This window comes from Mustela putorius, unplaced genomic scaffold, assembly GCF_011764305.1.
Source record: "Mustela putorius furo isolate JIRA1106 unplaced genomic scaffold, ASM1176430v1.1 tig00000487_pilon_pilon_pilon, whole genome shotgun sequence".
Taxonomy (NCBI): Eukaryota; Metazoa; Chordata; class Mammalia; order Carnivora; family Mustelidae; genus Mustela; species Mustela putorius.
Window position 1 is genome coordinate 2213829 of NW_025421399.1, and position 61273 is coordinate 2275101.

The following is a 61273-nucleotide window of genomic DNA, read 5'->3' on the forward strand; positions in this document are numbered from 1 at the left end:
TGAAAAATGTCAAGTGCTTACCAAGCTCAGATAGGTAGCATAAGTAATGGGTAGGCAGGATTAAGGCAGCAGGGATTGTTGGAGGTGGTGAACTAGAAGGCGCACATTCACCTACAGGGCCTCTCTGCTGTGCAGACAGCCTTGTTTGGAATCAACTTCCATTTGACCCATCTGCCCAGTGCCTTTGTGCAGTGCACAACCCACACAACCAAACATGGCTGCCCTGACTATCTAAGCTGGCCATCAGCTGCATATTGCCTTGCTGAAGAAGAGAGCTTGGTTTTGCTACATTCTGCTTTTTCAAGAAAAGCCAGACACCCAGGGTATCATGTAGAATTTTCTAATTTATTGAACACTGTCAAGGCCAAACAAAATCTAACCTTAGACTGGATCAACCCTAGAGTTCTGGTTTGCAGCTCCAGGGGCAACAAATCCCCAGGACATGTTTTACTCTCTCTCCTTCCCACATGCATCACAAAACACAGCCTTTTTGCTGGGAACTGACAGGGAAAAACACAGTCATTGATGACCCCCCTACAAGCTGCTGCAAAGGCCTGACAGAAAAACCAGACTGGCCGCCGAACAGGAGGAAACAACGTGCAGCTGCCCAACAGTGGCCACCCCATGAGATGAATGGGTAAAACTTTAATTTATCTTGGCACTTTGCTTTGAGAGAGCCTCCCCTACCCTCTCAGCTGTCCCGACCCCAAACCCCTCCTGGTTTGCTAATGATAAATGACAAGTAGTGGACGTGACTAATTAAAGTGCCCCCAGTAGCCAGCGCTAAAACCCACGGCCACAAGCAGAGGATATATTCAAAGCATTCCCGCTGCCCCCCTGCCTGGGGCACAGGCCCCAGTCTCCTTCCTGCCCTAGCTAGAGCAGGCCCCAGCGGCCTCGCACAAAGGGCCTTCCTAGGAACTGTCTGGGCTCAGACCTGTCAAATGAAAATCACCCATACAGGCCACACAGTAATTAAACTCCTGGCATTCTGTTGACAGAAAGTGTTCCTCTTGGGGATTCCCACAGGCTGCTGAAGAACTGTCTGGGCTCTACAAGCTCCCAGCTGATTACCAAGGGATTTTTAAAGTTGGCCTTGACTGTGGATCAAAAGGGGGATGGGAGTTCAGGGCGTGAGGGCAGGGGTGGGAAGTGCCTTATAACAGAATTTCACATGTGATCTTTTAGCTTGAAGCACCAACACCTGCTTCTGCAGGACCAAGATGGGGACAGATAAAAACAGAGGTTCAAGGTCCTTTTCTTTATACTTGAACCGTTTGTTCACTGATGCATCCCGAGCACCTAAAACGGAGCCTGGCGTCTAGTAGGTGTTCAATAAATATTTGTTGACTGATCAGCTGGAGATGTGCAGACGTGAATTCTGCAAAGCGGCAATAAGAAGCAATTCCTGATTGAGGCCCTTGAACCAGTGGTTTCTAACTGTTGCCACAAGATGGTAGATGTGATAAGGATGAGGCCAATGTCTTATTCAACTGACTGTCCTCAGAACCAGGCAGAATGCCCAGCCCAGGGCCGGCACGCAGTGGTTTCTTAACAGTAGCTGTTGACCGAACGCCCCCGGGGGGTGAACCGCATTCCCGATCTGGTCCTTCGGAGCCTCACTGAGGTCTGACCTGGGTGTCCTTTGGCAGCGCCTTGAGCTGCGGTGGCATCAGCCGCTGTGGGGGCAGTGACAAGGTCAGAAAGGCCTGGAGTCAGACCTGCGGCAGACGCCACAGCTAGAATCTGGTGCTCCTACCCCACTTGACTACTGTGTTCAGCCTGAGCTGTGGATGTCCATGAAGGGAGGGTCACCAGCCACAAGGACATGCAGAGGAGGGAACCCAGGTGATCTGGCAGCATTTGGTCCCCTGAACATCATCCTGGAGGTCAAGAAAGCAGGAAGGACTCACACCAGGCCACAGAGCATCAGGCCAAGAGCCCTGAGCCCTCCTCCTGAACCAGGCCCTACCCCAGGTTCTAGCATGTTCTGCTGCAACAAGCAGGGTATGTGTCACTGTTTTAAATCATGGCTCAAAATTCTCGGACACTCTTCCTCTTGAGATCGGGGGGTCTATGTCTACTTCCGTTGCACATTGTGACACGGCTTCAGTGAGTAAAGAATAGCAAAGTGGCACCTTGGGACTTCCAAGTCTAGGCCATCCCAGGCCCCTGGTTCCTGCTTTGTTACCTGAAACTCTTACCTTGAGAGCGTGAGCTTCTGGGTAAAAAGTCCAATTACACCAAGGCTGCTATGCTGTGCGGAAGCCCAAACCACATGCAAAGGCCCTGTGGTCGACAGTCCCTGCTGGCCATCCCAGCCCGGGCTCGGGACATTTGAGAGAAGAAGCCTCCAGTGCTTTCAGCTCTCAACCCTTCGAGCCACCTCCAGCCACCTGAGTCTTCCCAGCTGATGCCGCAGACATTGCGGAGCTGAGCCGAGCCACCCCATTGAGCTCCGGTCAGATTCCTAACCCTCTGAATCTGTGAGCCTAACACAATGGTTGTTGACTTATGCCACCAGGTTTGGGGCGATTTTCTCCCTCGGCCACAGATAACTGAAATGGAGTGCCATCTGGGCCTACTCGGATCGTCTGGTATCTGTGCTTCCGTCAACCCACTGCTTAAGCCGTATCTGCCGGCCAGTGAAGGTGTGACCCTTGCTTTTGGGGACTTGGGTGAATGAAGCCCTTGCCGTGTGTGGCTGGTGAGAAAAGGATATGGATTCTGGAGCGGGGCCCTGGCAGCATCCCAGGGGAGTAAAGGAAGGGAAGTGAGACTGACCGGCAACACCCTCCGTTCCCAGCCCCAGCCATCCTCCTTCCATTTATTCAACGAGGGCTCTTGGAGCATGGACGAAGGGCCAGGCCCTGTCACTTAGACTCTGGGACGTGGACACAGACCCGTCCAGCCAGAGACAAACATTAGATGATTCTTTAATGCACGTGCCTTGAATGAGGTAGGCTATCCTGAGTGTCGGGCGGTAGGAGGGACTTGCTTCTTCTTGTGACATCCTCCTGAGGTGAGCATTATCATTTCTTTTTTGGAAAGGGACCCTGAGGCTCAGAGAGGGTAAGTGAGCTTCCCCAAGTCACCCAGCAGGGGAGACATCAGATGGAAAAGAAGCCCAAGCAGGACCCTCCAGTGTCCCCAGAAAAGCCCAGGCACAAATGACCAACTGGGCTGGCTCTGGGAGCGACAGCTGGGCCAGCACGCTCAGACTGGCCACGTGAGTCCCAGGATCAGGAACAGCATGAGTCCCCTGGAAGCCACAGGCACTTGCTAAGCCAGCTGGGCCACCCCATCTTCCCCAGAGGAGGCGGTCCTCTCCTGGGAGGGGCTGATGGGGCTTCTAAGTCCTCTGCAAGTCCCTGGGCCATCACACTGATTGGTCACTTGTTAAATGCGGGCAGGAACAGCTGGGACGCCCAACCCAGGCCTTGATTTTGAGTCCCAGGGGCCAGGGGTGGGGCATCCGGGGCTGAGGTGGGAAGCCCAGACTGCCTCGAGGTGCTGCAGGGGGGTGGGTTTCAGACCTTGGGGTGTGGAAGGAGAACCTGCAGAATAGGTCAAAATGCTCAGCTCCCACCTAGAGAGCTTTGGATTCAGTCTGTCTGTCCATCTGGAGGGAAGGCCTGGACACCTCTATTCTTGAGTTCCCCTGGGAGTTCTGACACACAGGGTTCACACCCCAGCATTTGGGTATCGCTGTCTTAGAGCACGCTCTCCAATGCCCTCAGCGGACAGAAGGGGTAATTAAGTCAGGGGACTGACTGTGAAGAGCGCCCTCACCTCTGTCAGAGCGCTCAGCCCTGGGCTGATGGGAGGGGTGTCTGATGGAGACACTCAACCTCTGCCTCAGACCCCCACCTCCAGCTGTTTCAGATACCAAGGGAAATCCTGTCTTCCTCTTCTCATTGAAGTGGGGAGCTCAAAGTCATGGCCAGGGGAATCAGACTGGCTGGATCTGATGCCCAGCTCTGCTACTCTCTAGCAGTGGGACCCAGCAGTTTGGGTAAAGAGCCAGCAGGGTATTCTAAAACATATATATTTTTATGTTTTATCCTTTTTATGCAGTCTTTAGAATAACCGAAAAGGGAGAGAAAGCTAGGACACTAGAAGAGGCAGACAGGCGATTAAGCAAATAATTCATTAGGTAAATTGGCTGCAGGCTAATCGTTCGATTCCCGTGACACTGGACAACTTACTTGTCCATTCCAAACCTCAGTTTCCCCACCTGTAAAATGAAGCTGATGAAACCTACTCACAGGGTTGCCCAAGGGACGTTGTAAAGTGGCGTGAGTTACGTGCCAGGTAGATGGTAAATATTCAATAAATTTGACTTCCCTCCCTTCCTGAGCATTCGGACCACACAGAGGCCTCCCCTGCTCTTGGCTTTGGCTTTGAGGAGCTTGTGGTCGCCGGCAGGATTTCACACTGGAAGTACATGCATTCCAAATTGATACCTAACTGTATATTTTTTGGTGTAAACTATATGTCGACTCTAACTTTAGCCCGGGGTAGCTTTGTTACTTGTTTCCCTTTCATGAAAGCTATAATAGAGGAAGAGAAAACCTTGCCTTGTACATTCCAATTCCTGAATACACAATTTACAATTTTCTGGGATATTATTTAAGTTTATTTTAGTTCTGGAGTCTCACCATCCCCACGGGGAGCTTTTTTCAGTTCCGGGTGGGCTCTAGAAAGGACTGGAATGTCTCAGAGGGTGGGAAGGATAATCTTCACATTTGTTAAAAAGCAGGGCCCGGGGTCTTTGCAGGATCTAGGACTTGGAAGCTTCCCAGACACCACCGAGGGTCTCAGGATGGAGGCTGAGCTCAAACCAAGCTGTCCTTCTCATGGCCCGGAACTCTGGTAGTTGGGCTCCCTGACTTTTTCATTCTCTGCTCATTCTGAGGCCACTGAGGGACATGCTGGACCACGGTCTGGCCATGGTCCGGCTTCCTCTCTTCTTTCTGGAAACGATCACAGGACTCTGCTTGTAGGTTGCCCCACTGTGTGAAAGACCTGTGACATTCGTCTGGTGGTCTCAGAGGATTCGGGGGACCCCTGAGGAAAAGATGCTATTGGCCATATGGTCAGTGTCTTCCTGTGCCCCACCCACTCCCTGCCTCAAGCCCTGTTCTTGAGACAAGACCTCTGGCACTCGATGACAGGACCCCAAGGAAGGCCCTGGCCTTGCTAAACATCCTCCAGGAGGAATTCCATTCCTGGCCCAGCGGGGCGTGCTGTCCTTACGGGGGACGATGGTACGGGGCAGCCTCACACGATCTCCCTCCTTGTTCTGGCTGCAGATAATAAATTCCTATCCTGGAGTTTCACACTAGGATTCTCAAACTTCTTTGTGCGAGAGAATCTGATGTGTTTTTAAAAGCACCCCGAGGGATTCAGAGGCAGGTAGTCGCTTGTAGAAACTCTTGGTTACTGAAGTTGTTTTAAAGCTGTTCCAAGTTGCTGGATGTCTTTGAACTGTTCAAAGTCCAGAAGAAGGAGGCACCCTTTAAGAAGGCTGATTGTAGGGGCGCCTGGGTGGCTCAGTGGGTTAAAGCCTCTCCCTTTGGCTCAGGTCATGATCCCAGGGTCCTGGGATCGAGCCCTGCATCAGGCTCTCTGCTCAGCAGGGAGACTACTTCCTCCTCTCTCTCTGCCTGCCTCTCTGTCAAATAAATAAATAAAATCTTAAAAAAAAAAAAAAAAAAGAAAGAAAAGGCTGATTGTAAAGCAGAAGACCCACTCCCAAGGAGAGCAGGCTCTGGGCCCGATAATCACAGGAGCAGCGGGGAATGGTAACATCATGGGGCACTAAGCACGGTTCCCCGTGCTCACAAACCACAGCCCCACGAAGGAGGGACTCTTTATGTTTTCATTTCCCAGACGAGGAAATAGGCCCAGAGAGGTTGAATGGGGTGTCCAAGGCCCCACAGCTACCCTGGGTCTTAACATAAGAGTCTGGTGGAGATACAACCCAGGTCTCTAACCAGAAGCTCTCTAACCCGAGCCAAGAGCACAGAGAGAGAGATCAAGGGATGCACACACTGGTGAGGGGAGCTTGGCACTTATATAATAAAAAATTTGCCTGGTCTTTGTGGGTTTATGGGAGAGAGCTTCTAAACCCTTGAAATTTCCCCAGTGATGGGAGTCTTGGTAGGTCCCTGAGATCACCCTGAGTTTCTGTGAACAACGTGACTCATGGGGACCCCTGATAGTTTCAGGTTAGGGGCTGGTCATCTGAAAGGGTTGGGGTTCTGAGCCATGTGATACCAGCTTGACCTCCGGGGAGGGAACAGGGGCCGCAGATTGGGTTCTGTCCTGTGGCCCACGATCCAATCACGGATGCCTATATAATGCACCTCCAGTAAAAACTCCAGTGATTAAAAACAAGTTTGGTTGAGGGTTTCCAGTTGATGAACACATTGCTGTGTAGGGGGAGAGGGACACATTCTGATCCCACGGAGACAGGACAGGGAAGCTCTGCGTGCAGGACCCTCCTGAATCACTTCATTTGTCTTGTCCTGATTTGCATCCTTTATAAAATAAAACTGTGATGGTAAGTAAACTGCTTTCCTGACTTCTGTGAGCCATTCTAGCAAATTTTCAAATACAAAGGGGTTGTGGGAAACTTCATATTTATAGCCAGGGACTCAGAAGTTCAAGTGGCCCGGAGACCCCCAAACTTGAGGCTGCTGTCCGAAGGGAGGGCAGTCTTCTCGGGGCCCTTAACCCCCAGAATCTAACACTCCTTCCGGGTCGTGCTGAATTGCATTGTGTATCATAATACTAGATTCATGAGTGCCTGATTCGAGAGCAGGACTTTATTTGCTTAGTGGCTGGGAGTCACAGGCTTATGAAAAGGTTATTGCCAGGATTAGTAACTGGGATTTTGGAAGTATAATCCAGCAGAGACCGAGGCTGGCCAGAGTTCTCCTTGAGCCCCAAGCAGCCTTGGTCATGCAGGCTCAACACAGGCGGGCAAGTGCTGGTTACCCATGATGCTTCCTTTCCAAAAACAAGGAGCTGCTACAAAGCAGCCCGCATGCACTGGGAGCGTTGGAGCCCCTCGGGGTAGGCCAGCCAAGAAGCTGCAGAAAATTCTCAGTTCTGGGAACAGAGGGGCAATGGCTTCTTCCTGGTTCACGTTCTGCAGACATCAAAGGCCATGAAAGAGTCCTGGATGCAGACCGAGCCCAAGCCTTCTCTTTAAAACAAGGGGTGTCAAGGTGCCTGGGTGATTCAGTTTAAGCATCTGCCTTCAGCTCAGGTCCTGATCCCGGGGTCCTGGGATGGAGCCCCACGTCAGGCTCCTTGTCAAGCAAGGAGTCTGCTTCTCCCTCTGCCCCTCCCCATGCTCCTGCTCTCTCTCTCTCTCTCTCATGCACAGGTGTGTGCAAAAATAAATTTTAAAATCTTAAAAAAAGAAAAAAGCCCACACACAAGAGGTGTAGCAGCAAGAAATCAGGGTACAGCTTCCCCTCAGGTATTTGGGAAACCCAGAGCCCCTTTTCTGAAGCTTCCTGTGCTCTCCAACCTGCTTCTTTCCAACGACAGCCAAGCACTGGGAAATTGTATTCCGACATTTCTTGAATGTCCACGGCAAGCTGGGCATCGTGCCTCCTGCTCGCCCCCCCCCCGCCCCGCCCCACCCCGCCCCTGGATCTGATTCAGTCTTCACTGCAGCCCTACCCAAGGAGATGACTTAATCTCTGGGCCCACTGAGTGGAGCCACGAAGTTCAGTTGGATTTTGCAAGACAAAAACCTAAATCTATTTTGTGGCTGCCGATACACATTCCGACTTCACCACATCCGCGGTCATTCCGACCACAAACACAAAAGGTGCTATAAATTCATCTCCATGCGGTATTTCATTGTTTCTGGCATCCTTCATTTCTTGATAACTCAGCCAGTCCAAATAGCCCGTCCAGGTCTGTCATTGATCCCAAGAGCCCCATCGAGGTGTCCTTGATTTACTGACGGTGTTAGGCCTTAATGGCTTACAGCTGTTTTTTTTTTCCACGAACTCTATTTTCTCATCGAATTTGATGAGAAAAAAATTTTCAGAGAGATGCTAGTCAGGAAGTTTAATTGCACTCACAGAAGCAGCAGGCTTTTTGCATTTTTATTTAATCTCTGTATTAAATAATGGTCAGCAGAGAAAACTCAAAAAATATGGGCATATAAAGAGGTGGAGGAAAAGCACCCATAATTTCATGGCCTAGAGATAACTGATGTTAATGTTTTGGCTTGCTTTCCTCTTTTTTCTATGCACATGTACATGCTTGAACCTCCCTGGGATTATCTCTCTAAGATTTTGCCTTTGGTCCCAGTAAGCAGCAGAGGGATCACCTGGGATCCTGTTGAAAATGCAGAATCTTGGGGGGCCTGAGTGGCTTCGTGGGTTAAAGCCTCTGCCTTTGGCTCAGGTCATGATCTCAGGGTCCTGGGATCAAGCCCCGCGTCGGGCTCTCTGCTCAGCGGGGAGCCTGCTTCCCCCTCTCTCTGCCTGCCTCTCTGCCTATTTGTGATTCCTGTCTGTCAAATAAATAAATAAAATCTTAAAAAAAAGAAAGAAAGAAAGCCACTTCCAGTCGGTGAACGGGAGAAGAATTAGGCACAAACAAGTCAGCTGCAAGAGAAAGGAAGCAGGGGACAACAGTCCAAAAGACTGCTGCCCTGAGCAACTCCACAGTCTCACTTTTATTAGGTAGAAACAATAACCAACAGAAGAGCAAACAGAAGGTCAAACAATCACATGTCTTGTGGACAAACAAAAAGGAGGGTAAAGTTTATAGTTAAATAAGCACATTCAAAGGTCTCATCTAACTAACAACAGGCGCTTTTGGGAAAAGAAAAGAGATATCGTTTTTTCCCCCAAAGACCTGTTGCCAGTATGTTTTTTTTTTTATTTTAAAGATTTCATTTATTTATTTGACAGAGATCACAAGTAGGCAGAGAGGCAGGCAGAGAGAGAGGAGGAAGCAGGCTCAGATTTTATTTATTTATTTGACAGAGAGAGAGGGAAAGAGCCCAAGCAGGGGGAGCGGCAGGCAGAGAGAGAGGGAGAAGCAGACTCGCTGCCAATCAGAGAGCCCAACCTGGGGCTCGATCCTGGGACCCTAGGATCTTGAAGGCAGATCATGTCTGTCCCGAGCTGAAGGCAGACACTCAACTGACTGAGCCACCCAGGTGCCCCAACTTAACTGACATTTAATATACACTGATACAAGGGCCGAACTTGACTCAAAAGTAAAGTATAGGGGCGCCTGGGTGGCTCAGTGGGTTAAGCCTCTGCCTTCAGCTCAGGTCATGATCTCAGGGTCCTGGGATCGAATCACTCATCCGGGTCTCTGCTCAGCGGGAATCCTGCTTCCCTCTCTCTCTCTCTCTCTCTCTGCCTGCCTCTCTGTCTACTGTGATTTCTCTCTGTCAAATAAATAAATAAATAAAATCTTAAAAAAAAAAGTAAAGTATAAAACCCATAGGAAACTTTCCATAGACTTCTACAGAAGCACTATGCCCATCTTAGTGCATAAGTCTAGTCATTAATTATACCATTATCATATCCAATAGGCTGATTGCTGTATTAGAGAACCCATTATCCTAACCATGTCAGATAACAGACACTCCATTATCTCCAACATACAATGCAGAGGATACATCAAGTCAGAGTAATTCTGAGACCAAGTTCCAGATTATGTAAGATGTTGTGGATTCTGTATTTTTTAATTTATTTTATTAAGATATAACTCATCTACAAGGCACTCAACTCAGTTAGCTGTTGTCTGACTCACGATTTCGGCTTGGGTCATGATCTCAGGGTCAAGAGATCAAACCCCGCTTTTGGCTGTGTGTTGGGTATGGAGCCTGCTTATGATTCTCTCTCTCTCTCTGTCTCTCTTGGCACCTCTCTTGGCACTCTCTTGGCTCAGTTGGTTAAGTGACCAACTCTTATTTCAGCTCAGATCGTGATCTTGGGGTTATCAGATTGAGCCTTGAGATAAGCTGGTGCTCAAAGCAGAGCCTGCTTCTCTCCCTCTCCCTCTGCCCCCCTCCCTCAAAGATATAACTCCTAGACCACAAAACTCACCATTTTAAAGTGTACAGTTCAGTGGTTTTAGTATATTCCCTGTCCCATATTCCCTGGCAACAACTGATCGACCTTCTGTCTCTAAGGATTTGCCTCGTCTGGGCATTTCATATAAATGGAATCCTGCAGTACGTGGTCTTTTGAGTCTGGCTTTTTTCACTCAGCATCGTGTTTTCAAGGTTTGTCTATGTTGTAGGAGTCTCTTACTTCCTTTCACGTTATGAGTGAAGAATGTTCCATTGCATGGAATTAGTCCATATTCTGGACATCCATTTCTCAATAAATGGACACTGGGTTGTTTCTACTTTTTGGCTATCAATAATGCTGCTATGAATACTTGTGTACAGGTTTTTATATGAACGTATCTTTTCAGTTCTCTTGGGTGGATATGGAGGGATGGGCTTGCTGGGTCCTCTAGTAACTCTGTATCTAACTATCTGAGGAGCTGTCAAACTACTTTCCACAGTGGCCCCACTATTTGGCATACCCACCAGCCACGTATGAGGGTTCTGATTTCTCCATAGCCTTGACAACACTTATTATTTTCCTTTGTTTAAATTTTGGATGATAGCCATCCTAGTATGTGTGAAATGGTATCTCACTGCGGTTTTGATTTGTGTTTCCATAATGTTTCATGATTTCGGGCATCCTTTTTTGTGCTTACTGGCCATTTGTTTCTCTTCTTTGGAAAAATATCTGTTCAGACTCTTCGCTCGTCTTAATACTGGGTTATTTGTCTTTTCAATGTTGAATTTTCAAAGTTTATTATATATTCTTGATAACCTATAAAATACATGATTTGCAAATATTTTCCTTGTGGTTTTTCTCTTCACTTTCTTGATAGCATTCTTCTTTTTTTTTTTTTAAGATTTTATTTATTTATTTGACAGAGAGAATCACAAGTAGGCAGAGAGGCAGGCAGAGAGAGAGGAGGAAGCAGGCTCCCTGCTGAGCAGAGAGCCCGATGCGGGACTCGATCCCAGGACCCTGAGATCATGACTTGAGCCGAAGGCAGCGGCTTAACCCACTGAGCCACCCAGGTGCCCTGATAGCATTCTTCGATGCACAGAAGTTTTTTAACTTGATGAAGTACAATTTACCTATTTTTTCTTTTCTTGCTTGTGTTTTGGTGTCATATCTAAGAAACCATTGTGTAATCCAAGGTTGTTGAGATATACAACTATGCTTTCTTCTAAGAATTTTATACTTTTAACTCTTTTTAAAATTAAAAAATTTTTAAAAAGATTTTATTTATTTATATGAGAGAGAGAGAGCATGGAGGGGGAGGGTCAGAGGGAGAAGCAGAACCCCCACTGAGCAGGGAGCCTGATGCAGGACTCAATCCTGGGACTCCAGGATCATGAACTTAGCTGAAGGCAGTCGCTTAACCACTGAGCCACCCAGGTGTCCAACTCTTTGTTTTTTTAAAAAGATTTTATTTATTTATTTGAGAGAGAGAGCACAGAGGGGGCAAGGGGAGGGGCAGAGGGACAAGCAGACTCCCCACTGAGTTCAGGGCCTAAGAGACCCAATGGGGGGGGCTTGATCCCAGGACCCTGAGATCAGGACCTGAGCTGAAGTCAGATGCTTAACCAGCTGCATCACCCATGTGCCCCTGTACTTTTAACTCTTACATTTGGGTCTTTGATCCATTTTCTAGTTAATTTTTGTATATGGTATGAGGAAGGCTCCAAATTCATCCTTTTGCGTGTGGCTCTCTAGTTGTCCCAGCATCAATTGTTGCAAAAACTATTCTTTTCCCATGAAATGGTCTTGGAACCCCTTTTCAAAAAAGAATAGAATACTTAGGAATAAACTTAAGCAAGGAGGTGAAAGACCTGTACACTGAAAACTACAAAACACCCCTGAAAGGAATTAAAGACACCAATAAAAAGACATCCTGTATTCAGCGATCACAAGACTTACTATCATTAAGATGTAATATTACCCAAAGCAAATCTACGAGTTCAATGCAATCCCTATCAAAACTCCAAAGCTGTTCTGTGTTTGTGTGTGCCAAAAAAGAACAATCCATCTTAAAATTCATAGGGACCACCCCAAAGATTTTGAAGAGCCAAAATCATTTTGAGAAAGAAGAAAAAAGTTGGAGGTTTCACTCTTTCTGATTTCCAAACTTACTACAAAGTGAGTAATCCAACAATGTCGTATTGGCTTAAGTCAGACATGTAGACCAATGGAATAGAGAACCCAGAAATAAAATCTCATATATATGGTCAAACAATTTTTGATGAGGGAGCAGGTCCATTCAATAATGAGAGAACAGTCCTTTCAACAAATGGTGTTGGGAAAACTGGACACCCACATGCAAAAGAATGGAGTTCAACCCTTCCATTAAACCTTATGCAAAGAAGAAGTCCAAATGGATCAAAGACTTAAACTATAGTTTAGTAAGAAGTACCACGATAAAATTCATAGAAGAAAACACAGAGAAAAAGCTTCATGACTGGCTTTGACAATGACTTTTTTGGGTACGACCCCAAAACACACACAAAAAGAGGAAAATCGGTAGATGGGATGACATCACGATTAAAAACTTAAGCGAGTCATTGGATGCATGAACAAATGAACAGAGTCAAAAAGACAATCTGCAGAATAGGTAACAAAATAAATAGATAAACAAAATGAATGACTGATGAATGGGTGAACAAAATGTGGTATATAACGGACTATTACACAGCCTTGAAAAGGAAGGGCAGTCTCACACAAGCTGCGATATGCATGTACCTGGAGGACATTGCATTAAGTGAAATAAACCAGCCACAAAAGGACAAATACTGTATGATTCTACTCACGTGAGTTCCCTAGACTAGTTGATTTACAGAGACAGAAATAGAATGATGGGGCCAGAGGCATGGGGTTATGGGACGTTATTGTTTAAGAGATCAAGAGTTTCTGGTCTGCAAGATGAAAAGAGTTCTGGAGACGGACAGTGAGTCTGATGGCACAGCATTGTGAATGCACTTAATACCACTGCACTGTACATTTAAAAATAGTGAAGATGTTGAATAATATGGGATGTGTGCCTTACAACAATTAAAAAATTTTCTAAATCAATTGACCATACACATATGGGTTTATAGAAGCTTTTTATTTTTCTTTATATTTTTTAAGATTTTATTTATTTATTTGACAGACAGAGATCACAAATAGGCAGAGAGGCAGACAGAGAGAGAGGAGGAAGCAGGCTCCCTGCTGAGCAGAGAGCCTGATGCAGGGCTTGATCCCAGGACCCTGGGATCATGACCTGAGCTGAAGGCAGAGTCGTTAACGCACTGAGCCACCCAGCATAAAAGCTTTAAAAAAAAAAAAAAAAAAAAACCACTGTAGAAGCTTTTTAAAAAATACTTTTTCGGTACCCCAATTCCTATGCCCCAAGAATCTATTGTTCTAATAAGCGGCCATGCTTTGCCAACCCCACCTACGATGGGATGACCTCCAACATTTTAGCAGCTTGCCTCCATCCTAGTTGTTCTTTGAGCAATAACCTCTCTCCTGTTCCATGCAATCCTGATGCTACTGGTCATGGTGGGGCACTGGCACCCTGCCCTCCCACCGCTGACCCAGCTAGAGCCATCAGGCTTGTCCCCCTGGCATTTGGATCTGGAGGGAGTCATGAATGGGGAAGAGCAGAGATTCCCGCCAGGAGCATCACACTACAATATCAAGGCCTTGGGGGTTTCTGAGAACCACGCCCCATCTGGCCCGGCTCTAAGACCTGCAGACAGCCTGTGTGATATTCACTTATCGATTCAGTGCAGCCACATCTACTAATGACCCTTAAATCCTGTGCAAATGTATTCAAAGTGGCCCCAGGGGTTAAACATCTGGTGGTTCTCTCTCCAGCAGCGGTATGCTGTCCCACAGCCTGAGAGATTTTCCGTTCTGCTTGCTATTAAATATTTAGTTATTGCATATTAATATACGTCAGAAAGGCACCCTCTCCCAGCCTGTGTGGGTCATGGGGTTATAAAGTGGTACCTACCTTCTGGAAAGCAATCAGGCAATATCCGTTAGGAACCCCAGAACTATCCTCCTCCTGGGAAAATAGATAATAGTAAGTACAGAAAAATCAATTTGGGCAGGGATGCTCAACATCCTCGTTGGCACAACCACATGCCTTGCATTCTCCCCAGCCTCTCCGTGGGGGACACAGGATGGTAGCCAGCTTCTTAGTTAGGGTGGATCTGCAATGTGCCACCCTGATGATTTATGATGTTCCAAGGCTCCCTGTCCAGTGGGGATGAGGACAGAGAGGGGAAGGAAGCTGATGAGACCAAAGAGTCCCATCTACCATATTTATAATAAATTATGATAGCCATATTTATAATAATAATTCATTTATAATGAAAATATTTCAAACCATCCGATGTTTCAAATGCCCTCTTGTGCAGTCAAGGCTATGACCAGAGTAGGATCCCAGGGGCCGGGGATGGGGTAGGGAGGTACTCTAAGCAGCAAGGCATCAGATTTGAGGATGGCAGGCCAAGGCCAAGGGCCAGTACTAGAGAAGCACTCTGGATTACGTTTTTTGTTTTTTTTTTAATTGGGTAGGGTGGGTGGTAGGGGTTGTCTGGAGGGCCGTGGGTCCAGATCTAATATTCTCATGGGTCTCCCGTTTAGCCTTCTTCCATTCTCTTTGCATGCTTCGTGCTAGACAGTAAGTCTGATAAGACCCAAAGAGGACATTTGTCCCTTGGCCTTGATCGTGTTAGTACCCCTGGATAGCTGTCTTAGGAATTGGTCCTTTCCTTGTGAGTTTCATTTTGCCACACTATTGTCTAATGAGAGCATCCGGCTGTTCAATGTAAATATTAAAACATCTGGTGATCTCTATAGCCTCTTTTGGCATCTCTTCATTGCACGATATTTTAGGAGTTTCAAAAATGGTAGGTAAATTAGGTTTTTCCAGTCTTTGAGAAGGCATCTTCTAAGTTGTGAGATCTGAGGGGTGAGTGTGATCCTCAGACCGGAAGACAAAGCACAAGGTCTGCAGCCATGAGGACTCAGGAAGAGGTCAGGGAGGAAGGGACAGGATTGAGAGCACCAGGACTTGCGGCTTGAACAGGACTGGGTACACTGAGTGGGGGCCTGGCCCTAGGATAGGACACAACACACTAAGGGGAGATGGGCTGAAGACCACAGCCAAACCTTAAGTAAATCATGGCCCATCAGCTCAATGGCCCAGGAAGCTGTTAGGAATAATGGTTTGGAAGCCCCCGCAGCAACATGAAAAATGCTTTTGGGAGCACCTGGTTGGCTCAGTGGGTTAAAGCCTCTGCCTTCAGCTCAGGTCATGATCTCAGGGTCCTGGGATTGAGCCCTGCGTCGGGCTCTCTGCTCGGTGGGGAGCCTGCTTCCCCCCTCTCTCTCTGCCTCTCTGCCTACTTGTGATCTCTGTCAAAAAAATAAAATAAAACATTAAAGAAAAAGAAAAATGCTTTTGTTATTATGCATAAGGCATCACTTTGTGGATTTCCAACACATGCGCACGGAGGAAGCAAGACTAGAGTTACACCTAAGTGCAAGCCATGCTTGTGTTGACTGGGAGGGGTGGAATTGTGGCTGTGTTTATGTGCTCAGTATTTTAAAATAAAATAATGGCACAAATCAAGGATCACTGAGTCCCGATCTCATCCAGCAGCGCTCGGACCCGTTGGGAGAAGCCCAGGGCGTGCCAAATATCCACAACATGGCTGAGAAGGCCTGGGAGGGCTCAGGGTCTCTCTCTCTCTCTCTCTCTCTCTTCCTCTCCTGGGGCCCTGAGCCACCTTCTGTGGGGGACCAGGCAGGGATTAGGGGCAGATGTTGAAGCTGGCAAGGCCCGCCTGTGTGCACGCCAGCTCGCTCTGGCTCCTGTCCCAGTTCCAGTACCTTCGAGGTCCATCTGAAGCAGCCTTGAAGAGGGTCACGCCCACCCCACACGTGCCCAGTTTCCCAGCCAGTCAGGCCCAAAGGGCCTCCAGGAAAGTGTCTTCCTCACTGCTGTGCTGGGGAAGGAATCTGCTTCTTGCTCTAGCAGCTCTGGAGACCCGCACAGAAGGTCCTCAGAGCACGGGCTGCTACACCACCCCATGCGTGGGCCTGAGCCCACCCACCACCCACTTAGCTCTTCTCAGCATTCCTGGGAAGGCAAGGAGACTTTCTCGGGGTCAAGGCATTGCTGGGCCTCCGTGCCCAGGCCAGGATCATGGCAGGGCTCCATACCTCACCTCTACATTTATGCCCATGGCCTCCTCCCTGGTGGTCTGCCTTCAGCCCTTCAGGGAATGTGGGAACATTTAAATCCCCTAGCCCTTGAGGGCTTTAAGTGAAAGTAACATATGACCTATAGGGACTTACAGATATTTTGACAGTAATTATTGTTAATAATAATGCAAATGTCACTGATTTTTCTGTTAGAAGAAACAGATGTTTCTCCTATTAAAGAATCCAATTTAAACTATAAAAAACAGATTCGGGCTGGTCAGAGTCAACCTGGTATGGTGGACTGCCTGCGTCAGAATCACTCGAGGCGGTTGGTTAGAAAAATGCAGATTCCTGGGCTCCGCACCAGAGCCACCAAACCAGCATCTCAGGGAGGCCAGGACTGGGAACCTGAATTTTTAACAAAGTTCCCCGGGTCATACTGGAGGACAGAAGCTGAGTGGCTTCTGGACCAGGCTCCCTGGTCAGGGCCCCACACCCTGAACCAGCTGGCACGTCCTTGTCCCCAAGAGACTCTGAGATCTGGGGACCCCCCAGGGGCCTCTAAACTCAAAGCAGAAGACACAGCAGGCAATGGGGGCTGCTTTATGGGTTTGTGACAGCCAGCCCCCATCCTTGGGATTTAGCAGCCCTGGGGGGGGGTTGTTGCGGGGAGCGGGATGCTCAGAGGGCACTTCCAGGAGGAAGTGACATAACAGAGGTGAGAGCAGCAGGTGAGGCAGGAGAGACTTTCAGGTGAGGGGCGAGCGGCATAAGAACGGGAGGTAGGAGACAGCTGGGGCTTCGGGGAACTGAATGGGGCCCAGGGAGGCACCTGGGAAGTGTCCAGGCAGCGGGAAGAGAAGGAGCAGGAAAGCCCGGAGGTCTGATCAGGTCTACCCCAGGGCCTGGCCAAGGTGAGGGCTCACCATTCTGGGACCACAGTGTTAAGCAGCAGAGGAGCAGAATCAGATTCTGCTCCTTTGGGAAGACTGGCTTGGAGGAGGTGAGACCAGAGGCCAGAAAACCTCAGAAGCCAGGACAAGGGCAATGTGGCTGAAGCAGGGAGCCGCACTGGAGAGAAATGAGGAGATTAGAGGGACATTAGGCAGCTGGTAGGAGGGAGAAATCACGTACGTACATGGTGGTCGGTGGATTGGATGCAGGGGTTGTGGGGGGCAGGAGGAGTCATGGGGGACCCCAGGCATCTGGCTAGAGTCCCTGAAGGATTGCAGGTGCCCAACTGGTCAGCCCTGAGAGCAGAAGCTTCAGCGTGAACAGTATCGTTAGTAGAATCAAGTCTTTAGGGAAGGCATGATCATCAGAAAAAAGGGAGAATACGGTGATTGAGGGAAGGGAAGCATCTCATGCACCAAGAGACTAAGAACAAGAGATTGAAAAGTTCAAAAGAATTTTCCAGGTCTCGGGTCTCTCACTCCTGCTCCAGGAAAGGAGCCATGTGGGCCAACAGACATGATATTTCAGTGACACCTGCCCCGGTGGCTTAACCATGTAGCAGGGCTGGTGGCCGCTTCCCCTTGCTGGTTCACAAACTTGGTGAACATTTATGGAGCACTTGCTGTGTGCAGGGCTCCGTGGCCTCAGCACTGGGCACACCGTGGGGAGAAGGCCCTCAGCCCCCGCCTTCTTTTGATGACAGAGCTTTCGATGGGGCGGCAGAAGCAGACGCGATGTGACACTAATACAAAGTGACAAATCACGAGAAGCATTGGGAAAGAGAATAGCGGGGTCCTGTTTCCGAGGGGGAGAGGTCAGAGGCAACGTCTGAGCCAAGGTTGGAAGGCAGAGAATTCAGGCAGAGCGTCCCAGGTGGTGGGAAGAGTCTCGGATGGTGCTTTCGAGGAATGGCAAAAGAGGCAGTGTGGGAGGAGGGGGGCTAGGGCTGGGTGGGGGCTGGGGACTCCGACAGTGGGAGACCCGCTGAAGAGGAGGTGGGGGCTCACTGTGCAGGGCTTGGGATGTTTTAGCAAAGTCAGGACCAAATGGTACCTCGGGGTCCTTGTCACCCCAGGTTTCAAGGACATTGCTCCTGATCCCCCCTACCCCGCTGTCATAGCAAGCTCTGGAGTCCACTGAGAAGAGGGGGCACTCGGACTCCTACAACAGGTGACCCAGAGGACGCCCCTCGGTGCCCTGCACACCGTCTAGCAACTGTTTTAGAAAAGTTCCCCCTTTTAAATTCAACTTCTCTTCACCAAGCTGACCAGGGAAAAATAAGTCCCTACAAATAAGGGAGAGTCATTATCTTAAATGGAGGCTGGTTTCTAAGAAAAAAGAAAAAACCCAAATGCCACTGGCCAAAACCTCACCCCCACCCACCCCCAGCACATACGTGAGGACAGTGGCTCACCGCCCTCCTTGCAAGTCCGGGGCTCAACACGGGCCCCTGTGTAAAGGGAAGGAAGCAGGCAGAGGAAGGAAGGCCAGAGATTAGAGAAGCTGACAGATGTAAATAGCCTCAGAGGAGCCACACTGTCCCGGCACTCCTCCCCAGGGAGCCTTTTGTACCAAGGAATCTGGTTGCCTGAATGAAAAATGATATCATTTATTTCTTTAGTCAGAGCTGAGCTGTTTTTTCAAACATTAGAAATAACTTAACACCGCAACACCAAATTGTTGGCCAAGTGATAGAGATATCTGTAATTTGGGCATTTGGTAACAACCTAGGTAAACAGCCAGGGACTTGGTTTCTTGGGAGGGGCCCTGTTCCCCGCAACAATGAGACAAAGCTCAGAGGGACTCAGATGGAAGGAAAGCTTTTGGAAAAGTTGTTCCAGAGCTCTTGCTTGCTGTCGAGCTCCAAGGAAGCTGGACTTTTCCTTCCTGCTGCTCAAAGCATGCTTCACCGACCAAATGCCCGTTAATTCAACAGATATTTACCGAGCACTGACTGCTGTGGCCTGTGCAAAGGCACTGGGGCTACAGATGTGCAAAAGCTGGGGCCCTGCCCTCAAAAGACTCAAAAGACTCAATCCAGAGGGAAGGCAGCCAAGTTCAGCCCGTGTGGCAGCCACTATGAGGCAGTATTCCCTTGGCACAGCAGCATTTGACTTGGCCTGAAAATGAAGAGGACTTTCCAGGCCAGAGAAGTGGAAGGAGGGTGTCCTAGATGGAATGAACAGCAGGTGCAAAAGCACAGAGGCTTCAAAACTCCTTGGGCTCTTTGGAAATTAAAAGAAATACACTATTGCAGGGAATGAAGTGCTATACAGGCCAGTGGTCGACGGTGTGACTGGACAGGTAGGCAGGAACTAGATCACACCTCTGTGAGCTATGGTGTTCAGAGTTTATCCTTTAGGTAATAGGGAGCCAAAGAGGAATCTTGAACAGGGAAGTGATATGATTAGATTTTTGTATTAGAACACTCACTCTTTTCTGTTCTGAAAAAACTCTACCATACATCATATTAGGAAACTAACACACGCAACTTCTTTACAGCATTGTTGGTGACAGTGAAAAAGCAGAAAACATAATAAACATCCAGAGGTAGAAAAATGGATAAACAAATCATGGTGTAATCATACAATGTAATAGGACTCAATATTTAAAATGATCCAGCATGGCCAGATCTTAAAAGCATAATTTTGAGGGATGCCTGGGGGCTCAGTCCATTAAGTACCTACCTTCAGCACAGGTCATGATCCCAGGGTCCTGGGATCAAGCTCCGAATCTGGCTCCCTGTTCATCAGGGAGTCTGCTTCTCCCTCTCCCTCTGTGATATCTCTCCCTCTTGCTCTCTCTCAAATAAGTAAAAATAAAATCCTTTTTTAAAGGCATGATTTTGGGTAGTAAAAAACGGTGAATTTTAGAATATGTATGGTATGGTAAAATGTGTATAAAATTTAAAACCACATGTCTATATATTGTTATAAATAATATATGTATAGAAAAGTATAGAAAAATGGATTGTTGCTTCTGAAGAGTGAGGGAAAGGCATGAGGAAGGGGAGAAACACAAAGAGAAATTTATCTAGAATGTTCTATTTGCTTTTTACGAGAAAAGAAATAATGGAGCAAAAATGCTAAAACAATGAATTCCCTGCATTTAAAAAAAACTTGAACTTTGTTTTTTAAAAAACCAAAGATCCATCTGGTGGTGCTGTGGAGGACAGGGGAGTGACTGAGAAGGGACCTAAGCCAGTCTTGTTGCCTCCAGCCAGCTCTCCTGATTGGAGGAGAGTTGGGTGTCAGATCCCAGGAACCCCCAAGAACAATGCACAAGGAAACATTTCCACCCCACCCCTGGCCACTTCTAGCCTCCGGGCAGAGCTGATGTGCAGTTCTGGCCTCTTGTCTGGTGTCTCTGGAAGACGTGGGGCTCGGTCTTGTCCAGACCTGGCCACCATTCTGATCTGATGTGAAGCACGGTTCACAGTCCCCGGATGCCAGTACTGGTTCTTGGACACCTGCTAACCAAGGGGGCAGAAACAGGAGGCGCTTAGAATACCTGGGAACGTTTGACATCGTATGCTCAGAGTAGAGATAGTGTGTGTGTACATGCGTGAGTGTGTGCACGTATACACATGTGACTGCATATGCAAAACCGAGGAGCAGGATGAAAGCAAACCTTCTAGAAAGGGGTTTGCAGTGCATTCTGGGACTTGATGGGAATGTTCTTATACAGTTCAGAGAAGTAAGAATGAATCTTTCCAGAAGGAATTCATTTTTAGGCAACTACTTACCATTCAGATCTCCATCCCCTGACCTAGTGGGAATACAACAAACACGTCTATGTATCCACATACATTTATGTGTCTGGGCTAGAGCTGTGCCTTCCAGGAAAGAAGAATCGATACATTTATGTTCCTACTTTCCTGGGCCAAGCTAATCCTTGCTTCCTCCCCAGCCTGGATTTTGTGGGCATCCAGTAAAGTAAACTGTGACTTTTCTGCAGTTACGTATAAACCTCATGACTTAGGTGTCTCCTAGAAGGAATACATCTGCCGGATGCCCACAGCCTCACTTAAACGAATCTATCATGCTTTTTTTTTTTAATTAATTTATTTGACAGAAATCACAAGTAGGCAGAGAGGCAAGCAGAGAAAGAGAAGGGGAAGCAGGCTCCCTGCTCCATCCCAGGACCCTGAGATCATGACCTGAGCCAAAGGCAGAGGCTTAACCTGCTGAGCCACCCAGGTGCCCCTATCATGCTTTTGAAGAACAAAGACATCCATAGCTACATAATGAACAATATGCAAATCATTCTTCTCTGGGAACCATCCCTTCATCTTTAATATACAGAGCCAGGAGAACATACAAAGAGAGACTCACTCTTTTGTACACACACACACACACACACACACACACACACACACGCCACACACCCCCCCCCACTATAATTATAATTATCATGTTGGTTTCCAGATCAGGGGTTAATAGCCTTAGCCTGGAGACGCCTGAAAGGCACCCAAGGCAATTAGCGGTGTCCCTTCTTCACCCCCTACAGACTGTCAGAGCCCTTGCACTCGCTGTCTGCTTTCTAGCTCATGCATCCCCAGGTCCCTCTGTGGCTCACTCTCTCCCTGAATTTTGGTCTCAGCTCAAGTCCTGCCTCCTCATGGAGGCCTGGCCTGGCCACCTCCAAAGCGCTCTCTCTCTGCTTACCAGCTGTATTTTTTTTTTCGCCAGAACTTTTCACTCTTGGGATTACGCTGTGCCTTTCTTTGTTATTCAGCATATGTCTCCCTGCCGGTCCTAGACCATGAACTTCACGAGTCCCATTCATCACAGCCATATGCCCAGAGCCTAGGGCGGTGCCTGGCGCATAGCGGGCATTCTGTCCATACAGATGGACAGATGAATGAGCACCCCCTCTTTTCCTCTCCATGCCTACCTTCTCCTTTCCCCAATTTCCTCTCCTGGCCCCATCTCTCCTGCCTCCATCTTAAGCCTGCTGGCAGGATCAGCCCTCAGGAAGCTGTAGGGCTGGTGAGATCCGCTGGATTCTCTCCTCCTGTCTGTGGCCTACCCTCCCTTGTGAGTATCTCTCTCCCACCTGCAACTGCCACCACCAGGCTCGGGCACCTCAGAAGATGGTAGGGAAACTGGAGAGTGGGGGAAGGGGGAAGGGAGATTGTACCAAAGGCAGGGCTGCCAGGTCACAGGGTAGAAGATCATTCGGGTCATCCTTTAGCACCCAGCACCCAGCTTCTTGCTTTTTCCATAGGAGTCAGCACTGCCCTAGTAGGGATTCAGCCCCCTCCTCGAGCTACCAGAAGCCTCCCCACCCCAGCCCCCCCCCCCCGCCTCTCTCTCCTTCCAGGCTTCTGCTTCTTTGTGCAATAAACTTGGAGCGGGAGAGCCAGCTCTGTGCCGGGTCCCAGGCCAGTCTCGCCCCAGCCCACCAAGTGTGCACCCGCCTTGCTTCTTTTCCTCCACTGCCTCTCTCCCTGCCCCTCCTCACCCGGGCAGTCTGCAAAGCTCAGCTCAGCCGGACCCCACCCCTACCACTACCTGGCTCCCCAGAAGCCCCGCCCCCCCCTCAGGTCTCTACCTCTCTGGTGCCAAATGACCACATACTCCACAGCGGTATTTTCCACCTGACTCCCCAGCAAGATTACAAACTGCTGAGGGGAGGAGCTGTGTCTTACCCTCAGAGACCCAACCTACAAGGACCCAGGCGAACCACTGCTTTTGCTAGAAGCCGGATAGTCCCCTCCTCTTCCCACCATCGTCCACGTGTCCAAGTCGGTTCCATCCACCTAATCCCCAGAGCAGAAGAAATCCGGAATACATTGAACACAGATGCAACCACAATGCGCCTTAGACACGTACTGTATGCTGGGTACTGGGGGTGCCCTGGTGAGTGGCCACAGACCCAGAGTCCCTGCTTTTCCGGGTCTCAGAGTCGGGGTGAGGGGAAAGATTTATCGAACACTTACAAGAATGAGTCTATCCCTGCGTCCCTATGAAGGTGAGCTCTCTGGAGCAACAGAGCCTTGCTCAGGAAAGATGAAGCATGGTTTGGCTGGTCAGGGGAAGTGGATACTTGGCTGAGACCTGGAGGATGAACAATAGCCCTGGAGGAGGCATGCAGGGGACATCCCAAAAGGGCCAGCACCTGAGTCCCAGCCATTCCACAGAGAGCTGTATCTCTTACATCTGCAGCTGGAAAAGTCATGTAACTGACTGATCGAACAGGGTATTTTTGAGAGTAAAAGCGGGAGCTATTAATAACTTCGATGGGCCAATAGGTGTCCGTGTCCGGACAAATCGGGTGCCTGGTTGCGTGTATTAAGAGTGACATTCCCCCTGCTTCCTGCCACTCTAGTGATGAAAGGAACTTCAACCCCTGGTCAGAGCTTCCGGAAGCCTGAGTTTTCGCCTGTCCTGGGACAAGGGAGAATGCACTCCAGGAACATGGAGGTGGAGGGGAGGGGGAACCAGGAAAGTTTACACAGGTCCCAGAGCTAGAGCCAGTGATCAGGAATGAGGGCAGGCCCCTGCCAGGGAACAGGTGGGAGGTGGGCGGGTGGCACCAGTTTCTAGCAGCATTGACTCTGAGCTTGGTGTGTGGGCTCCCCCCACTCCCTGGTGGCCCAAGTCCTGCCCGCTTTAGGACAGGCATGGACATTTGGGTCCCTGTGGTTTCTTCGAATTTCTTCTGCTCTACCTCCTTAAGCAAAAGTGGCCTGGTTGGTACTTGGTATATAGGGAGAGCCTGATGCAGTGTGTGTGTGTGTGTGTGTGTGTGTGTGTGTGTGTGTGTAAGAGAGACAGAGACCTGTTTCCCTCTGCCCCTCCGTCTGTCTGACTCTCAAGACTATTAATACAAACCCCACGTCTGGCTGAGCCACGAGAACATGAGCTCCCCACAGCAGAACGCCACCCCTCCCGGCTGAGCCTGTTGTCTGTTCCGTTTCTGATCGGCGCCAGGCTCATAGACCCCATGTAGGTAGAATATAACTTTCCATAAATAACCCCTAGCCCGACCTACAATTTAGGCTTTGGGTTTTTTTTTTTCCCCTCGTGGTAATGGGATTATAGGCTGGGCTGATCCCTCCTGGGTCTCGGGGTCCCAGAAAGCAGACCCTAGGTGTACCTGGGATTGGGCATTGCTTGGGATTCCCAGTTTCCCCCCATGCTGCCTGGCCCACTGTGAGGACTCAGTGCATGTTGAGGAATGTGGCGGATCAAGTCTCATGCCCTCACGAACGCAGCCATGCATCTTCAGCCCCAGTGCCTTTGCTCGGGCCACAGCCCGCACTCAGAACCCTGTGCCACCTTCTCCACCAGCCAAACCTCTAAGCAGCACCCACCTCTGTGAAAACTTCCTGAAGTGTTTCCCCTCATTCCTACCACAAAGTGGATTACTCCTATGCTTGATCCCTCTGTACAATGTGGCCTGATGACTTGCCCATGTGCCCACCAGGTTGGGGAGGCTTGAGTGAGCGTCTGAGCAGGAATGAAACCCACATCAGGCTGTGGACGAATGCTTAACCCCTTGATGCCCCAGTTGCCTTAGACCCAAGCACAAGCCTGGCTCCAGAGCCCGTGTCCCCATCCACTGGACCACAGGGCATCTAGGGGCTGGACCATGTATCCATTTCTTACCTATTCTCACTCCCAGCTCTGAGACACTCCTCTCAGTGCGTGGATTCCCTGCAGGCTCTCGCTGGGGCGTCCTCGGGGTCTAGAGAAAAGACACCCACTGCCCACTATCAGAAACTTGCTGGTGATGATAAGGAATTGAGGAGGGATCATTGGGAGTTAAAGTGAAAAGTCCTTGGGGCTGGGGGGGGGGTGCTTTGGGGTGGGGTTACCCCAAGAGGGGCTGGACTGGATTCAAAGCTTTGATTCATCTCTCCCTGTGGTGACTGAAGAGTAGCTCTTGTGTGTAAGGCAGTGTCCAGCACTGTGAGACACCTTGGTGACATAAGACCGAGGGAAGGACAAGCCGCTGTCCCTGCTTGTGATCTTCCATTCTCACCAGGGAGGCATACAGTTCGTGCTTGGGAAAACACTTGACGGAGCTGGAACTGAGTCGTATGTGGCTTGTGTCATTCTCAGCACTAAGCAGGGCTTGGCTAGGTGAGCCACATGATCGGTGAACCAGTATCATAGAATGAGAAACCGAAGTCATGGCAGGGACAAAGGGCCTGGGGCATCTGAGGAGAGCTCAGCCGGGTTTGCAACATCCCTGGAAGGTTCAGGTTCAAAGGTGGCAAGGAATATGGACCCTAAAACTAAAACGAGAAGGAGTCATTGTGGTGGCCTTCAGACGTGGGGGTAAACTAAAGCAGAGATGAGTGTAGCAGCGGTGTGTGGCCACTTGGGAGTCAGAAGGAAGTTTGGTAGAGCTGGGCGGGGGTGGGGTAGGGGACTCAAGCAGGGAAAAGCCTCTCGAGTCAGGCTGAGAAGCCAGAACTCAATCCTGGGCAAGGAGGAGCTAGGGAAGGATTGTGAGTAGGAGTGTGGCGCAATGAGAACGGTGTTTCTGGAAGACTGTGGAGGGCAGGCTGCTTGAGGGAGACCAAGCTGAAGTTATGACAATGGTTGCGGTGAAGGAATGAGGTCTAGGTTTGGAAAGGAAGGGACAGACATGACTTTTCAAAGGGAGGACATAATTGCCACAAGGGCCCCTGTGGCACGGTCAAAGGTGCCTCCAAGGTTGAAGTCCTAGTGACCAGGAGGATAAGGATGTTAACTTTGACGAAATGACTGTGTGTGGCTGACAAAATGAGACCACATCCTCTCTGAAATGATTCATTGTCTTTATTAACAATGCCTCTGGATTCGGAGAGAACAGACTGGTATTTCATAAAGCAATATTAACATGGTCATTTCTCTACAAGAAAAACTTTTGCATAAATAACTTAAGTGCGAAAATAAATACGTAACTTAACTCTTTAAGAACCACGACTCTCATTCTTGTGGACAAATCCCACATGAAAGGATTGCAAAAAGCAACCAGCCCAGCAGGCTCTCACATGGTCTGTGCTTCTGTTTTTAAAAAAAAAAAAAAATTTTTTTTAAACAATGAAAAACTACACAGAAAGTAAGAGGTGTCTGGAAATGACTTTCCGAAAGATTTTTGGATGACAGCGAACGGGCTTTGCGGGTTTTTTCAGCATATGTACAGCACTTGTAATTTTTCCCCAAGTAATATTATTTTAATGTAAGATGCGCCACCACCGGTAACAGTAGTAAGAAGCTACTTGCTAGACAGAATCACGTCTGTGAGTGCTAGGCGGGAGGAGACACCTCCAAAGGGATCTGCTGGTCTTAATGGGGGGCTGGCTGTTCCTTGGGCCTGGCAAGCCCAGGGTCCTGGGACTTCAAGCTTCTCTGCAGAAGGTGACTTTAAAACATGGCCATGGTGGGGGATGGAATAGGGGATTGATTCCTGGCCGGTCTCCCCCAGCCCTCCCCAGCCTTGGGACCTTCTCCTTCTCTACCCCAATTGCTGGTATCTTTTCTGCATCCTTTGGGGTGGAGTGCTGGAGGTAGGCAAACATCTGGGGAGCCCAGGCTGGAAAGAACGAGCTTCTTCCAGGAGCTTGTCAGCCCTAAAAAAGACTCCCCCCACCACCCTTGTTTGGCTGTCAGATCAGAGGATTACAGTTCTGAATTCCAGCCATGACCATGACCACGGCAGTAATCCAATCCAATACCCCTCTCTCTCCTTTGCCCATTCAAACGGCACCCAAGGCCTTGGAATCATGTGACAGTAGATTCCTCGAGATACAAATCCCAGGCCCACCTTCATTTTCCAAAGAGGAAATTGAGGACAGACTCTGGACAGAAAGGGAAGAGTGCGGTCCAAGGTCATCCGGCGAGTTAGTGGCGGAGTCCAGACTGGAAATCCTATCTACGGATCCCAGTGCTGGGTTCTTGGCACAACAAGGCACTAAAGGCTTTAGGAGGGGGCAGAGGAGTGGAGGAGGAATCTTAGCGAACTTTCTTAACCAGTCCCCGGACTCTCATTCCCCACCGCTCCCATAGAAACCCTGCTCTTCTGCCGTCCTCTGAAGTGGAACCAGCAAAGGTGGGCGGCCCCGGTGGGCGGGGCTGCGTGGCTCAGTGTGTGTGACTCTCAGCGCTGTCCCTGCCCTGCGGGACCCCCCTGGGACGCTGGGGAGTGGGGGTGGGGAGGCTCTGCTGGCCCCCCTCCCCGAGATCCGCAGGGCCGGGCTCCCTCCTGCCGGAGCCCGGAAGGTCTCCGCCCCCTGCCCCGGGCTGCAGACATTTACAAGGAGATGCAAACAGTCAGACCGCGCGCAGAGGGCAGAAACTCCCGCGCCCGACTTAGGGCGCGGGTCGGGGAGCGCGGCGCGGCGGGCGGCCTCTAATAGGCGTTCTCCAGCTCAGCCTGGTTGGCTTTGGCGCCCCGGGCGCGGGGCCGCGGCTTTCGGCCCTTCTGCGGCCGCGCGGCCTCGGGCCCGAAGTCCTTGAGCTCGGACTGGTTGTGGAAGCGGGTGAGGCGCTTGCACTTGCAGGAGGCCACCAGGCGCACTTTGCGCGCGCGCGGCGCCGCATCCCCTGGGCACAGCAGCTGCACCCGTTGCGCACGGTAGCGGTCGGGGATGCAGCGGAAGTCGGGCCCGCTCGGGCGCCACCACTTGCCGCGGCCAATGGCGTTGGGCAGCAGGCGCGCGGGGCCGCACTGGCCGGAGCACACCAGCTCGGTGACCGGCTTGGCGCTGCGGCAGGGTCCGTCCGTCACGAAGCGGGTGAAATGCAGCTCGCGGCAGCTGTACTCGGACGCGTCTGCGGAGAGAGGTTGCGTCAGGCCAGGCGGCCTCCTGCACGCCACCCACCCCGTCCAACCCGCCTTTTCCAAACCTGCCACTTTCCAGCTGCATTTGCCCAGGTATTCTGGGGCTGGTGCAAAGACCTCTGGCCCACCCTTTCCCCCTAAAACTTTGGAGCCAAGTGTCTGTTGGGGTTCAAATACCAGCTCCAACGCTGTGTGATCTTGGGCAAGTCATTTAACCTCTCTGCGCTTCCTATCTGTAAAATTGGTTTGTCCTGAGCAGTTAGGGAGTGAATCCATGGCGTATATAACGCAGGGGCCGCGGTGAGTATGCGGTAAGAGCTGGAAGTACTGGCTTTTATTATGTGTTCTTCTCCAAGGGGGTCTTTTTCTCCCTCTATAAGTCACATCGTGTCGCCGAGTGCCTGGTCTAGGCAGAGCAGGTGCTAGCCACACCCTCTGTATGATGGCCTTGGCTTCTCCTAAATTCTTTTTCCAGCCACTTGGGAGAGTTGGTGAGGGGATGGAGAAAGGAGTAGGGGTTAATTGAAGGGAATAAATCAGGGCAGCTGCGGAGGAGGCGAGAGATGGAAGAGGAGGTGGGGAGGAGTCATTAGACTTGAAAAGAGCCAAAGGCTGTTTGTCCAGCCCCCTCATCATCACAGAGGACCGGGAAGCCTAGAGAGGGAAAGGCCCTTGCCCGAAAGGCAGAGTTGGGTGTCCTCACTGTGCTTTCTTGGGGCCCCAGCCCCTCTGGGTTCCTATAAGGGTGGAAGCTGTGTGTCTGAGCACCCACGTGGGAGGTTGGGGTGGGGGCGGGGCACAGGGCTGCCTCTCACTGCAGTTACTTCTCTATCAGAGGGGATGGAGCCCTGTCTGAAAACCTATAGGTTCAGCTGCTGCAAACACTTATTAAGCACCTGCTGTGTACTAGGCATGCTGCTGGGCACATCTCTTTTTTGTGTGCCATTTTAATGGATCTCTGATGGTGGCCCAGCCTTGCTCCTGGGTTGGGGTGGGGACGGGGGATGGGGAAGATTGTGCTCTAAGGTCTGGCTTGGTCCCCCGAAGTCACCTTAATCAACTCTCCTACTGTGGGCTTAGACAGATGGGAGCTTTTTAAACAGCTGGTCCTCATATGAACATCTGTCTGTCACCCAAGGGGATGAAAAACAGTCCTGGGACCAAAAGCAGAGAGAAGGCCAAGAAGCCAGGCCTCCACTCCCCAGGCCCCGGAGAACCAGCGGAGCAGGGGAGAGGTGGGTCTGCCTTCCTTCAGTGGCTGACCTTCTGGTTTCTGGGCTGGCTTTCCACCCTCACTCTTGCTCCCAGGCTGCAGGGGGAGTGTGTGGGGGTGGCCTGTTTGCCAAGGGAAGGAAGCTTTTGGGCTTTCCAAGAATAGTACCCCACATCAGGCACTTCTATAGAAGGTGACTTTGTTTTGAGCTTCCTTGGGGGCCTGTGGCTTCTCCTGGGAGCCCAGGGAGGTGGGTATTTTGTATTTGGACCCCATAGAGCCCAGGAAGCAGTCCCTTAAGCTTAATCAACCTTGCCTGGGTGGTGGTGGGGGGAGGGAGTGGCGGGGTGATATGCTCCTGCCCTCCCTTTTGGAGTCTTGAGGCCTTCAAGTCTTCAGGCCCCCGGTGGGGCTGCCCCCTTGGCAGAGCCCCACATTCCCAGCTGGCTGTGGGGCAGGGAGAGATGAGATGAAGGGGCCTGGGCAGTGGACTCCTCTCCCACCCAGACAATGACTGGAGGGCAGTGAGGCCCTCCCCAAGAAGTGTCATTCCGGCCCCACCCCCAGCGGTTCCAGCCAGCTGTGCACACGGCCCCCTAGGCTTTGCATGCAGACCTGACCAGAAGCCCAGATGTGCCCTCCACGAGAGCCCTTGCCTTGTCACAAGGGTCAGGCCCCCTCCCTAGTAATGAGGCAAGGCTTGGACCTGGGGATAGATGGGGTTACCTGCATCCACTGCCCTCACAGAGGATGCTACTTCCCCTCCAGGGCCTGGACAAGCTGCTACCCAGGTCAGACTCTGCCTACAGCTTCCCGTTCCTTCAAGGGCCAGCTCACTGGGAAGACTCGGGGTGGCGGGAATGTCCTCTTCCCACTGCTTTGTGGGGACTTGTTCTGGCTTTCTGTCCCCAGCACTCCCCCCACCCAACCCCACGCCACGTCTCCCACCAGGGCTATCTTGGCATGGGATCAGACTGGGGTCAAATCTCAGCTCTTCTACTCCCTACCAAGTTACTTCACATCTGGAGCTTTTGTTTCTTCACTTTCCAATTGGGGGCTCACCTCCGGGGACTCCCCTGCGGTGGATCCCCAGGGTAGGGTTTAAGTACAACCTGGGTAGAGCGTCTGCCTCCCGCAGGTGCTCACGGATGGGAGGGCTCCCTTGCCTGGTTTCCCGTCCAAGGATGCCAGCGGCCAGACCCGTCTCCTGTCTTCTCAGGAGGGGATTCTTGGAAACTGTCTGCCTTCGGAGGCTCTGAGTCCCAGAGTTATATTCTCACCACCTCAGCATCCTTCCTGCCCCAGGCTCCTGTGGCCAGCCGCCCCCACCCCAGCCTCATGCCTCCTGAGCTGGAACACCAAGGCTATGCTGGCTTTCCACCCTCCCCCTGCCTCCAGGCAAGGCTGTCCCTCCATTAGTGCTGACAACGGGGCAGAAGGTCTACCCCAGGCTTTAGAACCTTCCAGAGAGCCACCCCTCGTGGGAAAAAAGCTCTCCTCTACCCCCATGCATACCTTTGGTCTCAAAGGGATGGTGAGGGGGCCTCCCTCCGTTCTCCGCCCGGTTCATGGTCTTGTTGTTCTCCAGCTCTGGTGGGGGCTCGGGGTACTCGCCAAGCTCAGGGATGATCTCTGTGGCATCGTTTTTGAAGGCCCGCCAGCCCTGGCCCTCCACCACCCGGAAGGCCGCATGCACCAGCAGGCAGACGAGATACACAGCGAGTGAGAGCTGCATGGTGCCAGCCGGAGGAAGGCAGCCTGCCTTGCAGTAGCACAGGCTCCGGTCCCTAGCCTGGGACACGTTTGCCTTTTTAAAGCCCCCTCTGCCTGATGCCAACCAATGAGGACAGACTGGGGCAGGGCTGGTCCCACGTTTCTCTCAGCCCAGGGGGAGGGAACAGGGTGTGCTCACTGCAACCCCTCCCCAAAGACTTCCCAGGCACAGCAAACTCCCACATTGCTCTGGTGCTCCCAGGTGACCTAGAGAGAGGGGTGTGTAAGGCGAGCCTGCCCTCCAGCACCTCCCACGTGCTGGCAGCTGCGGTTTTCAGATATCACAATGAGCTCCAGCTCGTAATCTTTACCTCCTTGGGCCTCTTGGGCTTTCTCAAAAACAAACTGTGGACCAGCATCACAAAGAAAACGATGGCTCTGAGCCCTCAAAGGGCTGAGCCCCACCAAGTCCCTTTCTCAGGCCAAGTTCATTTGTTACCCCAACAACAAATGGCCCAAGGTCTCTATCTTTGGCCGACACAGACCATGGCAGAGGCAGAAAAGGCTTTTTAAGATATCTCACTGGTCCCAATTCCACGAGGCTCAGCATTGATTATCCTAAGAAAGTCCCTTGTTGGCAACCCTCTGGAAGGCAAGAGAGAAAACTGGAAAGCCACGAGGAGGGGAGGGTATCTGCTTGCGCGAGGAGGCGGGATTCTGGTTACAAGTCCAGGATGAGCAAATCAGCGGGCACTGGTGATGGAACCCGAGAAGGAGATCTTGGGGCTTCCGTGCACGGTGACAGGGGCTTCTCGGCCAAGATGCTCACTGCTGCTTGTAGACATGTACTAACGGCAGTCATTTCCCTGGCCAGGCTGTGGTTAGGAATGGAGAGCACAAAATCCCTTTTCTTAGCAAAAGCCAAGGCCAGCATTTTTAATGCTGATTCTTCATCTCCTCTTTCCCCACCCTGTTCTCTAGTCCATTAAGACTAGGGTCTCTAGTCCTCAAAAAGAGCTTTGAGTCGTATATGGAAAACCTTGCTGGTGCATGCTTTGGGATGCATTCCGCGAAGCCATCCCAGGTCCGGCTAGCCACAAAGAAGCCAAAAGGAACTACCACCTTGGCCCCGGAGCAGAACGAAGGGAGAGGTAGAGGTACCGGGGAGGAAGGTTCACACCTGAGGTGCAGGAAAAGAAAGGAGAGCCATCGGAAGCTTTCACTGCTGGTGAAGGAGGAGGGGCACCGGACTCCTGGACCTGAAGGAGGCAGGGAAGAGGGCTGTGGCCCAGGTCCCCTTGGTATTTCCACTGGGCAATGAATCAGCACGCCCCACCTGCAGAGCCTTGCGGAGGCCTTTGCCACCTGCCTTGACTTGTAAGCCGCTGTGTCCATCTGAAGCCGTCTGTCCCTCCTTTCCACCATCCATCACTCCACACATAAATGCAGCTGCTCTGACAGTTTTACAAGCCAGACAGAAGCCCCTGCAGGAAGGGCTCTCTCTGATACCTGCTTCCTAAGTCAGCTTCCTTCGGGGCAGACGAAAACAGCTGTGCCCATTGTTGGACGTGATCTATCTCTCCCAACAGAGCCCGTGGGTGTTGTGAGAAGCTGGCCCTCTGCGCCCCCTCCCCTTGTCTCTGACCCTCCAGCCCCCTTTTCCCTTGCTCTGGAATGTGGACCATTAACCCGATCATGGCCGGACAATTGCCTTCTTGCCTCAGATTTGGGAAAGTGCAAGTTCCGAGGCCAGATACTTTGAGCGGCCGCGATCTGGACGCTGAAGCCCCACCTGCTGGTGGGAGCTACAGACTCAACCGCCTGAACGGGAGCTCGTGGGGCCCATCCCCGGAGCGCTGCTGCCACCTGCTGGAGACAGAAGGAAGAGCCAGCGGCTAGAGGATGGCGAAGGGTTTTCTTTCATTTCATTGTTTTATTTGGAACTGAAGTCTTTGTTAAAAGAAAAAAGAGAGGAATCCAGTGGGTTTGAACCTATGAAGTGTGTCCATCCTTTTGAATTATTCTCTTCCAAGGTATAGCCCTGCTCTTCCCAGAACAGCTCACAGAGAACCTGCTAGGATATCATCTGCTTTTTCACTTCATGCTAATCCAGTTTTATGTTTACTCAGTTTGAGAGCTTGTCATTGTTCAGAGTTAAACCCCTGGGGTTTTAGCTGACATCTGTTGTGGGTATGTTAGGTTATTTCCAATGCTTCCCTAACCTCAGTAGGGATGCTATGAATGGATTCCTTGTACAAAGTAATTTTTTGAGTTAAATATTGAGATCATTGTAAATTCACATGTACTTGCAAAGAATAAAACAGGAAAATTCCATGTACCCTTGGCCCAGTTACTCTCAACGGTAACATCTTGCAAAACTGTAATACAATATAACCAGGATATTGACGTTGGAACAACCCACCAATATGTATGTACGTGTGTGTGTGTGTGTGCGCTTCAGTCTATGTCACTTTATCACATGTGTAAGTTCTAGTATCCAATCACAGCCAAGATAAAGAACAACTTTGTGACCATGAAGATCCCTCTTGTTTTCTTTTGATAATGACATCTACCTTCTTCCCATGCCCCCCTCCCTATCTTTCTCCCTTAACCCATGATACCACTAATCTGTCATTTCAGAAGTGTCATATAAATGGAATCAAACAGTATGTAACCTTGTAGGTCTGGCTTTTTTCGCTCCACACAAAGCCCTGGAGATTCATCTTGGTTATTTCATGTATCAACGATTTGTCTTTTTATTGCCAGATAATATTCCATAAAATAAGTTTTTTATTAAAGTTAGGGTTTGGGGCAACTGGGTGGCTCAATGGGTTAAGCCGCTGCCTTCGGCTTGGGTCATGATCCCAGGGTCCTGGGATCTAGTCCCACATCGGGCTCCTTGCTCAGCGGGGAACCTGCTTCTCTCTCTGCCTCTCCCTGCCATTCTGCCTGCTTGTGCACTCTTTCTGACAAATAAATAAATAAAATCTTTAAAAAAAAAAAGTTAGGGTTATTTCCAGAAGTGAACAATGGGTTTGGGAGGGTGAACAGTTGGCCGTGGGTTGCAGGGTTGTCTCCCAGAAAGCTCAGCCATGTCCCTGGTCCCACCAGTGACATACAGGTAGACGTGTGCCTACACATCTTGGTTTGGCTGGGACTACCAAAATCAAGCACCTCAAACTGGGTGGCTCGAACAACAGAAATGCATCGTCTCATAGTTCTGGAGGGTGGAGCTGTGAGCTCCGAGTGCTGGCAGGATAGGCTCTTTGTGTTCTCTGTGTTTCATGCCTCTGCCCTCGCTGCTGGTGGCTTTACTGGCAATCTTTAGTATTCCTTGACTTCTAGAAGCTTCCCCCGATCTCTGCCTTCATCTTCACATGGTGTTCTCCCTGTGTGCTTGTCTATGCCTTCATTCCCCCTTTTTTTAATAAGGACCTCAGTCATATTCTTTTTTTTTTCTTTTTTTTTTTAAAGATTTTATTTTTTTGACAGACAGAGATCACAAGTAGGCAGAGAGGCAGGCAGAGAGTGAGAGAGAGAAGAGGAAGCAGGCTCCCCACGGAGCAGAGAGCCCGATGCGGGGCTTGATCCCAGGACCCTGGGATCATGACCTGAGCCGAAGGCAGAGGCTTTAACCCACTGAGCCACCCAGGTGCCCCAACCTCAGTCATATTCAACTAGGGCCCACCCTAATGACCCTGTCTTATCTAATTATATCTGCTACAACTCTACTTCCAAATAAAGTCCTGTTCTGATGTACTAGGCGTTAGGATTCAAGATATGAATTTTGGAGGGGCACAATTGGCCCATAGCAGCACGTGCCTCCACAAGGTGGACAATGCTGGGTTTGGGCTAAAAATCTTTAAATTGCATTTAATAATTTAACAGTTGTACCTAAATTTCTAGCAAGGCTGTTTTTCTACGTGATGATTTGCTGGTTCTCATTTCTACCAAGTTGCCTGTTTCATATGTCCATTTGCTAAACATTTCATGAAGTGAGACCCCCGCCCCTCCCACCAGCAGCTGTAAACTGATTTGCACTCCCCCTCCAGGAACTCCTGTACTGGGGAAGAAGACAGTTCCAGTGAAGAAGGTGGTTAGTGCCATTGAGGAAAGGTTCAGTTGCTTTTTTTTTTTAAAGGGACAGGATGTTATGCACCTTCAGAAAGGAGAGCAGTGTCTTCTGCCTGGGGTGGATCTGGGGTTCTGACAGAAAGATATGGCGTTAGGACCACACTTTGAAGGACAGGTCAAGTTTGGAAAGGAAGTTATGCTCCTTTGAATCCTTGGGATTCTAGAATCTTTGATCTCTAAGAAGCCTCCAGGGGCATCCCTCTACTTGTTTCTCAAGCCATCTGCCTGCAGTTCATGGGAACAGAGAGCTCCCCTTATGGGCCTCATTTCTGCACAGACTTTGCTCCCACAGGTCAGGGTAAAAGGGAGCATCCCGATTTAGAGGGCGATCTGTTTATAAGCAGTTGTCTGTGATAAGGGACATCCAAATCACCCTGTATTTTTTTTTTAAGATTTTATTTATTTATTTGAAAGAGAGAGCACAAGAAGGGGGAGCGGGAGAGGGAGAGAGAGAAGCAGGTTCCCCGCTGAGCAGAGAGCCTGATATGGGGCTTGATCCCAGGACCCCCTGGCATCCTGACCTGAGCTCCTGATCGGAAGGCAGACGCTTAACTGACTGAGCCACCCAGGCGCCCCAATTCAGCCTGTCTTTGTTCAGAATTGAGAGCTTGTTCCATGGAGAGCGTTAGGGTCTTGGCACAGGTGGAAAGTGAAACTCTTCCACTTGTTCATTCAGCAGCTTCTGGGACAAAGCGAGGAGTCTCAGAGAGCTTTCACACACACACACACACACACACACACACACACAAGCTTAGAATGGGCTAATGGTTCCCCCAGCCCTAGCAAAATAGTACTTCCGTGTCCTTTCCGGTAACCAAGCCCTCCAAGGTGGGTCCCAGCTCATCCCCAACTGTCATTCAAGCTACCATCCTCTGCCTGGAGGGCCCGTGTCTGCAAACCCTAAATAAAAAAGTATTCATAAGACTTGTTAAAAATGGTAAAGATGGGGCGCCTGGGTGGCTCAATGGGTTAAAGCTTCTGCCTTCGGCTCAGGTCATGATCCCAGGATCCTGGGATGGAGTCCCGCATCGCATCGGGCTCTCTGCTCAGCAGGGAACCTGCTTCCCTTCCTCTTGCTCTTCACCTGCCTCTCTGCCTACTTGTGATCTCTGTCAAATAAATAAAATCTTTTTTAAAAAATGGTAAAGATTAAAGTCCTCCTCAAGGGAGGACTCTGGGGATAGGAACCTCTGCATTGGGGTCTTGTACTGGCGGAGAGAGACCAGGCTCAGTTCCAACCACAACAGGAAAGTGGGAATCTGTAGCCCAGGAGCAGGGTAGGGTCAGTGGCCAGAAAACCCCTAAGAGGAGCAGGAAAGGTGGGATAAACCAACCAAACCTGATTCCTGCTGAAGGCAGCCCCCGGCAATCAGACTTCACCTGCGGGATGGTGGGGGTGAAGAACCCGATTTGATATTGAGGATGATCAGATGTGGAAGTTGGGGGGGATTCTGGCTAAAATGGGACAAAAAAGACACAAACATGGAAGTCCAAAAGTCGGGGCCCAGTTGAAAAAAAGAGAATGAGTAAAGTCTGGCCAAAGATGGGTTCTGTCTCCCTGTGTGTTTGGAGACTGACTACCCCCTTCCAAACCCAGCTGTACCTGCCCTCTGCTCTCCGTTCTCCCTTTCAAGTCCTCTCTCTCTTCCTTCTGTCCTCTTGCCTTTCAGGAAGGCTGCCCCAGTGCTCCGTGCATCTGGAACGTTCCACTGGAAGGTCGTCCTATTCATGGGCTCTCAGACTAGGTTTCTCAGAACTCCACATTTCCACATGGATGTCTTATGGTTTTAAAAATATGGGGCGCCTGGGTGTGCCTGGGTGGCTCCGTGGGTTAAAGCCTCTGCCTTCGGCTCGGGTCATGATCCCAGGGTCCTGGGATCGAGCCCCGCATCAGGCTCTCTGCTCAGCGGGGAGCCTGCTTTCCCTCTCTTTCTCTGCCTGCCTCTCTGCCTACTTGTGATCTCTGCTGTCAAATAAATAAAATCTTTAAAAATAAATAATATATTAAAATATGTACATTTTATTAAAAATGTATTAAATATGTACATATTAAAATATGTACATTTCCATTATTTAAAAATATAACAAAGGAAAGAAAGGAGGGAGGAAAACAAACCACAAGAGACTCTTAATGATAGAGAACAAACTGAGGGTTCATGGAGGGAGGTGCGTGGGGGATGGGCTAAATGGGCAACGGGTCGTAAGGAGGGCACTTGCTATGATGAGCACTGAGTGCCGTATCTAAGTGATGAATCACTGAATTCTACTCCAGAAACCAATATTGCACAGTATGTTAACTAAGTAAACTTGTTTTTTAAATGATTTTATTTATTTGAGAGAGAGAGAGAGAGAACACAAGTAGGGGGAGTGGGAGAAGGAGAAGCAGACTCCCCACTGAGCAAGACCTTGGAATCATGACCCGAGCCAAAGACAGTTAGATGCTTAGCCGACTGAGCCACCCAGGCACCCCCTAAGTAAAAGTTAAATAAAAATATAAACACACACACATTAATTAAATGTGGTGTGTTTCCATTTTTAATGAAACGGAGACCACCATTCACTGCATTGCCTCTAGGTTAACCCATTTTAGTGTAGACTTCGAAAACAGAATCTCTGTGCATTTGAACTTCTTATAAATGGGTCATCGATTCAGAAGGCCATGGCTCAGGGACTCTTTCTAAAAATTAGGCTTGGGCAAGACACCCCTATAAAATTATATATTTTTAAAAAGTCATCTCTACACCCCAGCGTGGGGCTCAAACTCATGACCCAGAGATCAAGAGTTGCACACTCCCACTGAGCCAGCCAGGCAGGGTCCCCCCCCTCCCCCCCATAAAATTATACAAGAAGCACACAGAACAATCCTCCTTAGATTTGAGTACTGGGATGTGTTTGACACGGCGCCATCATAGCAGATGACAAAAATTAAGAGGATATTAAGCAGACAAACTGCAACTGTTATTCCTAAGTGTCATTTCGACATTCTGTGCTCATTAGAGCAGCCTGGACCTCTGAAATTAGAGTATACAGAAATCACAGCACACCATACACAACAGAATGCTAGGTAGCTAGAGAAATGAAGGGTATTTTAAGAAATAACTATTTGTTGGGCACCTGAGTGGCTCAATTAATTAAGAAATAACTATTTGGATTTTTTAAAAATTTATTTGACACAGAGAGAGCACAAGTAGGCAGAGAGGCAGGCCGAGAGAGAGGGGGAAGCAGGCTCCCTGCTGAGCAGAGAGCCTGATGAGGGGCTCCATCCCAGGACCCTGAGATCATGACCCGAGCCGAAGGCAGAGGTCCCAACCCACTGAGACACTCAAGCACCCCGAGAAATAACTATTTGTTAAGCACAAAAGCAAAGTGCAGAACGTTTTCCATGGAGATCTCTAAATGCACACGTTCACGAATGCGTACTTACATATGCGTGGAATTTTTCTTATTCTTTTTTTTTTTTTCAAAGATTTTATGTATTTGCCAAAGAGAGAGACACAGAGAGAGCATGAGCAGTGGGGAGCAGCAGGCAGAGGGAGAAGCAGGCTCCCTACTGAGCAAGGATCCTGATGCGGTGCTCAATCCCAGGACCCTGAAATCATGACCTGAGCTAAAGGCAGACACTTAACCGACTGAGCCACCCAGGCACCCCAGAGAGTTATTTCTGTCGGGGAGAAAAGGCACCCAACTCTCTTGAGTTTTTTAATCAGAGAAAAAAAACCAATGCTTATCACAAGGGAGATAAATGCTAACAGCAGAGTTGAAGGCGTCTGGGGGCAGGGCTGTGTTTGGGGGCTGCCCGTTTGTAGGACCATTCAAACCCCAAATGCCACCTAAGGGCCCACCCAAGGGCCACCCAGTCTCCTACTTTCTTAGGAATGTAAATCTACCTCCCTCATTTAGCATGGGCCTCTCTAGTCAAGACTATTCTAGTCAATTATCCCTCAAAAAAGCTGCAATTTTTTTAGAAATTAAATAAATAAAAAGATTATTCCCATCACAGGAAATTTCTGGTACTGGCAAGATGTTTAACCAACATCTACTGCATAAAACTAATCATCACAGGACTGAGAATGAGCTCGGGAGGGCCAATTTTTAGATGATACTTATTTTTGAAAGTTAGAAAAAAGCAAACATAAGAGCATCAGAGAAAATCAGCAGAGATAAGAAAGACCCAAAAAAGACCATTTCTATGTAATGTAAGACATTTATTTTGGTTACAGTTAGTGTTTTAACACTGATTTGTGATATAACAGACGTTAAACTCACTTTCCTTTAAAACCAATGTTAATACCTGCCCCTTTTCTGTCCAGGAAACTCACGCTTTCACAGTCAAATTACCCTGAAAGCTGACAGGAGATAAATCAAGCTTCCAACCACTCTGCTCTCTCAACGGGAGAGGGCCTCTACTTCCAATCAGGATAAAGTCTTAACTTGGTTAAGACCAACACTGTTGGCTCTTCAGTGGTTCTTGGTACTGGTTTTATGGCAGAAATCTCCTGTGAGGAAAGTGCATATCTTCCTATTATAAGATCAGTGCTTATTTGGATTAAAACATTAGCATCTTAACATTAACTTGTGACACAAAAGGCACCAACATTCCCTTTCAAACCATCCATCACCATGGGTGGAACACAGCGCCACCTGCTGGTCACCGTATTGTTACATACCCTATAATTCCCAGATGGTGGTAAATTCCAGGTGGGGATTCTCAGAGAACCCTATACAGTGTCAGAGCCAAAGGGACCTTAGAGGTCTTCTAGATGAGGCCCCTTGTTTTGACAGATGGTGGTTTCTGCTCTCCAGATAACTCAGAGTGGCAGATAAACAGACCAGCCTGTGGAAAGTATACTGTTTTTAGGTTTGAGAAGAAAACCATCTAGTGCTCTAATTTGACTGAGGTGGGGGTCTGCTAGTCAAAGAAAGGGATCAGATCACGGAGGAGGGTAAGAGCACCCTGAGTTCCTATTCCATCACTTCCCAGGGGTAGAAAGCCGTCCAGAAAACGACCATGGGCAGCTGGGCACGTGCTGGCTCTTACACCACAGAATTTTATTTTACTCAAAAATTAGGAGCTAAATCTCATGACGTAAAGATAGGGTTTCTGGGACCAAAGACTACCAAGAAATCCCCGTTATCAGCATAAAAGTAATTGCCCAAGTAAAGGCAGTAATTTTCCCAGTGGCCTTTTCTCCCTCAGGCCCCCACCAAAAGGCCTTCAAGAGGTCCTGATTAAAGGAGCCTGAGTAGCTAGCTGCCCCTGTCCCATCGTGGGACCACTGCTGACGGGTGCGAGGGGGTGCCCTTCCCCCCAGTCCCAGAGCCTCTTCCAGAAGCAGAAGGGAAAGCTCCAACTTAGGGACGCTATGTGCTTCCTAGAGGAAGAGGCACACCTTCTAACCAAATCAGGGACCCAGGCTTCTTGCTTCCTGCTCCTGGAGCAGGGATGGGCTTGTATCAAATCCCTCCCACGCTCTTCCGGACCCCCTCACCCCCTTGGCACCGCAGCTTGAATGGTTGTACTCCATCCACAAAACTGGCTCCTAGGCACACCGGCTGGGTCAAGGGCATATGCCTGCCCCTGGACACTCCAAGGGGGTTCCTTTCTTGATGGGGAGCCTAGTATGGGACAAAAGATTCAGTTTCAGGAAGAAGCAAACCTGAAATCTTAACTCGGCTCTTCCTCAGAGCCGGGACGGATGGGCACCCTGCCCTCCGTCAGTCTGAACCCCAGTTCCTTTTTCTTCAAAGGTCACAATACATGAATAAGCTCTGCCAACTGGATAGGGTTATTGGAAGGATCAGGTTAGATTAAGTGGGATGGTTCTCGGGAAACCGGAAGATGAGGTACACGGGTTAGAGGATGGCCATTTCACTGAGGTGGGTTTATGTGGGCAGTCCCGTCTCTGGGAGAGACCACAGCTCCTAGTTTGTTCGATGCGGCTGTGGTCACAGAGGAAAGCGACCGTCCAGACCCCGCGCTCTGGCCCTGTGACGGGAGAGGCCACGACACCCGGGAGTGAGGCCCTGCGGCACCCTGCTTCTCCTCGTCCGGCCCGACGCCCCTGGTCAACTCTGAAAAAGGCACATTCCCCACCTCGACAGGTGAACACTGCCTGAATTTCCATTTACAACGGAATTTTGAAGACTCGACAATAGTCCTTGGTTTTTTACTTCTGGTAAGACTCCTTCTGCAAATCCTTGCAAGGGATCCTACCACAAATTCAGGTTTCTGGGAGCTTGATAACACCCACCAGAACATCACCCTGCATGGGTCTGGGGCTCAGAAACAATAAGAAAAAGTAAAATTCTGCAAACTTTTCTAGATCTCTGTGTGCGAGGAGCTGGGGGGGGGGGTGCGGGTATGGCTGAGGACCACCTCTCTGCTGTCGGGGAACCTGAAGACAACAGGAATGCATCCCTTTCCATGGCAACAATCACTCAAAGTCCTAACAAGACTGTTTTCAAAACAAAACTCCTATATTCTGACACATGTGTGCACACGAGAAAGCATTATCCTTATGGATGACTAACGTCATCCTTGAATTAGTCCTAAAAAAAGGTGGCTCTGTTTTGTTTGTTTGCTCTACAACCAGTCAAGTCTCCACTTGGAGGCTCCGCTGTGTTTCATTTTGGCCTGGCTGACTCACTTTTGCTCCAAGGGCTCCGGGATCGTTCTTGGCACCACAGAGCCCTAAGACCCACCTAGAAGTGGGCGGGGTGAAAGCCTGCTCCTCCATCCTCTGGCTGTGTTTCTGAGACTCACACCCCCTTCCACACCCACACACGCACCCTGTAATTGGCCAACTTCCTCCTTCTGTCCTTGGAATAGCAACAGAGACAAAAAGCAGTTGGCATGAGTAGCTCAAGCTCGCCCACGCTATAATTCAGGACAAAACCTTTACAATTCTTCAAATGGTGGGGGTTTTAAATAGGCTGGAACTTAAACACCCTGTTTTCTCAGAAAATAATAATAATATAAAATAAAACCATGCCCAAGACATCACTCTTCTAACAATCCAAGTGACTGAGAGCAGCGGTCCAGGAGAGATATTCCAAAGCAGCGGATTCTGAATGCAAGCCTGCCAAAGATTCTGGCATTCTAGATACTGTGGACTGACAGGAGTCCTCCAGAGGAATGTCTGCCCACCTGACGGCCTCTTTGTTTGGGTATCTTTAATCCTACTGAAATACTTAAAATGCAGTCTCTTCATGGGAATTTCCACCCACTATCAACTGCTGGCCGGCGGGGGCCAGCTTCAGCCCTCAAAATGCGAGCCTCTGCCTATGAACAGCTGGCATGAGCGAGGAGGAGGCAGGCAGGGTGGGGAGAGAGGGGCCTGTGTTTGCATAGTTCCCTTACAGGGCTCGAGGTGCTGCGGTCCCCACTCAGGAGAGGACCCAGGGTGCATGGCAGGGAGCGGGGGAGGGAGGCAGGGGGCAACAGAGGTCAGGAAGGGCCCCTGGGGGCATCTCGAGCCTTTCACTGCCACAGACCTCCTGCCTTGGGTCATCCAGGAGAAGCATGCACGTCACAGGCCTTCCCCCTCTGCGCCCCCACCTCAGGGAGAGGACATCATAAACTACAGGCACAGGACACACCAGGGAGCGACAATGCCTTCCTTAGCAAGCTTGTTTATGTGCTCCCCAGGGGGAAAGTGGCCCAGGGCTGTGTTGGGACAGACTTGTGGGCAAGTGCCTGGTGATGCTGGGAGCAGGGTACACTGTGTTTCCTAAACATGGCGGCTTCGGACACCTCGACCAGGGCCTCCCCGGCCTGCCTCTAGAGAACAGGCCGAGGGGGTGCCCTAGAGTTTCAACTTCCCCTCCTTGACGAGTTTGTCATTGAGCTGGCACAGCTGGGCCAGGAAACCATCGTTGGGGCCGATCTCACGGTTCTGCCTCACGATGCTCAGGGCAGACTTGACATCCATCTTCTGACGCATCATGAGGTAGGCGATAACTAGGGTTGGGGATCGGCTGTAACCTTCCCGGCAGTGGACGAGGACCCGGCCTGGAAGAGAAACAGGGGCTCGTGAGCTGGAGCTGGGGGCTGTCCGCACACAGCCCGACTCAAGTCCCAACTCTTCTGGGGGAGCACCGATGAGTACCCCAAGACGCCACTGTGCTGCGAGGCGGGGAGATATGTACATAAGCACATCACCCTGGCAAACTGTGGGGCAGTATGTACTCAAATGGGACACACGCAACCCCTATGGCCCAGTGGGGAGGTACACGCATGCCTACAAAAGACACACACCCAAATATTTCGAGGGTGGCACTGTTCCTAACAGCTGGCAGCTCCCAGAGGCCCATCAATGGCAGGACAGATTGCTAACAAGGAGGGGTGCCTGGGCCACCCAAGCACCCCTGACTTTGATATTTCAATCAAAACCAAAACACATGAGGCACCTGGGTGGCCCAGTTGGTGAAGTGTCTGCCTTTGGCTCAGGTCATGATCTCAGGGTCCTGGGATCGAGCCCCGAGTCGGGCTCCCCCACTCAGCAGGGAGTCTCTGTTTCTCCCTCTGCTCCTACCCACAAGAGAGCTCATGCTCTCTCTCTCCCTTGATCAAATAATTAAATAAAATCTTAAAAAAAAAAAAAAAGAAGAAGAAGAAGAAGAAAACACAGAAATGACCCAAAGGTCCACCAGCAGGTAAACGGACAAACTGGGAAGACTCGTCAGCGTTCGACGGGAAAGGGCAACAGCCACGGGCAGCCACATGGATGGACGCCCCAGCAATGATGCAGACAGGGCGGGGCCGAGAAAGCGAACCCGCCGTGCCATTCCATTTATACAAAAGTCTACAAAAGGGACACTCCTGTCTGGTGACAGAAAGCAGAGCAGTGGTTGCCTGGGAATGGAAGGCAGAGGGGGCGGACGGGAGAGGTCACAGAGGCGCCTGAGAAAACACCAGGGGTTGGGGGGGGCGACGGGCGAGCTCTCTGTCGCCCTTGAGGTGCTGGTTTCACAGGTGTACGCGTATGTGGAAACGTCAAATCGTGGGCTTGGAATACGTGTGATTTGTTGACTGTCAATGACACCGCAACCAAGCGGTTTCAAAAACGTAAAAGGAATATGTGTATCAAATACAAACACAGGGACAGAAAATCAAAAACACACAAACGGAAACACCCTCTCACGTCCCCCCTCCCGCCATGGCCCATGAGGCCCGACGCAGTCCGGCCCCGCTTCTGCCAGCTCTGTTCCCAGGTGTCTGCTCCCACAGCCCTCCTCTCCACAGCCATAATGCCCTCCCCGGCCCTTCTCCTCTTCCCTGTTCTCGTGCGCCCCCCCCTTCCCGCGCCCCCCCCCCACAGGCCTTGTTTGCTGTCCCCCTAGCCTAAAATGGGGAAGCTCCACAAGGCAGGGCTGTCCATCCGTTTTGTTCCCCGCTGTATCCCCAGCACTTGGTGAAAGGAAGTATCAACCAGTCCCACCACACTGCATTTCCACTGGGGGGTTCCCGGGAGCCCCAAGCCTTGGCTTCTCTCTGCCACCACTCCCTCCCGCCACAGAGCCTTAGTTCCGGTCCTCGCCACCCTCACCACGGCCCCCTCCACACCTCCAAACCCAGCTCTCGCTCTACCCCCACCAACAACCCACACTCCACCCAGCAGCCGGAAGGGGCTTTCTAAAATTCAAATACAACCTGTCACCCTTTTCAGGGCTTCGGGTCTCTAACGTGTGGCTTACAAGGCCGAGTGCCCATGGCCCGGATACCTTCCCATGCTTTTTCTCCACCCCTGTGCCTCTGCACATGTCATTCCCTCTACCTGGAACGTATTCTCTCTCTTGGCCACCTGGCAAACTCCTCCTCATTCCTTAAAACCCCAGTTCAGGGGCTCCTGGGTGGCTCCGTGGATTAAGCCTCTGCCTTTGCCTCAGGTCATGATCTCAGGCTCCTGGGATCAAGCCATACATCTGGCTCTCTGCTCAGCAGGGAACCTGCCTCCCCCTCTCTCTCTGCCTGCCTCTCTGCCTACCTCTCTGCCTACTTGTGATCATTCTCTCTGTGTCAAGTGAATAAATAAAATATTTAAAAAAAAATACCCAGTTCAAATATTTCCTTTGTCTAGCACAGGGATTTAGAACCAAAACCTTTGGGGCACCTGAGTGCCTCAGTTGGTTGAGGGTCTGATTTAATTTGGGTTCATGTCTGAGGGTCATGAGACCAAGCCCTGCACTGAGCCCCCCCCCACCCCGGGGGCACATGTGCACACAACTCTCTCTTTCTCTCTCAAATAAATAAATAAATACAACTTTTTTTTGAGAGAGAGAGAGAACACATGTGTGTGGGGGGGGCGGGAAGTGGCAGGGGAAGAGGGAGGGGACAGGGAGAATGGGAGAGGGGAAGCGGGACTCCCTGCTGAGCTCAGAGCCAGAGGCAGGATTCAATCTCCAGAACCCGAGATCATCATAACCTGAACCGAAACCAAGAGTGGGACACTCAACGGACTGAGCTACCCAAGTGCCCCGATAAATAAATCTAAAAAACAAACAAACAAAAAAAACAAAAAAGAAGAAAAAGGGGCACCTGGGTGGCTCAGTGGGTTAAAGCCTCTGCCTTCGGCTCCAGTCATGATCCCAGGGTCCTGGGATAGAGCCCCGCATCGCATCGGGCTTTCTGCTTGGCAGGGAGCCTGCTTCATCCTCTCTCGCTAGCTGCCTCTCTGCCTACTTGTGATCTCTATCTGTCAAATAAATAAATTAAATCTTTAAAAAAAAAAAAAAAAGGAAAAAAGAAAGAAAGAAAGAAAAAACTTGAAGTCATGTGAATGTGGGTTTAAATTTTAACTTGCTGGTTGTGATGGTTACAGGAGTCAACTCAGCCTGTCTATGACCAGGCAGCTGATCCAGCACTAGTCTAGAAGGTATTTTGTGGATGTAATTAACACTAACTATCCATAACTATCAGTTTCCTTCAGTAAAGGAGACTGCCCTCGATCCTGTGGCTGGGCCACATCCAATCAGTTAAAGATCTTAAGAGCAAAAAGTGAGGTTCGCTGGAGATGAAATTCTGCCTCGAGGCTGTAATAAAGAAGGTCCGCCCGAGTCTGCAGCCTCCTAGGCTGCCCTCCAGATTTCAGATCTGCCAGATCCTACAACCACGGGAGCCAATTCCTTAAAATAAATAATATCTATTGCTTCTCTTGGTTCTGTCTTGCTGGCCGGTACACTGCTTATGAACTCTACGACCCACTACCCCCCACACGCCTCCATGTCCTCATCTGTGGTCACAGTACCCATTGCGCAGTGTTGTTGGGGGATTGAAGGAAACGTCCTATAAAGTCCTTAGACCAACGCCCAGCATATGAACTAACTCCTAGCCAGCAACAGCAGTTGTCTGGTGGAGCCCAGTACTTTCTAGGACAACAGCCTGGCTCTGTGTCCCTCCCGGCCACGCACGGATCTACTCTCCTCCGCCAGACCGCACGTGCCTTAAAGGGCAGACTGTGGGGTACTGATTTTTGGATGCCCTACAACTTCTAGTATGCACTTGGTGCTCAAAAAATGTTGGCTGATTAGCCAAGTGGTTGAGTCTCCACCAGTGCTTCTACCCTGCCACTATTTTGAAGGAAATCTGGTGGCCCAGAGTCAAACAGAGTCTCTTCTGTTCCTATCACGCTCTGCTCAAAACATGACTCTATTCTCCCCACGCCTCCCATGCAGGAAGGAGGACCTCGCCCGCCACTCCCCTGCCCATTCTCTCTCTAGCCAGCATACCCAAAGGGTGTGGAGGGAGGCTTTCCCTGCCCCAGCCCTGATGAGAGAACCCCTGCAGAGCCACTGCCTCACCACCCGGAACATACTCAGCAGCCCAGGACTCCCAGAGCTGATCAGGAAGGGGAAGGTTGGAATTTCCAGCCTTCCAGGCCCCACCCAGAAGCCATTCCTCCCTAGAGGCCTCCCTTGATCCGGACTGGAAGTGACTGCTTCCTCCTCTGGGCACTCCTGGCTCTTCCCACTTCTCCAAAGTAATGGGGGCCCTGGCTCCCCCGAGCCCTGCAGCCTGTGAGAAGCCGCTGTGTTTCTGTTGACTCACTTGGCCAATCAATCTTAGAAGCATTTACACTTGGCTTGACAGCCCATGGAGTTCATTTTTGTCACTCACTCAGTAATCATCCGCAGCGTGTCTGCTATGGGCCCAAAGCTACCTCACATGCTGGAGGGACAGACAGGGACCCCGTGGATCCAGCCAGAGGGCAGGTCTCACGCAAGACAGTTTGCCAGAAGACGAGGTAGGGAGAGGCAGAGAGAACTTTCCAGAAGGACAACTCAGCCCACGCTGCCTCCCGCTAAGCCGGGAGGTCACAGAAAGTCAAGGTTTGTTCCTAGGGGGATGGAAAGGGGAAACAGAGTCGGAAGGCTCTAAGTTTCCCGAGCAGCTGACCAACCCATATACAAGAAGAGCAAAATCCATCCCCTTAACTGGGACCCTCGTTCCCATCTACATGGGGACTCCGTACAGCCAGAACAGAGGGGGTGACGTACATGAGACCATGAAGGACCACAAAGGGCCTGACAGTGAAGCCTATAGACACCTCCCTCCTGAGCCCCAGACACACAATAACCAACGTCTAGTACATGCTGTGCACTGGGAATCATTCCAGGGGGAGGCTGCTGGGCACAGGAAGCAGAGATAGGCTGGAAGCAAGGGGCTATGGGGGCTTACCTCCCCTGCAAAGGTTGTGGGTGGGGGAGGAAGAGGCTGGGAGAGGCAGCTTGAAGGTAAAGGCAGTCCCTGAGAGGAACAAGCGATAAGCAGAAAGGGCAGGTGGCCAGGGCTGGTCAACTGACGTCTGCCCTCTGCGTTCTAGGGTTCCCCCCCCAGGGACGGCCTGCCTAACTGCCAGTGCCTCAGCAGGTCCCCCTCAGTCGCAGATGTGGGAGCCGCAGGAAGCATTCAGAAAGTGGCTGGAAGATGTGGCCCGTGGGCCATCGCCTGCTGAGTTCCAGGCGAAGCCCAGCCATGGCAGCCCCATTCCCCTGGCCAGGCATTCGTGTAAGCCAACTCCAGCCAGTGAGATCTGAGGGGAACCCCACTGAGGATTTCTGAGGGCCCTTCCACTTGCTGCTCATTTTTATTTATTTACTTATTTTTAAGATATTATGTATTTATTTGAGAGAGAAAAAGCACAAGCTGGGCCAACGAGCCGAGGGAGAAGGTAAAGCAGACTCCCTCTGCCAAGCAGGGAGCCTGACATGGGGCTGGATCCCAGGACCCTGGGATCATGACCTGAAGCAAAGGCAGACGCTTACCTGATTAAGCCACCCAGGCGCCCTCCTACATGCTCTTTAAGAAAAGGAAGAAACATGGGGACGAGATGGCTGCCTGGTCTTCTGCCGTACTTTGTCCTGCCGGGATGTGGTGACTGGGTCTGCCACCGCCATCTTGGGACCCTGAGGGGAAAGCCCAGAGGGTAGCAGGGGGGGGAGGGGGAAGCAGCTTGTCCTGACACGGCCACTGAGCTGCTGAATCAACCAGCCCCAGAGCTCCTTTACCTCAGCACTTCTCACCGCATCAGATAAATCATTATTGCTGAACCTATTTTGGAGGCATGGCGGGGAGTGGGTAGAAATGAACTCTCAGCCAGCCAAAGTCCACTCAAACACCAGGACCCCAACCAAGGCTGCCACTGTGAGAAACGTTTATATATCTTGGGTAACGTGGGGCCTTTTGACAGAGAGGAAGCCGGTGACGGGCCTGTTTTCTAGAGAAGTCCGGTCAAAGCTGCCTTGCCTTGATTCCTGGTCCGCAGGTGCCTTACCATTCTTTTGAGCCAAGGCCTGGTCGATGAAGTCTGCAGCCCTTTCAAAGTAGGCGCTGAGGTTGAACTCCTGCGTGTCGTTGGCCTTGATGCCCAGGTAGGTGATGCCGGAGTCCTTGTAGAAGTTGGCATTGGTGTTGACGTGCATGAAGGACCTACCCTCAGCGGCATTCAGCACGTGCGTGATGCCTAGTTTCTGCAGCTTGGGGATGTCTTGAGCCACAGACCTGGACAAGAGACAGCGGCAGGGGATGACTCACTCACCAGCTGGCAGCCCAGGGGGAGGAAGATGGAGAAGATTCTAAGTCTCCCAGCAAAACGAGGAACCCTCGGCGCTCGGCTCCTGCCAGCTTCCCCTCATCTTAGGAGCCACCTCCCTCCCTCAAGCCATATCTAATTACCAGCAGCTTCCCCAAATAGCCGAGGCGGTTTCATGCCCATGTCATTCCCTCTCTTTGAAATGCCCTTCTCGAGCTTCTCCATGGACAGACACCCTCTCATTTTTCACCACCCTCTGCAATGTGTCCCCATCTCCCCTCCACCCCCAACCTGGCATCTGGCTTCCTACCCTGTGGTGGGGGGTACAGCCTAGTGGGCTCAAAATGGGCTCTAGAGCCAGACTGCCTGGGTCTGAATCCAACCCTCAGACCTAACATCCAGGTAACCTTGGACAAGCCACTTAACCTTCTGGTGACTCAGTTTCCCTGTCTGTCAAATGGGGAGGCTACCCCTTGGGGTGGCCCATGTTACATGAGTGGGCCTATAGACAGAGGCCAGCACTGTAGTCTGTGCTCTTCTAATGCCTGATTGTACTGCTTTGTTCTGAGCCCCTCAAGGGAGTAACCCACTCCACTGCCCAGCACCTGCTATCAGCACCCGGCACTTAGTAGGCGTCAACTGACTACGTAGTGAATCCGAGAAAAAGAAGGAAATCAGCATATTTGAGGCAGCCTCCTTCCTTGGATCATAAAATACAGTAGCCCCTCCAGTCCCCCAGAGGGACCCTTTCTGTCACGGAGCACCAGCCACATCTCCGAGGCTCTCCTGGGTGAGTAAGCACTTGGGGACCCAGTGGCGCCAACTCTGGGGGTTATAAAACATTTGATCTCAATAGTCAAAGGGCTCCTTTATGTCATCTCCCAACAACGTCCCAATTCAGACAGCAGTTTATACTTTACAAAATGCCTTCTCCGACAGGAGATCTCGTCTGCCTGAAGCAAACCCTGGCCTTGAGCTCTGGTCCCACTGGACAGTGGAAGGATGTGCTGCGGGCTCACACAGACAGCTGAGCAGCGAGCTGGGAAGAGGCCCGATGCCAGCCCTGTTCTCTCCCCCCCTCACTCTGCCTGTCATGTTCACATCAACTGCATATCCTGAGTTCTAGAAAATGAGGCTCATACAGGATCCTCTCTGCCATGAGAGCCCTGATTTGATTCAGGGGCTCCCAACAGGCAGGGAGCATGAGGCATTCCATGCTGAGTGCCCCCCTCCCCCAACACACACCCCTGGCCAGGTCAAAGCCAGATTGGTTAATTGGCCAGGGGACGTGTTTTTCTACAGTGGCCACCGGCACGGGTCACGCTGGCTGCCACCAGACATTCACAAGCTCGGTTTTCACTCAGGAAGTGGGGGCAGCTATTCAGCTATTCACTTGTGCCCAAGTGCCCTGGAGAGCAGGGTCTCCGAGGGAGCCAAGGCCATTTGCTGCTTCCGTGTCAGGACAGGGCGCTATCCTCAGAACTTTGCAATTTCCTGGGGCCTTTGGCTGAGGCTCTGGGACTGTTTTCGCTGTCCCTGCTCACCAGGCTGCACATGGTTGTAGAGCAGTGATCAATTCTCTGAAGGTGAGCTCCCATTCACCTCCCTTCTCCATTAAACATTCAACAAATTCACCATTACCATTACTATCACTGTGAATGCACACTCAAGCGCCTGACACACAGTAGGTGCTCACTATGGTGAATGAATGGACGGAGTGGATGAAATTGTCCCCCATGACAGTGGGACCTGCTTTAAAGACCTTATTTATTAGCCCCACGATGACCCCCATTTTTGTGGCAGCCTTTAGTAGGATAAGGAAGCAACACGTTGTAGTATAGGATAGGGGATACAGACATGAACGAGACATTAACCCTGTCCTCACGGTCCCTCAACCACCCTGTGCCACCATGTCCTCCAGGGTAAAAGGAGAGAGGGGAGTTAATTCTGGGTTTCCAAAATGCAGACCCCGGTCCATAGAGCTTAGGGCGTTGGTAAATCAAACCCTATCTGGAAGGCAGGAGAAGGAGCGAGGAAACCCCAGCCCAGCCCTCCGGATCCCTCATTTGGAGTATTTCGATTCCCTGATCTGGTCTGCCCAGCCGGGGAAAGTTCCACGCCCGGTTTGTGACGTCAGCCGGTTGCTATGGCAGCGAAGGCAGACATTCCGCGGTGACCTCACTGCAGAACCAGGCAGCTGTCACATGACGCGCGGGCTGGAGACCGGCCGGGTGACAGAGGGCCACCTGTTAGGTGATCACGGTGGCCCGACCCCGCCCAAGGCCGAGCCCCTAGCGGGTAGCGCCAGGCTGGCCGAGCGCCCCGGAATCCGGGCCCCCCGCGAGGGGGGAGGACCGCGCGGGGCCTGGGCGGGGTCTAGCCCCTCCGCCTCCACCCGCGCGGGGGCGGGCGGCGACTCCAGCCCCTGCCCGGCCCCCAAGGTGTTCCAGGAGGTCGACCACGCCCCACAAACCGCCCCCCCCAACCCCGCTTGCCCGCGACGCCCCCACCCCAGCTTTCCGGTGGGCGGGGCGCCCCAGCGGCGACTCACGCGTTGCCCACGTAGATCCTGGGGGTGACCTCGTTGCAAGGCTGGCTCGGTAGGCTGTAGCAGCCGCTGCCGTCCGACAGCAGGTCGTTGAGATCCTGCACCGAGAGCTCGAACGGGCCCGACATGGCGGCGGCCGGGCCCTGCACGCCCGGGCAGCAGCCTGCGAGGGGAGAGCCGCCGGGTCAGCTGGGCGTGGGCTCCCGAGCCGGGACCCGCCCCGTCCCGCCCCGGAGGCGGGCCCGCCGGGCGCGGGAAAAGGCGGAGCGCGGACGGCTGGCACGCTCAGCTCCCGGCAGGGAGGCGCGCAGCCCGGGGCCCGCGGGGACGCTCTGGGGGCCCCGGGCCTGCCCCCCCGCCGGCGGAGGTGGCGCCACCCGGTTGTTTTAGGGGGTCCTCGGTCCATCCCCAGCTAAGGGCTTTTCTGCATCATTATACATGGGGCAGTGCTGTAACAACTTTGGATTAAACGCAGAGCGACATTAATTGTCCCAACTGAACGGGGTACGCACAGGTTTTGCTGTTTTTGCAGTTTTAGCGGGACACCCGGATTCCGCCTGCCTGCTGCAGACCAGCGGCATTGACATCCCGGGGAGCTCGTCAGAAACTCAAAGTCTCTGCCCCAGCCCCACCATGCTGAATGAGAATGTGCATTTTACAGCCCGCACCCCCACCCCCGGCCCCCCGCGATCCTTACAAAGGTTCAAGTTTGGGAAGCCCAACTCTGAGGCACATTTCTTCCAACATTTATCCGGCTTCAAAGCTTGGACTCTGTGCAGCCAGGCTTCACATTCTGATCCTGGCAAATCAGCCTCTCTGAGCCTGTTTGTTGGGGGAGGAGAATAAATGGGGATACTAGTAGCACCTAACTCCTAGGGTTGTTTGAAAGATTAAATGTGACACCAAGGAAATCGCCCAGCACTGTATAGTGAGCACCCAGTAGGTTTCTGCCTCTACATGGGTCAATGCCGTGAGCACCCACTAGGTGCTACTCCACCTGTACTGGCCTGGAAACCACCAGGCAGCTTCGCAGCCCTTCCAGGAGCAGCTACCAGCCCACCATGAGCCGTGATCGCGTTGGCAACCCCTCATTTGCTGAAATCCCACTAAAAGCAGAAGACAGACTCCGTCTTTCCCCAGTGCGGATGGCAGACTCCCGCCCCACCCCCACTCCTCCAAAATGCAAATGTCCCTGGAGTTTAGGAAACCCCCCATCCTGAGCCCAGCAGCAACACGAACTTGGTTCTTGAGCAGCAGAGCAGCCTGTTGCTTTGAAGTTCAGATTCTTCATCTGCAAAACGAAGAAATTGCATGAGCTTCTCACGAAGGCCATCTTTCACCTGCCCCCATGAGCTTGGGGTCTCGCACCTCAGGAGGATCCACCGTGGTGGAGAATCCTGAGCTTACAGCTGAAGGTGTGTGAGCGAGCCTGGACTTCTCCATCCCCACCCCCACTTCGCACCCGCACCCAGAGCCTTCCTACACCTCCCAGCACACCACACCTTTTCCCCCTGCTGTTGGGGGCATCCACATGTCAGGCAGGTTCTGAGTCTTGTTCCCCATCTTGGTTTGGACCTGTGTTAGCCTTCAAACAGAAGTCCAGGGATAGCCAGGCACACTCTGTCACTCCTTTTCCTTCCCCAAGACCTGTCCCTGATGTCATAACGGGGTAACTATGACAGCCTGTCGTGGGGACAGCTAACTACCTCACAGAGGAGCCTGGGTGCCTCATTTCTGAAGTGAGACTAGGAAGAGAAGATGAACAATTCCCTGGATTATCTAGCCTACCCTGTAATCGTCTCTAATCACAGACAGAGCACAACCTTCAGGAAGAAACTGGACTTTGGCCACTATGTATTTCATAAGAATAGAATACAAATAGGTATGTGGACCGTTGGAGTGGGACATCTGCGATTAGGGGTTCTGGAACGGTTGGCCTTAGAGAGATTGGCAGTAAACCAGACCACTACTGGCTTTGCGATGATACGACCTTATCAGTTGGCTTGGGTCAAGAGGACGTTGGCATCCGTGACAGATTTATCTCCCAGCAGGAGTTCAGTGGTTGGAAACGCTCACTTAAACTCTTTTAAAGCCAGAGTAAGCTAGAAAGAGGCTAGGACTCCAGCTCCCAATGGGCTAGTCATACTGGGAAAGGACATTTATCTCTGTTTTACTTGTTCTGGCCCTCACGTTCTGTTATTTGTGCTAAAAAAAACTCTTCAAAGATGTCTGTTTGGGAAATTAAACGAACATAAAATCCCTGAACCAGAGTAAGGTCAGAATTCAACATCGTCCTGTTTACTAATGGGGGGCAGTTGTCTAGCACGGGAGCGGGTTTTCAAGGCAGCTAGGAGGACCCCTCTGCAGTAACGTGGCTCTCTTTTACCCTCTTAGTGAAGGCGACCGTCGATACAAAACCTCCAGTGGCGCACACACATCACATTTTGAAACTGAGCAAACTACAGGTATTGGCTCTTGCCGTCTGTGGATGTACTTTATTGATTTTTTATCTATGTCCCGAAGAGGTCCGGTTTCCCAGAGCCTCATAAATACCCTCCTTCTTAACAAATCCAGAGATTTGTTAGGACTCCCCGCCCTTTGCTGCACGCTCCTCCCAGTCTCCACTGCAGCCCTTCCCCACCATCCCAGAGGAGGGTGATGCAGAGCGCCAGGGTGTTGGCCGCTGTCACCACGGAGGGGGGCCCGGTTTCTTACCAGGGTGAACAGAAGCGAATTGACAAAATTGAATATGAAAACAAACAACTGTGTCAGAAGATTGCAAATGCCCATCGTGGTCCTGCCAAGGTGGATTGCTGGAACGAGTATTTTTCCAAGAGGTAGTGTTCTTTCTCCTTTCCTGTGTTTGGGAAGTCAGAGTCGACTCTCCCCCTTGTCAGGTTTTAGTGCAAGGTTCTCCTGAGCAGGAGGCGTCCTAGAGAGAAGGCATCTTGATGGGAGACCAAGTTAGGGAAAATGAGAAGTCTCCAAAACAAGGTCCAAGCTGCAGCCAGGCCAATAGAGTAGAATTCTCTAGGGGACATTAGGGTTGAGAACCACTGATAGGAACCTGCCAGTGTTGTGTACGGACCCCAGAGTGTTGTCTGGTTCAACAGGTGTAGGGGGTCTCAGGGCTCAGTGGGAAGCCCTTAGGCAGCCTGGGTTTATGACATCACGACTTCATCCAAGAGGGGATTTTTTTTCTCCAGCCATCTCAGGATTTTATGTTTTTCAGCTTAAACAGAGAAACAAGGAACCGGGAACTCGTGAGAATCACCGTGGAAAACCAGGGCATTCTGAAGAGGCTTGGTGATCGCAAACCCCACTATGACCGCAGGTTGTCCGAGATGGACTGGCAGGCACGTGGCTGCTCTGTGTGCCTCCCTTGTGCCTGCGCAGTGCATCTGCGTTCAGAGTAGAGTCAGTCTCAGAAGGCATTCCTTAAGCAGCTGAAGGAGAAGTCATGCAAAATGCAGCAATTGGTAAAAGAGAAACCACCCAGAGCCAACAAAGCTAAGGACAGGAGGGGCGCCTGGGTAGCTCAGTGGGTTAAAGCCTCTGCCTTCAGCTCAGGTCATGATCCCGGGGTCCTGGGATGGAGCCCCACCTCAGGCTCTCTGCTCAGCAGGGAGCCTGCTTCCCCCTCTCTCTGCCTGCCCCTCTGCCTGCCTCTCTGCCTACTTGAGATCTGTCAAATAAATAAATAAAATATTAAAAAAAAAAAAGCTGAGGACAGGAGCTAATCCATTTGCTCTCTGGGTAGCAAAGCTGCCATGTATCAGTTTCAAAAACTATCTAGTGGCATCTTCCGTCAAGCTTTAATTCATTAAAAAAAGAATGTACAAGCAAGGAGGAGGAAGGGGACATGATTCAGTATGCGGTTGATTTCCTTCATTTAGGAACCAACTTTCAAGAAGAAAAAAAAAAAAGGAAAAAGCCTTCTGTGGTGGTTTTCTTTTCTTTAAAAAAACAAACAAACAAACAAACCCCACTCCGACTTTTGTCTGTAAGCCTTCTCTAAGCCAGCCTTAGGAGCTAGACCTCCAACTTTAGCCCCCGCCCTGTGGCATTGACAAAAATCTTTCTGATTTTTTCCCTTCAAGAATTCAAGGCGCTACATCAAAAATACAACAAGATATCTTCTCTCCCGAGATGAATAGGTATGTCTTAACATGGCTGCTTCTTACTGGGAAATAACAGTGATCACGTTTGATAGCAAAGCCCTAAGAGCCGTACGGATGGAGCACAAGGGACCCAGTTTTAAGGGGATGGATTTTTGCCCTTCTGTAATATAACAGAACTTAGAGCCCTCTGTTTCCTCTCTCCAAACGAGTAGGAAATGGCTGGCTTTTGTCATCAGCCTTGAGTCTCTCCATGAGTCTAAGGGGAAGTGATTTGTTCCAGTAAAATATAAACAGGAGGTCTCGTGATTTTCATATTGAGCGAAAGTTACATTACAGGTCTCTGTCACTATTCAAGTACTATTGTGTTGGCATTTTGTATTAGTTAACATTATTAGGAATGACTAAGTTGTGTGTGTGTGAGTGAGTGTGTGTTTTGCCCCTAGGGAGAAGGATAAATGGACACTCAGGCTCTCCAAAGTATAGTTCCATATAATTGATGTTTCTCCATTTCTCTCCCTCTTTTCTCCCTGAAAACAAGGTTCCTCACCATGGAAAAGATACAAGAGAAAGCCCTAGGATTTCTTAGCTGCTTAGAATTTCAAGACACTCCTAAGTGGCTGAATGCTTAATCTTAGGATGCTACAATAAAGCTTGGAACATAAAATGAGTAAGTTACATTGAAAGTATGTACCCAAAGGCGTTAAGTCCCATCCCAAAATGGAGACGGAGTCGGGCAGGCAGAAGGCAGGATGCAACAAGCATTTTTATTTGGGGCTATAAAAAGGAGTTTCTATGAGAGCGTAAGAGAGAGAAATACCTTTTTAAAACACACGCCATCGGGGCGCCTGGGTGGCTCAGTGGGTTAAAGCCTTCGCCTTCGGCTCAGGTCATGATCCCAGGGTCCTGGGATCGAGCCCCTGCTTGGGCTCTCTGCTTGGCAGGGAGGCTGCTTCCCTTCCTCTCTCTCTGCCTGTCTCTCTGCCTACTTGTGATCTCTGTCAAATAAATAAATAAAATACTAAACACACACACACACACACGCCATCCTCAGCATCCTAGAGGGGAGGAAAGTGGGGTAAGATGACCCACCCCTAAGTACAGCTCTGTCAAAATGGAAAACAGAAGCACGTGATAAGATTAAGGTTCAGACAACACAGAGAACAAATGCCATTAGTCTCTCTGTGAATACACAGCATTGGAAAAGAATGCTTCATTGAAGTTTCCGTGTACTCTGTTCATTTATAGGGAGCAGCAACAGTGAAAGTGTCAAACACATCTCAAAACATAGGCAAGACAATGCAGCTTGAGGGCTGTGACTGGTTGTGCTGGGTTTGTGCCTGACATTTTAAACTTTTTATGAGAGAGGGTGGACCTTAAGTATTCTCATCACAGATAAACTTTTTATTTTAAAATAATTAGATTCACAGGAAGTTGCAAATAAATGTTCGGGGGTGCGCGTGGGGGTGGGGGACTTCACCCTTTACACAGCCTCCCGCAAAGTTAGCACCTGGTGTAACTGTAATACGATATCAAACCAGGAAGCTGACATTGGTGCAATCCATACAGTGTATACAAATTTCACCAGTTATGCATGCACTGGTGTGTGTGTGTGTAGCTCTCTGTAGTGTTATCAGCTGTGTAGCTTTGGGTAACTAGAGTCACATTGAAGGTACATAATTGACTATACCATCATCAAAAGACTTAATGGTACCCCTCCCCCCTTTTTTTTAATTTGACAGACAGAGATCACAAGTAGGCAGAGAGGTAGGCAGAGAGTGGAGGTGGGTTGGGGGCGCGGAGAAGGAAGCAGTTTGAGGAATCACCTTCATCTAGATTCTTCTCTAGAGATACAGGTTAGAAACCTGGAAGTCATCCTTTACTTTGCTCTCTCTTGCTCCTTCTCGCTGAGTACATCATTTCTTTTTTTTTTTTTAATTTTTAAAAGATTTTATTTATTTGAGAGAGAGAGCATGAGCAGGGAGAGGGGTAGTGGGAGAGGCAGATGCCCCCCCTGAGCAGGGAGCCGGATGCAGAACTCCATCCCAGGACCCCAAGATTATGACCTGAGCCGAAGTCAGACAATTAACTGGCTGAGCAACCTGTGCGCTCCAGCTCTGCCTACACATTTTCAACCCAGCACTCGTACCGCTAAGTGTCTGCATATGCTATTGTTAATTTTCCCTCATCTGAGAATGTCTTCACTTCCCTTTCGTTCCTTAAGGGTAATTTCATCGCATATAGAATTCAAGATTGATGGTTCTTAGCTCTCAGCACTCTATAAATGTTGCGTGACTTCTGTCTGCCTCCATAGTTTCCTTTATAAGCAATACTGAAATAGAACTCAAATTGGTGTTCCTTCCTGGTTGTTTCTCCCTGTTTTTCAGATTTTTTTCTTAGTCTTTAGTTTTCAGAAGATTAGTTATGATGTGTCTTCTTTGGTCTTAACCTACTTGGAGTTTATTGGCTTCTTAAATCTGTAGGTTTCTATCTTCCACCAAATTTGGGGGAGTTTTCAGCCCAAAAGTATTCTTTGAATATTTTTCAGTTCCACATTTCCCCTCACCCAGGATTCCAATTTTTCAAACATTGGTCTTTTGTTATTGTTCCTAATCCTTGTCTTTTTTTTTTTTCCCCTTCCAGTCTGTTGTTCAGATTGAGTAAATTCTATTGATCTGTCCTTCAGCACTCTGCTTTGATCTTCTGTCATTTCCATTCTACTACCGAGTTCATCCAAGTTTTACCTTTCACAATAATTTTTCATTTCTGTAATTTCCATTTGGTTCCTTCTCATAACTTCTATTTCTTTGCTAAGATTTTCCAATTCAAGAGAATTTGCAATTGCCTATTGAAGCATTTTTATTACAACTGCTTTAAAATCCTTGTGAGATAAATTGTAACATCTGAGATAAATTCCAACATATCGGTATTGGTATCAGTGGACTGTTTTTTCCTTACATTGTTTTTCTGGTTTGGGGTATGATGAGAGATTTTCTAATTGTATCCTGGACTTTTGGGTTATTATGTTAGGGATCTTTTCATTTTATTTACATCTTCTAGTTTAGCAAGTAGGAGACCTGCTTAGGTGTAGTGCATTGTGGTTTTGTTTTTTTTTGTTTGTTTGTTTGTTTTTTATGGACTTTAGTTCCAAGGGAAATTCATTTCTCTTTCCTCTTTCTTTCTTTCTTTTTTTTTTTTTAGTTTTATGGTTTTATAAACACAAACACGATATGCATATAAGCTGTCTGTCTATGCGTTTTCTTCACTGTGCCACCAGGCATTGGGATTGACTTCTCTGATGACCAGCTGGGTTATTCTTTCTACCATGGTCTTGCAGTTCTTGGATTGTGACCAATCTCTGCCCAGTGAGATTTGTTGCCCATCAATAGCATTTCAATCTCCTTGATGTTGTGGACTAGGGACTTCCAGAAGCCACTGGGCAGCATGCGTTCTGTTTCCCTGTTGCTTCTGTAACCAATGCTGGGCATCAAGATCTGGTTCTTGGGGCACCTGGGTGTCTCAGTGGGTTAAAGCCTCTGCCTTCAGCTCAGGTCATGATCTCAGGGTCCTGGGATCAAGCCCCACATCGGGCTCTCTGCTCAGCGGGGAGCCTGCTTTCCTCCTCTCTCTGCCTGCCTCTCTGCCTACTTGTGATTTCTCTCTGTCAAATAAATAAATAAATTCTTTAAAAAAAAAAAAAAAAAAGATCTGGTTCTTGATTCTTCTGGGCACCATACTGTCAATGCCTCCGGGCTTCTGCTGGTTGCGTTCATTTTGACATGTCAGTCTGACAGGTGCCGAAGAACTTCTTGGTCCCTTGTTAAGCACCTCAGGCTTCACCAGAGGTCTGAGGGCGGCCATGATGTCGAGTAAGATGGCTGCCACCAAGCCAGGCAGCCCTGAGGAGGAGATGGAAGTGCAGTTTCTGATCCCTGGCAATACTGTTCTGGTCTGCATTGTTCTGTGGGTGCTGCTAGGGTTCCTGCTCAGTCCCTGCTGGTGTCTTCTGTGGTGTCAGAAGGTGGATTGCATGGTATTGTGTCCTTTGTTTTTTCCTTTTTTCTTGTTTCCCCCCATCTTCCTTGTCTATGTCTGTTGGTGGTTCTGGGTTGCAGGCCCTTCAGAGCTTAGTCCAGGGTATATGGCAGATGAAAAGAAAACCCAGGAAAATCCCCACATTGTTGTTCCTCAAGTCCTGAGGTCCCTAGCCAGCCCACCGTTGTCTTTCTTCTTCTTTTTTTTTTAAAATATTTTATATATTTATTTGGGACAGAGGGTACACAAGCTGGGGCAGGGGAAGAAACAGAGAAGCATGCTCCCTGCTGAGCACAGAGCCCAATACAGGACAACACAGGGCTCAATCTTAGGACCACAAGACCATGACCCAAGCCAGACGCTTAACCTACCAAGCCACCCAGCAGCCCCCCACACACACCAAACCATCATTTTTCCAGCTTTCAGGGTCCTTTTATCATTGTTTTTAAACTTCCAAGGTTTTCAGTGGTACTTAGAGGAGAAGGAAAATGTGATTCTACACCATCTTGTTCTGAAACCACAAGCCTGACTTTTAAAGGAAGCAATAGACTGAGACTATATTCAAAGGGCAGGGGGAAAAAAGTAGAGGAAGAAATTGCTCCACATCAACTCCTCCAGAAAAATGCTGCTTATTGGTTCTGACCTGGATGACTTACGACTGGGCTTTGGGCTTGTGCTGGTGTATTGTCATTAACTAAATCACTGAGGGCTGTCGCTTCGCTGTGCATAATCCCTGTGACTGGGGCAGGGGCATCAGAGATGAGACACTGGGTAAATGGATGTAAAATTGTTAAAGGCTACACTTTTGATGTAGGTACTCAAACATGCAAGGGTAAAAGCACGATTGGTTGACGTTGATCCTCGCTAAGCACTGCCTGAAGGATGGATGGTTGGAACTTTCTTAAAGCCCCCTCTTGCAGAGAGTGGAAGGGATGGCAGAGGAACTTACAAATTGCTGGATCAAGGATGGCAAACAGGATTAATTCACTTGCTCCTTCTGCCCAGTTGATAACTGGATAACTTTGTCCTGAGATCCCAAAACCATGCCTAGATTCAGCAGGCCTGTCATGTTCAATGAGTCCCAACGGCCACTGATAGGAGAATGGGCGGTGGCAGCAGATATGCCCTACCCACTGAACATCCCCAATCTAGAAGAGTCCTCTAGAGCCCACATTCTTCTTGTAGACACAGAGCTTACCCAAGTTTAAAGGCTCATGGGGGGAAGAAAGCTGTATCTTGAGGGGTGTGTAATAAAGAGATTTCTTGGTATGGGGGCCCAGAGCTTTTGCCAAGATTTTGCCCAGGGGTTCAGAATGTACGTAGTTCTAGCTGGAATGGGACTGGGACTGGGTGTATCATTCACACACACCCCACCACTATCTATGTGTAAACAAGTGTGTGTGTGTGTGTGTTTTAACAAGACTTTTCCGCTTTTT

At 50.2% G+C, this 61273-nt stretch overlaps 3 protein-coding genes across 3 annotated transcripts; 1 reads left to right on the forward strand and 2 right to left on the reverse strand.

Annotated features, from left to right (window-relative positions):
• Positions 1–26060: 26060 nt before the first annotated feature.
• On the reverse strand, positions 26061–31573 carry SOST (sclerostin). Its single transcript, XM_045080753.1, has 2 exons — positions 30771–31573; positions 26061–28071 (listed from the first exon to the last, which is right to left on the reverse strand). Exons 1-2 carry the CDS (start codon positions 30992–30994, stop codon positions 27615–27617), a joined length of 681 nt encoding a protein of 226 aa, XP_044936688.1. The 5' UTR covers positions 30995–31573; the 3' UTR covers positions 26061–27614.
• Positions 31574–39290: 7717 nt separating this feature from the next.
• DUSP3 (dual specificity phosphatase 3) lies at positions 39291–53305 on the reverse strand. Its single transcript, XM_045080755.1, has 6 exons — positions 53187–53305; positions 52924–52975; positions 52382–52506; positions 51688–51847; positions 48879–49105; positions 39291–43117 (listed from the first exon to the last, which is right to left on the reverse strand). Exons 1-6 carry the CDS (start codon positions 53245–53247, stop codon positions 42912–42914), a joined length of 831 nt encoding a protein of 276 aa, XP_044936690.1. The 5' UTR covers positions 53248–53305; the 3' UTR covers positions 39291–42911.
• An 89-nt stretch (positions 53306–53394) lies between these two features.
• On the forward strand, positions 53395–56472 carry CFAP97D1 (CFAP97 domain containing 1). Its single transcript, XM_004772590.3, has 6 exons — positions 53395–53566; positions 54079–54149; positions 54403–54521; positions 54917–55040; positions 55785–55841; positions 56344–56472. The coding sequence occupies exons 1-5, from the start codon at positions 53443–53445 to the stop codon at positions 55839–55841; spliced, it is 495 nt and encodes a 164-aa protein (XP_004772647.1). The 5' UTR covers positions 53395–53442; the 3' UTR covers positions 56344–56472.
• Positions 56473–61273: the final 4801 nt, after the last annotated feature.

Coding starts and splice junctions, on each gene's coding strand:
- DUSP3 (XM_045080755.1), bottom strand. CDS start 53,247: ATGGGGAACAAGACTCAGAACCTGCCTGACATGTGGATGCCCCCAACA. Junction 51,848..52,381: donor CTTCCCAAACTTGAACCTTT/GTAAGGATCGCG, acceptor CTCCCCTCGCAG/GCTGCTGCCCGGGCGTGCAG. Junction 43,118..48,878: donor GGCCTTGGCTCAAAAGAATG/GTAAGGCACCTG, acceptor TTTCTCTTCCAG/GCCGGGTCCTCGTCCACTGC.
- SOST (XM_045080753.1), bottom strand. CDS start 30,994: ATGCAGCTCTCACTCGCTGTGTATCTCGTCTGCCTGCTGGTGCATGCG. Junction 28,072..30,770: donor CCCTTTGAGACCAAAGGTAT/GCATGGGGGTAG, acceptor GGTGGCGTGCAG/GAGGCCGCCTGGCCTGACGC.
- CFAP97D1 (XM_004772590.3), top strand. CDS start 53,443: ATGAACAATTCCCTGGATTATCTAGCCTACCCTGTAATCGTCTCTAAT. Junction 54,150..54,402: donor TGAAACTGAGCAAACTACAG/GTATTGGCTCTT, acceptor GTTTCTTACCAG/GGTGAACAGAAGCGAATTGA. Junction 54,522..54,916: donor AACGAGTATTTTTCCAAGAG/GTAGTGTTCTTT, acceptor TATGTTTTTCAG/CTTAAACAGAGAAACAAGGA.